Source organism: Acinonyx jubatus, chromosome B4 (genome assembly GCF_027475565.1).
Source record: "Acinonyx jubatus isolate Ajub_Pintada_27869175 chromosome B4, VMU_Ajub_asm_v1.0, whole genome shotgun sequence".
NCBI lineage: Eukaryota > Metazoa > Chordata > Mammalia > Carnivora > Felidae > Acinonyx > Acinonyx jubatus.
This window is the reverse complement of record NC_069387.1, coordinates 135084744-135144742: the sequence shown is the minus strand read 5'-3', so window position 1 is coordinate 135144742 and position 59999 is coordinate 135084744. Positions and strand designations below refer to the sequence as shown.

The 59999-nt window shown below is 58.1% G+C and overlaps 1 protein-coding gene and 1 long non-coding RNA gene across 5 annotated transcripts; one reads left to right on the top strand and one right to left on the bottom strand.

Moving 5' to 3' along the window:
* Positions 1-17417: 17417 nt before the first annotated feature.
* On the bottom strand, positions 17418-20892 carry LOC128310992 (uncharacterized). The gene is made up of 2 exons (XR_008288902.1): positions 20205-20892; positions 17418-17793 (listed from the first exon to the last, which is right to left on the bottom strand). It is a non-coding gene; the product is annotated as an uncharacterized LOC128310992 (long non-coding RNA).
* Positions 18711-57663, top strand: KIAA0930 (KIAA0930 ortholog). Of its 4 annotated transcripts, none has more exons than XR_008288901.1 (11): positions 19649-19806; positions 41823-41974; positions 45628-45753; positions 45858-45935; positions 46291-46392; positions 47644-47784; positions 48148-48342; positions 51077-51239; positions 52520-52678; positions 53199-54040; positions 54247-57663. XR_008288901.1 is itself a non-coding variant. In XM_053199506.1 (11 exons), the coding sequence occupies exons 1-11, from the start codon at positions 19743-19745 to the stop codon at positions 53237-53239; spliced, it is 1431 nt and encodes a 476-aa protein (XP_053055481.1). In that variant the 5' UTR covers positions 19655-19742; the 3' UTR covers positions 53240-57663. The 4 variants fall into 4 exon arrangements, 3 of the variants coding, with proteins under 3 accessions (XP_026926288.1, XP_053055480.1, XP_053055481.1); XM_053199506.1 differs by adding an exon at positions 24139-24348 and having other exon boundaries at positions 19655-19806; positions 53199-57663; XM_027070487.2 differs by lacking the exon at positions 19649-19806 and adding an exon at positions 18711-18774 and having other exon boundaries at positions 53199-57663.
* The last annotated feature ends 2336 nt before the right edge of the window (positions 57664-59999 follow it).

The window sequence follows — 59999 nt, the reverse complement described above, 5'->3', positions numbered from 1 at the left end:
CCGTGTCGGGCTCTGTGCTGACAGCTCAGAGCCTGGAGCCTGCTTCCGATTCTGTGTCTCCCTCTCTCTCTGACCCTCCCCCATTCATGCTCTGTCTCAAAAATAAATAAATGTTAAAAAATATTTTTAATTTTTTTAAATCAAATAAAAAATTTAAAAAAATTTTTTATGGAAATTATAAATATATACAAAAGTCAACCGATGGTACAACAGTTCTTTGTGCCCACCCCCCAGCTGTGACAATTATCAACTCTTGTATTAATCTTACTTTGTCTGCCCTCACACCCACTTGTCCCTCCCCTTGAATTATTGTTCAACAAACCCTGATTTACCATTATGAAAGTTACAGAATACTGGACTGTTCTACTGAGTCCTTGCCTTCGAGTAGGAAAATGTCTTCAAACAAAGATACTCTTTTTATTACTATTTTTTTAAGTTTATTTTATTTTTGAGAGAGAGAGCACGAGCAGGGGAGACAGAAACAGAATCTGAAGCAGGCTCCAGGCTCTGAGCCATCAGCACAGAGCCCCATGCAGGGCTAGAACCCACTAACCGTGAGATCATGACTGAGCCGAAGTTAGACTCTTAACTGACTGAGCCCCCCAGGTGCCCCAAACGAAGGTATTCTTTATTGATACAATAACCAAATGAATGATGAGACAGCACAAGCACATTCTATTATGGTCACCTTCTGTAAGACATTATGGTAACTTTTCAAAAATGTTTATTTATTTATTTTGAGAGAGAGTGAGCCAGTCAGCATGGGGAGAGACAGAGAAAGGAAAGAGAGAGAGAGAGAGAGAGAGGGAGAGAGAGAGAGAGAGAGAGAGAATCCCAAGCAGTCTCTTAGCTGTCAGTGTAGAACTGGATGCAGGGACTGGATCCCGTGAACCGTGAGATCATGACCCAAACCAAGATCGAGAGTCGGGCACTTAACCAACTGAGCCCCCCAGCCCCCCCCATTATTGTAACTTTTTAATGTTCTATATCATTATGGGCTTGGTTTTTCAAAGCGTTAGTGTGCTTTATTCAAGTATCACTTTTTTTCTTTTGAGCTCCAAATCGTCAGGACTTTGGCCAGTGGGAGTCCCTTAAGTAAGCTCTTGTGTCCTCTTGACGTGACCCCAGGAATCCTTAAAAGCCTTTTTGCCCTGTGGCTCACCAAGGTGTTACAGGTCCACCGCGTAGCTCCTGGCCCACACACAGGGACACAGGGGCATATATATATATAATCATTAATAGCTGTTAATGTAGTTATTTAAAATCATGAGTTTGTGTCAATATTTCTAATGTAGTTCTCACATTCTTACTTACATTATTTGATTCTGTGATTGGTACTTATGTTCTTACCTGAAATCTTGACTCCTAACCCATGAACATATATACTTAGCTGTATTTTTGCTTAAAATACAATAAAATAGTTCGAAAATAACTCTGCCTGTATAAAAACCAAGAGGAAGAAAGGAAGGAAAGAAGGGAGGGAAAGAGGGAGGGAGGGAGGGAGGAAGGAAGGAAGGAGGAAGGAAGGAAGGAAGAAGGAAGGAAAGAAGGAGGAAGGAAGGGAGGAAGGAAGGAAGGAAGAAGGAAGGAAGGAAGGAGGAAGGAAGGGAGGAAGGAAGGAAGGAAGGAAGGAGGAAGGAAGGAGGGAGGAAGGAAGGTGGAAGGAGGGAAAGAGGAAGGAAGGAAGGAAGGAAGGAGGGAGGAAGGAGGGAGGAAGGAGGGGGGAGGGAGGGAGGGAGGAAGGAAGGAAGGAGGACAACCGAATCAAGTTCAAAGTTTTCTAAGTGATTTCTTTTAGGGGAGGCTGCATCCCATTGCAACGGTGAATTTTATGCCTCACATTGGCTAGACCACAGTGGCCAGATATTTAGTCAAACATTATTCTAGATGTTTCTGTGAGTCAGTGAACTCTGAGTAAAAGCAGATTACCCTCCATGATGTGGGTGGGGCTCATCCCATCGGTTGAAGGTTTCAGGAGAACAAAAAAGATTGACCTCACCTGAGCAAGGGGGGATTCTGTCTCCTGATGGTGTTTGGACCTCAACCACAGCTCTTCCAGGTCTCCAGCCTGACGGCCTGCCCTGCAAACCTTGGACTTACTAACCCTCCACAATCCCGTGAGCCAGTTTATTAAAATCTCATTCTCTACACACACACACACACACACACACACACTGCTGTGGCCAGGTCTCTCTGGAGGACCCCAACGCACCTTCCAAGGATGCTCTATCCAATGCTTGTTCCAAAGCAGAGGGTTTTCAGCAGGGGTCCATTCTGCCCCCCCCCCCCCCCCCCCGGCAGACATGTGGCAATGTCCGGGCACAGCGCTGGTTGTCCCATCCGGGGTGATGAGGAGGGGCATCCAGCGGGTGGGGCTCAGAAATGTCTCTAAACATCCTGTAACGCACAGGGCAACCGCACACAGCAAAGAATGATCCAGCCCCCAGTGCCCGCAGCGTGGGACCCCAAGAGCTCTGCTCTCAAACACGTGTTAACCCCCCTGCCCCGTGTGATTTGTAAGCAGTCCCTTCATGAATAGTGAGTTCGATTGTTCCCTTTTGCTTTCGGTTTGAGCGGATAATGTGATGGTTCAATCCCGGGGGGCTTTCAGCTTTGGGCCTTTTCTTGCGGGCAACATACAGCACCCGGAGGAGAGGGGGGTCTGCTCTACGGGGCCACTCTGGGATGATGCCGATTCAGGAGGGGACAGTGTTGCCCGAGGCTGCGTGCTGCTCGGGGCTGACCAGCATCCACCAGAGTCGTTGATGTGGAGGCCCCAGGGATGCGGGACTGGGGGGGGCTTCCGCTCAGGAGGAGAAGAAGGGGAGACAAGAAGTAAAGGAGAGCTTTCACGAAGTAGGGGGCCACGGAAGGAGTGAGAGAGAGTAGGAGTGAGAAGCCGGAGGGCAGGAGGAGCCAGTGATCCTGGCATCCACGGGGTCTGTGCTGGGGCAACGGCGGAAGGGCTGGGGGTGAGTGTGGGGGGGGGGCAGGAACTGTGGGATGGACTGGAATTGGGCGGCGAGGGAGGGTGGAAGCGAGAGCGATGTCTCCCAGCCCAGCCAGCACGAGCGCTCGTGGATGTGGGTTCGAGGTCTGAGCTTGGGACGGCAGGACAAGCATCACTGAGAGCGGGAGCAGAAAGAAAGCAGAATTGTGACCCTCACTCCAGGAAAAACGAGCCCCAGCAGCGAATCGTCCGAGCAAAGACAGCGTCCCAAGGACCTCTCCGTCCCACGTAAAGTGCCCAGTTCGGTGGCCTTCAGTCTATCCACGGGGCCGCGCAGTCCTCACCCCTACTGGACATTTTCATCACCCCAAAAAGAAGCCCCGTGCCCATTAGCAGTCACCCCTGCGCCCCCTCTCCCTGGTCTGGCCTCCCTTTGTGGGGATTCGCCTGTTCCGGGCATTTTGCACAATGGGTGTCAGACAACATGTGGCTTTTTGTGACCGTCTCCTTTCTCTGAGCGCAACACGTTCAAGGTTCATCCAGGTCACGGCATCTGTCAGGATTCCCTTCCTTTCTTACGGCCGTCTATTATCGCACGGACAACCCGCATTGCCTGTATCCGCTCATCGAAGATGGGCCTTTGGGTGGTTCTCGCCTTGGGGCCATCAGGAACTGACGCTGCCGTGGGCATTCGGGCACAGTGTCTGCGTGGCAGGTGCACCTTTCTCCCGGGGAGACACCTGGGGTGACATTGCTGGGACTGGCGCCAACTCCAGGCCACCCTCTGAGAAACTGCGGCTGCGCTATTTAACATTCCCTCCGGCAATGCCCCAGGGTCCCGCTGTCCCCACAGCCTCACCCACACTGTCGTTTTTTGTCGCAGCCGCCCCAGTAGGTGTGAAACGGTATCTCCTCGCGCAGAGAGGTTTCTGAAAATTAAAACCCTGGCGAGATCACGTCGTTTGGGTTGGAGTATTGCAATGGCTTCCTGTTCATCTCAGGAAAATTCCGGAATCCTCCCCTGACCCTCCAAGCCTGGCAGGCATGGGTGCTGCCACCCTGGACACCCCTCCAGGGAGCCCCTCCTGCACCTCTGTGGCCTCCGTGCTGAGTTTCAGCCGCACGGGCCAGCTGTCCTCTGCATCAGGCTGCTGTCCTCACCTGCGCCCGCCTGACCCCCACTAATCTTTGACAATCCGAGTTGAAACGTCCCTCCCCACCCCCCCGGAAGGGAAACCTTTTCCTGACCCCCATTCGCCGGCTTCTGAAAACCGTATTTGAATCATCACTTGTTCAGCTGTCTGTTCCCCCCACCACCCCACCCCTGCCTACAGCTGAAACCATTTGTACCGGGCTCCCTATGTCCCCAGAGCCTAGGACAGCGCCCTAAATGCAGAAGGTACAGAGCACGGACGTCTCAGTGCAGGGCCTGGGCCGAATCAGCCTGCGGGAACCGGGGCGGAGGTCACTGTGAGTGGGAGACGCTTCCTAGGGTCAAATCCTCCCTGCTCCCCTGCTCAGTCCCTGGAGCCAGGCCTCGGTTGGCCTGTGCCCCCCGCTGGTCCCCGCTGGCCAAGAAGGGGGCCAGGAGAGAGTAAGGGTCTCACACATCCAGCGCCGACTATGTGCTAGCTTAGCTAGGTGCTGTTCGAAGAGTTTTGTACCTCGGATCTGGTCCTCACCATATCCTTTGTGGTCGGAGCTCTTATTATGCCCATTTTAAAGGGAGGTGTGTCTGTTTCCTGGGGCTGGAAAAAAAAAAAATCACCACAAGCTGGTGGCTTCCAACCCCCAAGATGTATTTTCTCACAGTTCCAGAGCCAACATCTGAAACCCAGGTGTCGGCCGGACCGTGCGCCCCCTGGAGGCTGCAGGGGAGAATCACTTCTAAGCCCTTCCTCTGTGCTGGGCCTTCTCCTGGGTCCTCTGCAGGCCTGGTCTCATTAACCCTCCTGAGAATGGAGGCCGGGGCTGGGGGTTGGGGGGTAGCTTCGATATCACCATCCCGTTTTGCAAAGGAAGAAATTAAAGCACAGAGAAGTTCAGTAGCTTACCTAAGGTCACACAGCGAGCCAGAGTTGGACGGAGCTGGGACCCGAACCCAGGAGGTGTCTCTCCAGCGTGCGTCACGCATCCCCTACGTGGTGCGTGTATGAGCCAGAGGCCAGCAGGGGCCCTGGGGAGGGGGGTCTGGATGTTCTAGAACATTCAGACGCAGCCTTTCCAAAGCCATCCTGCCTGCCAGACACGCGACGCCTACAAGAGCAGCCACCGCTGTGAGGTCAAATCACGTGAGGGAAACAGATCATCACAGAGATAACTGGAACCCTCTCTAATTTATTAATTGTAAGAAAATCGTTTCCAAACATCTCTGAGTCCTTTGCCAGAGTGTCAGGAGCTGACCACTCCTCTTAAGCAGGAAACAGCAGGCAGAGATGTATGGTACCAGGGAGGGCGTCCCAGTGGAGGGACCAGCTGGTGCAAAGGCCAGAGGTTGGGAGCCGGAAGGGGTGGGGAAACTGAGGCAGGGCTCAGCCTGCAGGCTAGGAGGGCACTCCTCAGAGGTTACAGACATGAGATGGGACGGGGGTGGGAGCCAGGGAACCCATTACTGACCGTCTGTAGCCACTTAGGCCCTCAGCAAGGGGGGGGGGGGGGCCAGGACCTCCACCACTGATGACCCAGGAAAGGTGCGTGGGGCTCCCAGCTCCCAGATGTATTCACCTGAATACCATTGCCAGAGTGGCCATTCTGGGGTCATGGGTGACCCAGGCCCATCCCTGCCCAGGGTGTCACTGTCCACTCCCTTGGAAGAAGGGAGCAGGGCCTGGCAGTGTGGACAGAGCCCAGGGGGCTCTGGGGGCTGGAGGAGAAGCCTGGCCCAGCCTGAGACCCAGGATGACTTCCTGGAGGCGATGGTACCTCAACTGGGTGCCGAATGGGGAAGAGAGGCGGTGAGGTGCCCAGAGTGTGCTTTTGGTGCGGAGAGCCCGAGCCCCCAGAGCGCAGAGCAGGATTCCGCTGGGGGCGAGCCCGGCTCCTTCTCGCGGTCCAGTGGGAGCCACGCTCTGGTGTCGGGCGCCCCCTGGCGGCGTCCCCCGGCACGGTTCGGATGGGGACCCTCCCTGGCTGTGGGGTGGAGGGCCGCCTGGCCTGCGGAGTGCAAGCAGGGAGCCCAGCTAGGAAGCCATGTGGTGCCCCCACCCCCGGATGTGTCCCCTCCCCTCCGTCCCCCTGCCTTGGGCCCCTTCTCTCTCCCCCGTGGCCCCATCAACAACCACAGGCCGTCCTCCTGAAGGACCACACGTTGGCCATGTGTCCCAGCATCCCACCTCATTCCTCAGGGCTCTTAGGTAGAAACCCACGGGTAGATAGGAGAAGACCCTCCATCATTTCTAAGTCAAGAAGAAGTGCCTTCGAGCTTCCTGGAAACCAGAGCACAAAGGGAAATCATCCGCTTTTTTTTATTAGTTCAGTGCATAAGAATAGTGAGGCGACACTATTAAGGAGTGAGGAGTCACTAGTCAAGATTCCTCGAGATTTCTGGGGTCTCAAATGTCCCCCAGATTTGGGTGAACTACAAGAGCTCAGAACTCTGGGCAAACTCTGGGTCACAGGATGGAGCCAGTTTCTAGAGCCTTCAGATCTCGTGTTTCCCGACTGATCCTGGTAATTAGCAGCTCTGAAGAGGGACAGGCTGAGAGGGGAAGGTGTATCCTCAGAGAATCAGGCCTACCTCCCCTTTAGCGGTAGGGAAACGGAGGCAGGGAAGAGGGGAAGGGATGTGGCTAATGCCACAGGGGTCAATTCTGCAAATATTTATATCAGCTGGACCGATGGAGGCACCGAGCAACAGACGTGAGTAAAGCCAGGTCCCCTGCGTCCCCCAGCAAGAGGGGGAGAAGGGGCGTGTGGGCAGAGAGCTTTAGGCCAGCCGTGGACTCAACAACCCAGCACAGAAATAGTGTACAAAGGAGTCTTTGTGCAAGTCTTGCCACCCTCCTCACCCCCTCATCCATTCAGACAGTCCCTGTGATCCTAGTAGAACGGGACAGTGGTCTTGTCCAATGGTACGATGTCCATCATGAATTGATGAGCTATCACTCTTCCCAGATTAAGTCCAAAGCCTGGTGTTTAAAGTTCTTCTTAAATTTATGTATGTATTTATTTATTTATTTCAGAGAAACAGAGCAAGAGCTAGAAAGCACATGTGTGAATGGGCACGAGGGGCAGAGGGAGACAGAGAATCATAAGCCCGCTCGGGGCTCGATCTCAAGACCACCAGATCGTGGCCAAAATCAAAGAGTTGGACACTCAACCGACTGAGCCACCCAGGCGCCCCTAAAGTTCTCCTTTTCATTTTTAAAAAGTGTTTAAACATGTATTTATTTTAGAGAGACAGAGCATGAGTGAGGGGTGGGGGGCAGAGAGAGAGGGAGACACAGCATCGGAAGCAGGCTCCAGGCTCTGAGCCGTCAGCCCAGAGCCCGACGCGGGGCTCGAACTCACGGACCGCGAGATTGTGACCTGAGCCGAAGTCGGACGCTTAACCGACTGAGCCACCCAGGCACCCCAAAAAATCATTCTTTTTATGTGAGAGCACAATACACACACAGGATGGAAACAGACATATGTGGGATTAAACATTCATAGGGGCAATTGGGAGAGCAATGTGGAAAAGGGGTCCCTGGGGGAGGGTGGGGAGAAAAGAAGGCTGGGAAACACCATTTCGGATGCAGGGCCTTTGTTGGATATACGCTTCACGGAGAGCAAAATGTTAAATTTGGATAAAGTCCAATTTATCAATCATTCCTTTTATAGCTTGTGCATTCTGTGTACAGCTTTCTGGGCCACCGAGATTTTCTCTTATTTTTTCTTGTAGCCGTTTCCTATTTTTATTAAGGTCTATGACCCATTTCATAGACGCAAAATTTAGTTTTTGTGTGTAGTGCGAGGTCAGGGTGAAAATTCATGTTTTGTTTTGTTTTATGCATCTGGACATCCAATTGATCTAATGCTATTTGCTGAAACTCTCTTCTTTCCCCAGCGATCCGTGTATGTGTGGGTCTATTTCTGGACTGTTAGTTCTGTTCCAGCTAACTCGAATATTTTTAACATGCCATGCGGACCAAAGAGAAGCCCATCTTTGAGCCACCTGTTCTGGGCCCTGCCTCTCCCCCACTTGGTCTCCCGCAGAGACCTTCCATCTCCAGGCCTCAGCTCCAGCTCGACCTGGCCGGGAGCCCTCTGCCCTGATGTTGCCCCACATCAGCGTCTCCTCCTCTGAGAGGGAGGCGCCCTGCTCTCCGTGGCATCTCTCTGTTGATTTGGTTCTGGGAGACCTGGGGAAGGTCGGCAGACACCTTTGCGAGTGTGGCTCAGGCTGCTGAAAGGGAGCAGCACGGAGGCCCCGGCCAGCATGCGGACCCTGCCAGCCTCTCGCCCTGCCTGCGCCCCCATCATCAAGGCATCCCCCCACTTTAAGAGCAGCACAAGAGAGAAGGAAGGTTAGCTCCAGCTGGCCTCTCTCCAGGGCCTTGAGGTGAGGTGTGCTGGGTGGGGGGGAAGGGGCATGCTGGGCTGTTAGCGCCTCATAATGACCACTGGAGCAACAGCACCCCCTTGGCTGGCCCTGTCCTTTAGGGGCCACGCCCCTCTGTCGTCGACTCCCCTCTGGTCAGCAGGGACTCGCAGGCTCCCGTGATGTGATGACGGCACAGACCTCACTCACACCCGGTTCACGCGCTTGTCCACGGGCTCCGTGTGTACTTATCGAGCCCCTGGCTGTGAGTCAGGTGGGGATATGATGGTGAGCAAACAGACACGTTCACTCTCAGGGGTCCCAGGCTGGGCGGGGAGTGAGAGAGCAGTCAAGAAGTCACGCCCACGAGCGGGTCGTCGTGGACCGCGGTGGGTGCTCTGAAGGACAGGAGTGCGTTCAGGGCGAAAACAGGGTTCCTTCCGAGAGATCAGAGGAGACGGGGATGGGACCTGGTTCAGAGATTCCTGGGGCCCCCGAGGGAACGGCGGCTGAACTGGAAGAGAAGGCGCAGAGAAAGTTCCAGGTGGAGGAAACAACAGATGTGAGGGTGAGCCGCTGGAGAGAGATGGCTTGCTGAGAAGCAGAAAGAAGGCCAGTGGGCAGGAGGGCAGGGGTGAGCGAGGGGACACAAGGGGCGGGTGGCTGTCACCAGCTTCAGGCCGAGCCTGAAACCAGGAAACCAGGAGTTCCTGGGAAACCAGGAGTTGGGGGAGGTGAGACATTCGGAAATTTGAATGTGGCCAGTGATAAGAAAGGGCGAGAGGATTAACGTTAATTTTGTTAAGGAGGCGATGATATGGTGGCTGGAGGGGTGGGGGGTGGGGGGGGTGGGCTCAATGGGCGATGGGCATTTAAGGAGGCGTTTGGTGGGACGCGCGCTGGGCGTTACGTGTAAGTGATGAATCAGTAAATTCTACTCCTGAAACCAACACTGCACTGTGTGTTAACTAACTTGAATTTGGATAAATAAATTGAAAATAAAAAAAATGATGCACATATCGAAGCATTTAGAATTGGACAATCATCGCATCCGAAACCGACTTCAAAATATTAAGGAAAAAAGATAAAGAAAATGAGGCAAGATGTGAACAATTATTTAAAGTTAGGTGATAGGAGTAAGAGGTGTCCGTTTTCCTAGTCTCTCAATTTGGGGGTTTATTTGAAATATTTCACGTGAAACTGAAAAAAAAAAGAATGGAAAAGTAGGGAACACAGATCATTAATGGGTAGATGAATAGATAGGCAGACGGACAGACGGACAGGCAAGGTTATGCTGGTTGTCCAGCAGAGGCTGGGGGTGGAGGGGCCCAGGCATCCCCGGCTGGGAGACCCCATGGAGAGGCTCTCTGTTGTAGGTGGACTCTAAAATGACCACCAGTGCTCTTGTATAATCTTCTCCCCTTGAGTGTGAGTGAGACCTATAGATATGAGATGATATCACTCCCATAATTGGCTATGTTAGATGGCAAAAGGGAATTTTGCAGGTGTAAACCAGATCCCTAGTCAGTTGCGTTAATCCAAAGGGGGATTATCCAGGGTGGGCCTGACCTAATCAGGTGAGCTCTCAAAGGGCATCTTAAAGACCAGGGAAAGTCCGAGAGAGGCACTCTTGTGGCCTTGGAGACACAGCTTCCACGAGGAATTCTACTCAGGTGAGACCTCGGCTCTTGCTGGCACCAGGATTTCCGCCTGCCAGACCGGGCAGGAAGGAGCCCAGTCGTGCTGGGCCTCAACCTCTGACCTACGACGACTGTTGAGACCGGGAGCCGCTAAGTGTGTGGTGCTTTGTTACAGGGCGACAGGAAACAAATACACGTTAACAGAGTTCAGACGGAAGAGAGCCAACAGTGTGGATCGGGGCGGTGACAGTGGGGACGGAGTGAAGAGAGGGGCTCAGGAGCCCTCAGAAGATAAATCGCTTGACCGGTTAGAGACGAGAAGGAGGGAGGAGGCGAAGGCAGAGCCTGCTGGATTTTTGGCTCGAGCGGCCGCCGTGGGGAACCTGCAGGAGGAGGTTGGGGTGTTTCGGGCAGTGAACTCGTCACGCCGTTGGCTGGGCCCCGGGCGAGGTGAGGCACACGCAGGCAGTTGCTAACATGGGGTGGGGGGGGGCTGGCGCCCTGGGAGTGAGGAGGAGGGCCCAGGATGGAGCCTGGGCCCGCTGTGCCCTCCTCATTGCCTTTGGACTTGGTCTTCTTCCCCATTTCCAGCACTGATACCCCCAGCCCAGGACTCCTGGCCCTTTCCCTGACCCTGTGTAGCAACTCATTCCCCTAAGGGGCCTCCCTGACTCCCATTCTCTATGGTCATCCTTGCACACTCAAATCTGAGATCATGTCCCTGCTTGGCGTCTTTGGGCGGGGGCGGGGGGGGTTCCCTGGGCTCCTGGGACAGCTCTGAGAGGGCAGGAACGATGTCTGACGCCCCCTGCCCGCCCCCCTGCCTGCCGGGCCCTGTGTGGGTGCTGCCGGCAAAGCTGTAGTTAACTGCTGTGGTCTGTGACATTTCCGTGGCCTGTGGCCTGCAACCGTGGTGGACGGATGCTAGCTTTGAGTCAGAAGTTAGTGAACATAAACATGTGGTGTCGTTCCCACCCAAGTGCCCAGGCCTCCCGAGAATTCTATCCGCAGACCCAAGGTCGTGAGGTGGAGCTCCCTCCCACCATGAGGCGTGAATCGGTGCACTTTGTGAGCAGAACAGCATCGCCAAGGAGGAAGAAAGCGTCAGTAAGCTGGGGCAGCAGAATCCGCAGGGCCCTTCCGCAGAGCAGGATGGATGGGGCCCCTGGCGGCCCCCTGCAGGGCGAGCAGGGTCAGGGTCTGAGGGTCAGGGGGCATTCTAGGCGGCAGGCACCGCAGGGGCGGCCTCGGGCAGGTAGGTCCCACCTCTCTGTGCCACGAGCAGATGGGACAGAGGCCTCCGCGGGCCCTCGCACGGTGCCTCTGGGTGCCTCGCACAGTTGACTGCCTGCACCTCGTTTTCATCGCTGGTGAATAGGGCCCTGATCCCACTGTCCACCAGAATCCTCCCTTGGCTAAGCGAGGGCTCGCTTATGGTGCACTCTGTTTCGGTCATGGCCCACAGCTGAGCAAGGGACAAGCCTCTCAGTTGGCTTCTGCAGGAAGGGGCGTGTGTCGGTCCCTGTCACCGATACCCTGATGGGTATCACTTGCCATCTCTCAGCCCTGCTCTCCTCTGTGTGGTCTCCGGCCTCCGGAGGAAGCCAGCACCTGGTCTCGTAACAGCCCCACTGCAGCGACAGCCAGAGCCCCAGACTGGTCCCGACTGGACCAGCCCTGGACCCATCACTGTGCCAGAGAGATGCTTTGCTCGGATGGGCTAGCTCTGGCTCAAGTGCTCACCCCAGGTGGACCGAAATGGGGGCCAAGTGGGTCCCAGTGGGAAAAGCCAGACCCCTGGCCAGAAGATGGAACGTGTGCTTCACCCACAAAGCTAGCAGAAGCCCGCTGTGCTCCCCCAGAGATACGCCCACCTGGAATCCGCGGAGGTGAGTGACCTTCTTTGGAAAATGTCGTGGCAGATGCAATTAAGTTAAGACCTTTGAGATGAGAGCATCGTGGGTTTAGGATGGGCCCAAGGACACTGTCAAGTGTCCTTCTGAGAGGCAGAGGCACAGACGGGAGAGGCCATGTGACAATGGAGGCGGAGACTGGGTGATGTGGTGACAAGCCAAAGAGTACTTGAAGCCAGCAGGAGCTGGAGAGGCAGGAAGGGTCCCCCTCTGGAGCCTCCGGAGGATCTCAGCCCTGTCAACACCTTGAATTCTTATTTCTGGCCTCTAGAGCCGAGAGGGAAATACATTCCTGTCATCAGCCACCACATACCCACCCTGGTCTCACTTATGAAACACCTTCCAGCATCTAGAGGTGACTCCCAAAGGTTGAGGGTCCTGCAGGGGCTGGGCCTCCAACCAGCCCCTTACCTGCCACTCCCAGGGTGCACCACTGCTCCCAACACGTCCACCAGGAGAGGACAGCAGTGTGTGTGGACAGCTGCTGGGTTCTAAACGCTCAGCAAGAAGCCTTCGCAAAGCAGATGTTAGTAAGTATACCACCAGGACCGAAGTGAGACCAAAATGTACAAATACAGTCACAGCATTCTCCTCCAGGCTCGTGGGCTCAAATCTCAGCTCTGCTGCTCCCTGGCTATGTGAATAAGCCACTTGGTGTCTCCGAGCCTCAGTTTACTCTCCTGTCAAATGGGGATGCCCATATCATCTCAAACATGAACGTACCTTTTTCAAGTGTACTTAAAACAAAAAAAAAAAACTGAAAGGAGTTTTATAATTTTGCTCTGGAATTTACTTGGCTTCCTGATTCTGCCTTAAAAGACAATTTTTTTTAAATGTTTGTTTATTCTTGAGAGAGAGGCAGACAGAGACAGAGTGTGAGTGGGGGAGAGTCAGAGAGAGACGGAGACACAGAATCCCAAGCAGGCTCCAGGCTCTGAGCCGTCAGCACAGAGCCCGACGCGGGGCTCGAACTCACGAACTGCGAGATCGTGACCCGAGCCAAAGTCGGATGCTTAACCGACTGAGCCACCCAGGCGCCCCCTGATTCTGCCTTTGATGACTGTGGACCAGTCACCTAGCCTCTCTGTACCTCAGCCTGCTCATCTCTGAAAGAGGGATAATGAATGATGGCCCCAAGTCCCAGAATTCAATGTCAGCACTTGCAAAGTCAGAAAACATGGTAAGTCCTGCATCCATGTTTGCTAAATAAGATGAAATACATATCAGTACATTTTATTTTCTGATTTCCCATTGGCTGTCTGGCATTCTCAGAATCCTTGCTGCATGAGAAAATCGAACCCACAAAGAGTTCTCAAATGTCGTGAAACTTCTATGAATGTCAAACCAAACATAAAGATGATCCGGTGTCATATCTTGTAGGTATTTAATGAAGCATCTATTAATTCTATTTATTATTTTTTAAAAAATTTAACGTTTATTTATTTTTGACAGAGAGAGAAAGAGAGAGAGCGTGAGTGGGGGAGGAACAGAGAGAGAGGGAGACACAGAATCGGAAGCAGGCTCTCTAGCTCTCGGCCCTGGCCCACCCCGCCGGTCCTTCCATGATGTCGGGGCTGGAAAGGTACAAGGGGACATTGAGTCAGCCTCCTCACTGACAGACGGGAGGCCCAGGGCTCTGGAGCGAAAGAGACTAGACAAAGTCCGAACTGTGTTGGTCCCAGGTCCCCGCTCCTGATGATAAAATTTCTTTCCCTGTTTGATCCCTGCCCACACTGGGCCTCGTCCCGGGGTAGCCCAAGACCGTACTTCCCAGCAATGACCCCGGGGCCTTGCAGCTCCTCGAAGCGAATCTTCTCCCTTTGAAACTCATTACCCCACGTCTGTTCTCTAACGGGCCTTGCCTCCTAGAACTAGATGAGTTGATGCCAGATGGTGTGTGTGTGGCTGCCTCTCCCTTCCTCCTTCGGGAGCTTCAAATCCTGGCTCCAGATCTCACTTGCTGTGTGATGTTGAGCATCACTCAGCCTCTCTAGGTGGTGCTGGTCTTACCCAACACATGAAGATAATACAAGCTGCCTTCCAGGGCTCAGGACCGTACTTGTCCACATTCAAGGAGCTTCCGGCATAAAGCAGTTCCTTGGGCAATGTGAGCACGTCCCCCGTCCCCAGTCCTATCAGGCATGTCTTCCTGCAAACCTTCTTGGGTCCTTTCTTCTCGCTACTGTGTCGGTGCCTAAAATAACTTTGAGGTTATCCCCTCCAGGGGAATTTTAGCAGGGATCTATTTTGAAAAAGCAGAGCAGCTGAGGATGTGAAAGTATTTCGTGTGCGGCGGGGCGGATGGTGGAAAGAGGGCCGGAGGAGGGGAGGAGGGAGGCGGTGAGCCTTCTCGGGCGGTACCCCTACCCTGGCGGCAGGTGAGAAAACCCCAGTGTTTCGGGCGCTGTTGCGATCGAGATCTGGGAGCGGTCGGGTTTCGATTTCCGGAAAAACAGAAGGATGAGGGACAGGGATTTCAGCAAAGGAGAACCATAAGTGAGTCACAAGGAGGGAGAAGTCAGGCCAGGAAACTCACATGACTGTGAAAAGTATTTTAGTAGATTCTCTGGAATGAATGAAAAGCCTCTGAACCTGACCCTTGTGGTTCTTGTGCTTAATGATCGAAGGTGGGGCTGTGCAGACCTAACTTACCCCCGGGGAACTGTCTTTTCTTCTTGAGGACCAAGGAGAAAAGATCAGAGCCCAACTCTAGACCCATGGAACTGTACGGGCAGGAGGGAATCTCAGCCGTCATCCGGTCCTGTCCACCCTCGTACAGACAGTAGACAGAAGCCTGGAGAAGAGGTCGGTGGCACCATTTCACACGAGCCCCTGAGGCCTTCAGCTATGTAAAAACCACCGGGAGAAGGGTTCTCTGGGAGCATCTCTTGGTGACACTGGCTCTTTGAATCCGTTCAGCCCCCAAACATTAGGGCTACAAAAGAGAGCTGTATACACAAGAATGGTGCTTGGGCATCGCCCCGGCAAGAACGTTGGAAAACGAGAAAACTGACCTAGTAAAGCAGACGGGTTGTGGCTGACTTTTCCTTCTGCTCATCGTTGCTTAATGGTTGCCCTAGTGTGTTTTGCAATCACCACTCGGGGAAAAGAGGCTTCAGCTGTAGGGCTTTCGTGATTCCCTTTGTTGGCTCATTGTATTGTTTTTCTCTCGCTGCCCGAACTCACAAAAGAAGTACCTCGAAACAACATAAATTTAGTATCTCACAGTTCTCTGAGTATGACTGGGGTCACACTTTGGGCTAAAACGAAGGTGCAGGCAGGGCTGTGTTCCTTTCTAAAGGCTCTAGGGGAGAACCTGTGTCCTGGCCTTTTCCAGCTTCCAGAAGCTGCCTGTGTTCCTTGACTTGTGGCCCCTTCCTCCACCTTGTGTGATTAGATTGGGCCCCCACGGATAATCACGGAGGATCTCTCTGTCTCAAGGTCCACACCCTTAATTCCAGCTGCAAAGTCCATTTTGCCCTGTAACAAATATTCACAGGTTCCAAGGATTAGGGTTGGACATCTTTGGGGGACATTATTGGGCCTACACTTTTTTCCCCCCACGTGGCTTTTCTAAAAGCACAGCTCATTTATTTGCAGAAAAGAACATTTTCATCATCGTAGGAAATATGGCTAAACCAGAATTTTTCCAAGGATCTTTTATTGTGTTTTAAATGTATTTTATTTTATTTTTAAATTTTATGTATTTGATTTTTTTTTTATAAAATTTTTAACGTTTATTTATTTTTGAGAGAGACAGAGTGTGAGCAGGGGAGGGGCAGAGAGAGAGGGAGACACAGAATCCGAAGCAGGCTTCAGGCTCTGAGCTGTCAGCACAGAGCCCGATGTGGGGCTTGAACTCATGGACCGCAAGATCATGACCTGAGCCAAAGTTGGGTGCTTAACTGACTGAGCCACCCAGGCGCCCCTGTATTTGATTTTTTTAAGTGTATTTATTTATTTTGAGAGCGAGAGGGAAAGAGAGAGAGAGAGGGAGAGAGCAGGGGAGGGGCAGAGAGAGAGAAGGAGAGAAAGAATCCCAAGCAGGCCCCGCCCCGTCGTTGTGGAGCCCTGAGGCCAGGCTCAAACTCACCAACTGTGAGATCGTGACCTGATCCGAAATCAAGAGCTGGACACTTAACTGAGCTCCCCAATAACCCCTTAAATTGTTTATTTTTAGTTCTATTTTATATTCTGAATATTTATATACACAAAAATACCTAACTCACAAAAGTACAGCTCCTTTTGTACATTTTCCATGTAATCAGCCCCCACGTCAAGAAACAGAACATGTTCTATGGTCCCTGCTCACACCCACTTTAAGTGAAAGACGCGATTCAACATTTGCTGATATTTAAAAGTTCCCTATGTGAACCATACCTGGGGTATCGTTGAAACAAAAACCAGAGGGCACAAGCGACGTTCATTTATCCATTCAACAAATTAAAAAAAAAAATTTTTTTTAAGTTTATTTATTTTGAGAGACGCAGAGACAGGGGCAGTGGGGGAGGGCAGAGAGAGAGAGGGAGAGAGAGAATCCCAAGCAGGCTCCTTGCTGCCAGTGCAGAGCCCGACGCGGGGCTGGAACCCACGAAACCTTGAGATCATGACCTGAGCTGAAACCAAGAGTCGAAGTCGAACTGACAGAGCCACCCACGCGCCCCCACTCAACAGATATTTTCTGACACCCGTCCTGGGCTGGATACCGGGGTAAAGACCGTGAGCTGATCCAGTGCTGGTCCTATGGCACAGTCTATGGAGGTGACCGTGAGGGGAGAGGTGGAGCTGATGATGAAGCAGGTAAGAACACAAACGCATTGGCCAAAACTAACCAGAAGGCTTACCGGTTGACGGTGGGCCTTGAAGCCAAGCTCAGTGGAGACGAGGGGATTTCAGGCCCCGGGGTGGTGGTAGTGGGGGGGCGGGGGAGGACAGCATCAGCAAAGGGGAGGCAGGGGGAGCAGGCAGGGGTATGACCATTGGAGTTGCCAGCCTGGCAGCCCTCGGCAAGTCTCATTTCCCGTTTCTACCAGCCCGAAGCCCAGCTGTCCAGACTCAGAACTGGTGGCCATAGCCCTCAGGCCGGTGTCCTCATTTTACAGGAAGGGACACAGACCCAGAGGAGTATAGAGGCCTGCCGATGGCCAAACACGTGCTTCATGACCTCTCTTGCCCCACACTTCGGTACAGAGTGCCCCCCACCCCACCCCCAGGCCTGGCTCTGAGGGCACAGTGGGGCCAGACACGGGCCCAGGGGCCCCAAACCAGCAGTGAGGCCTGAAGCAGGGTCCAGACCACCCATTTCCTCCCCCAGGCTATTATGCCCCATGGTCCCAGGCCTCCTTACTGCCTCGTCCAAGAGGCTTTCCTGCTTCCTATCAGGCCTCCGGTCCATTTTGTTTTTTTTTAACGTTTATTTATTTTTGAGACAGAGAGAGACAGAGCATGAACGGGGTAGGGTCAGAGAGAGAGGGAGACACAGAATCTGAAACAGGCTCCAGGCTCCGAGCGGTCAGCACAGAGCCCGACGCGGGGCTCGAACTCACGGACAGCGAGATCATGACCTGAGCCGAAGTCGGACGCTTAACCGACTGAGCCACCCAGGCACCCCTCTGGTCCATTCTTAATACATTCCTCCCACATTCATTTACAGGGCGTCCGCCATGTCTCCACAGTGTTCTAGGTACCAGCTGTGAGCTGTGCAGGAATCAGACACTGAACCAGAATTCATAGCTATGCAGTGTGATGTCCCCGGAGGTGCGTGCTGTGCTGTGAAGACAAATAAAGCAGGGTAAGGGACTAGAGGCGGAGGGAAAGCAGGGTTTCAGGTGAGATGGTCAGGAAAGGTGCCACGGGGACCTGAGGGAAATGAGGGAACAGGTTTCACAACGATGGGGGAGAAGAGCACAGCTGATCCTTGAGGGATGTGGGGCTTCAGGGGTGCCATCCCCCACGCAGGTGAGAATCCCCGTGTAACTTCTGACTCCCCCCAAACTGGACCGCCCGGTGCTAACCGATGGCACCGTCGCAATGTGTGTTAGGTTTGTGTTATGTATTCCACGTGTCTGTGTATGTATTTGCATACTGAATTCTTACAATACGGTAAGCTAGAGGAAAGGAAATGTTAAGAAAATCACAAGGAAAATACATTTATAGTACTGTACTGTTTTTCTCGAAAAATATCTTCCTGTAAGTGGACCCTAGTCGTTCACACAGTTCACATACCCGGGGGTGTTCAAGGGTCAACAGCACTTGGGCGGGCGGGGCGGGGCCTGGAGGCAGGACTTCCCTAGAGGGGTCAGAGCTGAGACCCCATCCCCACCCCAGCATGGTCTCTCCATTTCTACCTCCCCCTAGAAGTGAGCTGGCAGGCGTGGGTGCCCGCGGAGGCCTCTGGCTGCTTCTCCCTCTATCAGCGGGGGCCAGCTCACCAGGGGCGCCTGGCTGGACCTTGGCCTTCATCAGGATCATATGCACAGCCGACCTCGTACCTCCCTACTTCTCAATCCCCTCATACCTAGTCAACACTCAGGGAGATACCCCCATTGTACAGCTGAGGAAACCGAGGCTCAGAGCCTTTCTCAACACCCTGCACTGCACTCGGGCCAAGGACTCAGCGCGGGGAGGGAAGCGCTTTGCCTCGTGGCCCCTTTGACACTTCTTTATGGGGAGGGATGAATTCTTCCTGGGTTCCGCGGAGGATGCTCCCGGAACTGGACGGAGAGAAGAGAGTGGCAACGGCGGACGGAAGTGACAAAGTGTGGTCTCGAGGGACAGGGGGTGGGGAGGGTGATGGGAGGGCAGAGGGGGCGCAGAATAGGCCCCGAAGGGGTGATGGGAGGGGCTCAAGGACGCCAAAGTGCTGGATGATGTTTGCGGGCGGGGGACGGCCGCGGGGGTTGGGCCTGGAGGAGGTGGGCGCAGGGGCTGAGGGCCCGGGGAGGAACAGCAGACGAAGCGCGGGAGGTCGAAGCGGGCTCAGGGCGGCGGCTGTGGGTAGAGAGCCGCTAGAGAGTGTCGGAGGTGGGCGGGGCCGGAGCGGCCGCGGTCGGTGGGGGTGGGGAAGGAACCCCGCCGTCCAGGCTCGGGGCCCTGGAAGCCCGGCCTGGGGCGGGGCCTCATCGGTCGGGGGCAGGGCCTACCGGCCCTGGGAGGGTGGGAGGTGGGGCGAGCAGCGCCGGGGGGCGGGACAGGACTTGCCGGGAGGGGGCGGGGTCTGGAGGGCCGGAGGCGGGGCGGGAAACGGCCGGGGGGCGGGGTCTAGCAGAAGGCGGTGTGGGGGCGGGGCCCGGCGGGCCGGGGGCGGGGCGGGGCCGGGCCGGGGCCGGGGCGGGGCCGGGGCGGGCGGTGGCCCGGAGGCGCGCGGGCGGCCGCGGCGGCGCGGATCTGAGCTCGTTTCCCCGGAGTCGGCAGGCGGGCGGCGGCGACGGCGACGGCGGCGGCGACGCGCACAAAGGCGGATTGTGGCTTCACTGGTGCTCGCGGCAGGCGGCGCCGGGGCGGGGGCGGCGGGGCGCGCCGGGGGCCCCGGCGGGCGCGGCGCGGGCGATGAGCCGGGGCCCGGCATGGCCTCTGCGCGGCCGCCGGGCCGGGCCTGCGCCTCGGCGCCCGCGGCCGCGGGGCTCCGGGCCGGGCCGCCCGCCCTCGCCGCCGCCGCCGCCGCCACCTCCCCCGAGCCTGCGGGCGGCGCCGAGGCCGAGGAGCGCTCGCTGCAGCGCATGCTGCGCGCCATAGCGGAGGAGCGCGGCCGTCTCAGCCTGCGCCGGGAGGTCTGCGGCCTCGGTGAGTGGGGTGGGCCGGGGCCGCCAGCGCCGCGGGTGTGCGCGCCTCGGTCTGTGCGTGCGACCCTGTCTCTGAGCCTGTCTCGGTCTCTCTGTGTCTCCGTCTCTGCGCCTCCGTCCGTCTCTGCGTGCGTCTCGGACTCTGGGTCTTTCGGTCTCCGCGTCTCTCTCCGCCTCTGCGTGCGTCTCTGTCTCTGGGTGTCTCCGTCTCTGCGCCTGTCTCCGTCTCTCTGTTAACGTCTCTGCGTGTGTCTCTATGCGTGTGTCTGTCTCTGTGTCTCTGGCTCTGCCTGTCGTGGCCTCCTCCATGCGCCCCCCAGGTCTCCACGTATGGGTTTTTCCTGTGTCCCTGTGTGTTGGTCTCTGATTTTGGTCCCAACAGCGGCTCTGCACACTCACGTCTCTGTGTCTCTTCCTCTTTCCCGGGTCACTCGGTGTCTCCCTCTGTCTGTCCCTTCGAGTGTGTCTGTCCATCCTTCTCCTTCCTCTCCGGGGTTGTGACAGGTCCCTTCCTTCTCTAGGAAGCCCTCCCCGGAGCTTCGGTGCCGCTGCAGGGAGTGTGGGCGTGGGATCTGGGGAGACCCTTAGCCCATCACCAGGCGGGGGCGGAACAGGCCCCCAGTGGGCTCTGGGCCGACCTCCCTGCCAGCGTGTCCGGGCCACCGTCCCCCGCTTCCTGAAGCCTTTGTCTTCCCGCACCTCTCCACACTGCCATTTCTTCCTCTCCCATTAGCTCCAACTGGGGACCTGTTGGGCCTTGCCCCCCCCCCCCTTCCCTGAACCCACCTACTCAGCGGAGGGAGCAGGGACTGCCGCCTCTCTGGGTGTGATCCTGCTTAGCTGAGGCCCTGAGTCCTACCTCTGCTGGTGGGGTGGGGTGGGGGGCACCTGGTATTGTTTGGAAAGGCCTGGGGCTGAAGGTGTGGGTGGGGTCTCCCGGAGTGGCTGGGTATGAGGTAATCACTACTGTTGGATCCTGCCCGACCCGAGCCGAGGAGCCCCCTTCCTTGTAGTGTGTGGTTGTCATTTTTTTTCCCATGAAAAGACCCCTCCCTTCTTCGTGCCGGCATGATTTCATACCACATTGTCAGCCAACACCCCCCCCCCAATCTGAGCTGGGAGTTTCAGAGGGGGTGACAGCGTTGTGAAGGAGGGGATGCCAGCCTTGGAGATTCTACCCTTGCCCCCTTCCTTCACCACTGGGGAGTCCCAAAGTGCCAACATATCCCCTCTAAGGTCACACAGCAGCAGGGACATGGCACCCCTAGGGGTCCGGGCCCCTCAGCAGGCCACACCCTGAGTCTAGAGAGGAGAGGAAATGAATCCGAATCCTCGTTTTTTTTTTTTGTAGTTACCTTAGCAGAAGACTACGTGTCCCCTCAGGAAGCAGGTCCCAGCCCAGCCTGCCCCAGGAATGACCTTTCCTGGAGCGAGGGTGGGGTGCCTTGGAAGTAGGGACGGGCCAGGAAATGGGTTTCTCAGGTTTCTTTTCTGATAAGGCGTCAAGACTCAGTGTTGAGCAGACATTGAGGGATCCTCATGAGTTCATTCTGGCGTTCACTGAGCACCTACTGTGTGCCAGGCTGCGTGCCAGGCCCACCTGCCACCTGGCCCAAGATGTCTGGGATGGGAGGGGTCTGACGGACCATCTGCTCCAAGCCCCTCCGCCCAGTTTGCTCCCAAGCTCCAGGCAGCCCCTCCCCACCTCTCTGAGCACCTTCTCTCCTCTGCCAGGCCCCGCCCCCAGGAGCCCAGGGGGCCATTCCCTGAGGCCGATCCTAATGAATTCTAGCGCCTGACATTTCCGGAGCTGCTCACCCTGTGCCGGGGCCTTTATGCGCTCTGTCAGTTCCATTCTGACTTGGCCCGATAGGAGTGTCATCTCCGTTTCACAGATGAGCAGGAGGTCCTGGGAGGGGGGAGGCTTGCCCAGGGAAAGCCAGTGAGGAGGTGGCAGAGCTGGGGTTGACCTGTGGCCAGTCTGACAGCAGAGCCTGCCGTGTCCGTCCACTGCTCCCCAGACGTCCCTGGCCAGGCCTCGCCGTGCCTGTCGCCCTGCATCTGGGGAGGAGAAATGCCCCGTAGTTCCCGTGTCTCCTCTCCGGGCACGCGGTCCCCACTGCCACACCCTTCCCCCCTCCCCTCCTCCCTCCTGCCTTACCCACCCCCCAACCCCCGTCCTGAACTCCTGAACTCCTGAACTCCTGAACTCTGTCCCTGTGGTGCTCTGATGCTCTGTGCTTTTATGCCCGCTCTCTTCTCCTCCCGGAAGGCCACCCCCACTCCCCTGCTCCACGCACACCTACAGGGGTCTCTCCAGGCCTCAGCTCCAATGCCACCACCCTAGTGGCCCCACCTCCCCTTCCTGTGCCACTGCCTAGGCTCTTTGTGCCCGATGCATGTCTTCTGGATCATCAGGCTGATTGTGGCGCTGTAATAGTCTGTGTGACCGTGTCCCCGGTTAGCAAGCGAGCCCCTTGAGGCCACTGCCCAGTCTGTGACTCCTCAGTGCCCAGCACAGGGCACGTGCAGAGCAGGTACCCAGTAAACATTTAGCAGCACCAGGGAGAGGCTTTCTGGATGAGTAAATAAGGGTATGGGTGTATAGAGAGTAGAATCCTAGCCTCTTAGAAGGGTGCACTTTGTCGCTCTTTCATTTTTCACGAGACAAATGCTGTGTTCAGAGAGGGCCAAGCTGAATAGTGACCTAATGCCAGAGTAGAGTCAGGACCCAGTGGGTGGCCTGCCCACCCAGAACGCCGCCCCCAAAGAACCTTCGCGTGTCCCGCAGATCGCCCGGCCCTTTCTTCTCCACTTCACAGCTGTGACAACCTGTTACGTTCCTGCATTTAAACCTCCCAGATTGTTGCCGTGGTTGTTCAATTAAAGCTGAGGCTCTTGAGAACCATGCCATGTTCTCTGAGGTTGTTTTGAAGGTGTGAGGGAGCCTCTGGTGGAGACGCTTGACCCTAGACACACTGTTGTCATTTCTGAGTCACAGCGTCTGTCTAAGATGGGAGAAAGCGACTGCTTCTCCCCCCCTCCCCCCCGCCCCACGGATTGTCACTTGGCTGTGATGATGAAAGGCACCTCGTGGATCCAAACCTGTCTTTTGAATCTTCTCTTCAGCCGCGTCTGCCGCGGAGACGTGCTTTGCGGGTCAGGCAGGGGGATCGGGCCTGGTCCTGCCTGCTCGTGCCTGGTGGGAGGGCACCGCTGAGTAGGGGAGAGAAGCCGGGTGCGCAGGTGACTCAGCCGGAGGAGAGACCCTGCTGGAAGCAGCCAGGGCTGTGGCTCCTCCGAGCAGGATTGTAGGGTTTTATCCACAGGAAGCTGCTTGGGATTCCAGGCAGCTCCAGGGATTCAGATTCTCGGGCTGAATCTGAATTCAGATTCTCAGGCTGAATCTGTTGTGTGATGCAGACATCTGGACCAGAAGCGGATCTAGCCTGACGCCTCCTCCCGGGGCTTGGGCTCTCTCCCGGGCCCTGGACGTCAGCTGAAGCGTCCCGTACCGGGAAGGCTCCCTCTCAACAGAGGCAGCACCCTGCTGACGTTCAATGGGGCCGCGTGGACTTGACCTGGCCCCGGGGTCTGGTGTGCACCGTGGACAGGCGCTGGGAGGGGAGGGGCCTACATCGTGCTGAATGTCTTTGGGCTCTGCCTGGGCCGAACACCTTTCAGAGCGGCTCTGCCTGGACCGATGTCCCCTTTTAGGTGGCCTAGGGCATTCTCTCTCTGGCCGGGAGTGCTGGGGGCGGGGGGGCGGGGAGAGGAGTGTTCCGTGTTCACTGTTTCCTTTTATTCTTGAAATCGTCCTATAAGGTGGGTATCGGTACGCTCTTCTCTTTGTCCTGAGGACCAGATGCAGGTTTCGAGGTGAAGTAACGTGTCCCCGGGTCCGTGGCTCGTAAGTGGCAGGATGTGTCTGAGCCTTAGCTCTCAGCGGCGTTGGGACCCACCCATACCTGTCCTCAGGGTGCTGGTGGTCCAGTCGTCACAGGTGTGTGCAGGTGGATTGAGGAAGGGCCCAGGTGGAGGCATGAGAGGTTCCCTCAGGGGCCACAGAGGAGGGAGCCACCACGGCTGCTCAGGGGGATTGTGCAGTGTGGGGCCTTTGAGAGGGGCCACGGCAGGGCAGGACTTGCCTGGGCGGAGGGGGGGAGGCTGGCCCGGCTGGAAGGAGAGTGGAGGCTGCAGCAGTGGTCTGGGCCCTGGGCCCGGCCTCGGGGGGTTTTGTGGCCATTGACTTGGGCTGCCTGCCCTGTGCCCGTCGCACGGCAGCTGCAGTCATGCCCATGGGGGTAGAGTCTGTTGGCACCCCATTTTGCAGGTGAGAAAAGCAAGCTTCGGGAAGCCAGGCGACTCACCCAAAGTCATGTCGCTGGGAGGTGGCAGAAGTGGGATTTGGGGCGTTCCAGCTGCGGCCCGTCAGATGCCGGTAGCCATCCTGCAGGGGGTTCGTGGAATGAGCCAGAAGGAATGAAGTGGGGAAACTGCCTTCCAGGGAGCCTGCCAGCCTGGCCCTTTCCCATTTTGCTGGGTGCGGCGTCGCTGGGCATCGGTGGGGGGGGGGGGGGGGTGCGGGGCGGGGGTTTAGCGGGAGGTGTGGCTGGGAGGGAAGACTGGGGGCTGAGCCTCTGTGAAGTGGCGACCCAGAGTCTGTGGCGTCACGGGAATTGCAGAAGTGACAGCTTCACGGGCAGCGTGAGGAGCAAACGAGACAGGGCAGGTCCAGACCCTACACGGAGTCGGACCCCAGCCTTGCTTTTGCTGTTGCTGCTACAGAGGATACAGAGCACCCGGGCCGGTGCCCGTGCATGGAATTGGGGTTGTGCTTGTGCGGTCCCTGAGGACAGTTCCCCGGGGTTCCCTGGGGCCCCACGCCCTCCAGCCCAACCGAGGCAGGCTGGGCCGGGTCTGGGCCCGTGCTGTGGGGAGGAAGTGTAACCGTTTGCGTGGTGAGCAGTGCCTCTTTCGGTTCCTGGGCCTATTTTTAAGGCCTGTGGGTTCCGGCCTCTGTCCGTTTCTGGGGCTGGAGGAGGCCGCCCTGTGGTCTCTCCTGAGGCAGGGACTCTGTGTCCTTTCAGGGAAACCTGAGGACTTTGGACCTCACACTTCGGAGACCAAGCAAGGGGCGCCTGAGGGCTCAGTCGGTGGAGCGTCCGATTTTGGCTCAGGTCATGATCTCGCGGTTCAGGAGTTCGAGCCCCACATCGGGCTCGCTGCTGTCAGCACAGAGCCCACTTTGGATCCTCTGTTTCCCCCTCCCCGCCCCTCCCCCACCTGTGTGCGCGCGCGCACTGTCTCTCTCTCTCTCTTTCAAAAATAAATACACATTAAAAATAAATAAATAAATGAGGAGACCAAGGGTCACATCTGCAGGGCTGTCTCTGCAAGGCAAGAGTGTGAGAGGTTGTGTGGCCTGCCCAGGGTGGGTGCCGTGGCCATATTTGCCTCCTTCCCTGAGCCTGGAAGCCTCGGGAATACCCTCTGAGCCGTGAGGCCACTCGGGAGAATCCGCACGCAGGATACTTGTTAAAAAAACAGCCTCAGACGCCCAAAACCAAAATTTTTTTTTTCCATTGAAAAAGTGTTCCACGCACATTACAGAAACTGGAAAATTTAAGAGGATGGGAAAAAAATCACAGTTCCAATCACGCAGAGACGACCGTCAACTTTGCAAAGGCTTGCTTTCCAATCCTTCTAAAGCCTTCTTAAGGAATACTCGACATTCCAGACACAAAGTTTCCTAGTCACGCTTTCTTACTCAAAACTCCTGAAGCATCTTCCGTGTTGTTCAAACGAAACACCGTCGCAACGACCGCAAGGTCATTGGGTGGCTGTGCCCTCGTTTCCTGGATTGGTCTTACCTCGTGGGAAACTTAGCTTGGATCCAGGTTTTCAGCCGGCCTCCTGGTTTGGGCTCAGGCAGCAGAACGTCCTGTGGGTCACAGCCCGGCCTGGGGAAGCCGGATGGACAGGAAGGATCCGGAAGTCCACCGGCCCGACCCTGTGTCTGCACAGACAGCGGGGTGAGGCTCAGAGAGGACCCTGCCACAGGTGGACCACAAGGGGCAGGGTGCCTGATCTGACCCACCTGTAGCCCCCCGCACAGGTGAGAGAGAGAGCTGATTAGCGACAGGGCAGAGGCAGAGGCTCCCTTATTTTCCGTTTGCAGTGACACGGCCAGGACGTGTGAGGGGGAGAAGCTCAAGTGCACCCCTTTCAGGGCCCCCGTCGGCTACAGACGGGGGCTGGGATGTTGCTTTTGGACCTACAGGTAAGGGGTTGGAGCGGCTGCAGTTGAGCCCGCAGCGGTGGGGGCCAAGGTCGGGGGCCACCCAGCTTGGAAGGAGCCTTTGCCCAGCCCAGGCTGGGCGGCAGGAGCATCAGCTCAGTTAGAGAGGGACCCCCTCCTTTTAAAAAGGGAGTCCTGGGGCGCCCGAGTGGCTCAGTCGGTTAAGCGTCTGACTCTGGCTCAGGTCACGGTCTCACGGTCTGTGGCTTCGGGCCCCGCGTCGGGCTCTGTGCTGACAGCTCGGAGCCTGGAGCCTGCTTCGGATTCTGTGTCTCCCTCTCTCTCTGCCCCTCCCCTTCTCACGCACACTCGCTCTCTCTCTCTCTCTCTCTCTCAAGAACGAATAAACATTTAAACAAATTAAAAAATATATATATACATATATATTTCCCTCCCTTGAATGACCTGCAAATACTTGAAAAATGTCTGTTGGCAAAGCAGAGAAGAGGGGGCTTAGTTTTCACGTTTTTGCCTTGTTGGAGTTGTTGTTCCTGTTTGCTTTTGGATGTGCTTTGAAAAATCTTGAAAAACGCCTTTTAGACTTGGGTTTCTTAAGACAGTGTGGAGGCAGGATCCTCTCCCTCCCTCGCCCCTGCCTGCGTCTGGCCTCACCCTGTCTGCTGGAGATCTGCGCCTCTCTGTGGCCCTTGGGGGGGGGCTCTCCGGCCGCTTCCTGACCCCTTGACAGAATCAGCGCCCCTGCCACTCGGCCAGCCCCACTAGTCCCTTGCCGCTGCTGTCCCTGCTCTGTGTGTGGCCGCCCCTCCCTCGCCCCCGCCCTGCCAGGCTCCCCCTTCCCTCCTGGGCTGTCAGTGCTGTGGCAGCTCAAGGTGGGCTGACCAGCCCAGGGAGGGGGTGGCGGGGGTGGTGTGGGTGATGGGTGGATGGGTAGGTATCCAAGGGGTGCTGGGGAGGGGTGTCCCTTGAGGGGGCCTTCCTCACGGAACTGTCTGCCTGGCAGAGACCAAGAGCGGGGAAGAGGGCAGAGAAGATTCAGAATTTAATTTTTCCCAAGTGCTGTGCTGCTTTGGGGAAACCACTGCGGCTCTCTGTTCTCCTTGCAGGGTAGGACCGATTTTGTTGTGCCTCCACCTAGGGCAGAGGTCAGCCTCCAGACCCAGAGTGTCGGAGAGTGTCACGGAGGCTGCCTGTGACAGGCGACAGAGCCCGGGGTCGAATCCAGACTGTGGGCAAGGCCCTTCTCTCCTCTGGCTCTCAGTGTCCTCTTGCATCAAGTGAGGGAAGGGAGGTTGACCTGGAGCAGCGTTCTCAGCCCGCAGTGCCCGGACGTGTGTTCACCAGGCCACAACGCCACTGCCTGAAACCGAGCAGGGCCACTGACACCGCCTCAGGGAGCTCGGTGCCACTGGGGTGCCGTGGCTCAGGCCGGCAGGAATGAGATGGGAAGAGGCAGAAATGGGAAGCGTCACGGATCCCACCCCCCAACAAGGCGGAAACGAGGACCCTGTCCTTCTGCCACCCGGGGCCCCGGCCTCGCCCTCAGGCTGCAGCCTTCATGACCAGCAGGTCCCCAGCTGCGTTTGCGGGGCCTCCCTGGGTGATGCCAACACGGTGCCACCTGCCCGATTTCAGATTCCTCCCGACCCCAGGAGGAGAGGAGCGGCCCCCAAGCGGCGGGGCTCCGTGCAGCTGCAGGGCGCAGGGGTGCGGGCCTGTCTGCGCAGAGGCGCTGCGCCCGGAGCCCGCCGGGGAGGCCACGAAGCCCGCTTGCTCCCGCAGAGGGTGGGAGCCAGAGCAGCCACGGCCCCGTACAACCCTGTGGCGAGGGGTGTTCGCCCCCCGTTGGCAGGAGAAAACGGTGAGGCCCTGAGAGGCCGGGGGCGCTTTGCTCAGGGTCGTGGAGCAGCGAGGGTGGGACTCCAGGCTGTGGCCTGTGCGCTCTCGCGCTCAGACGCGCCGTCTCCCCAAGGGGAGGCGTTTGGCACCCACTCACCCCGTGGCCTTGCCCGGTCTGGTGTGTGAGCAGGAGCCGGGCCGCCTGGTTTCCACAGTGAGGGGAAGGGGATCGCGACATGGAGACAGATGTGGGACTGGCCCCTCCTGAGCCCGCGGCTGTGCGGCCCGGGGCCCTGACCCAGACCTGGGGGGGAGGGGGGGGCGGGGAGGGAGCAGGCCCCCCGGGGGGCTGGGGAGGGTGCGTTGGGCGCGTCTGTGCGCTAGGGGACGTTGGCATTGGTGCGCAGAATGGATGCTGTCATGTGGCCTTGAGTCCCTCTCGCCAGGCTGTGTGTCCGCAGGGATACAGTGCTTGGAGCGGGCGGGCTGTGGACGCCTTGCAGGGCTGACCTAGGCCTCTGGGGCTCTGTGACCTGCCCCCACCCGGGTAGCCTGTGGAGGTGGGGCCCTGGGCCGTGGCCAGGGCCACGAGCAAGTGGTCTCCTGCCCAGGCAGCGGGGTGGGGCGCAGGTGGGCGCGAGGGTGGCCGGTCACAGCTCCGGTCTGGGATGGGGCACCTTGCGCGTGTGTCGGGGAGCCTCGGTGACCCTGCAGATCCGCAGCTTGTCTCATAGGCTCTGTTTTAATGTGTCAGAGCGAAGCAGTGAGTCAGGAGTTCGAACAAGGCCACAGCAATGACGAGCTCACAGGAGATGGAGCTTTGAATGTGCGGCTACTCTTGGGCCATAAGTGCTCCGGCAGGATTGAGGTATCTGGGAGCAGTTTGTGGGGAGTGAGGTGTGGCGTTGAGTGACAGTGGCCGTGGGGCATTTGCAGGCGCTGCCGTTCTGGAGAGTCCAGAGGATCGCTTTTGGGAACCTCGGGCCAAGGACCACTCGGGCGGACGCCCTGCCCCGTGAGAGCGACCTGGCGGTCAGGGTCAGGGTTTATTTTTCACTATGCCCGGGGCCTCATGCAGAGCCCGCTCTCGGAGCCGGTGCTGATCCACCCTGGCATGGATTCCAGTCCCAAGTCCCAAGGCCCATTATGGCCCTTCTGGGTAACCTGGGTCAGGTGCCTCTGTTTCCCGCACCGCGAAGTGGGTCATTAGGGAGATCCCGGATGTGACCGAGGGTTGTAAACGCGCTTCGAGGATTTCACGGCGCCGTGCATGTGTGAGAAGGGGTCGGGAGTAAAGCGCTTGCTGGTGGAGGCTCTGGGCGAGCGTCAACGCTTCCTTCCGTGGTGTCTGTCCTCTGAGCCAGCTGGAAGCCGGAGGTCGGTCATCATGACGTATTTATTTGTTGAGCCTTCGCTGGTGCCTGCTGGGGGCCCCACCCTGTGCTGGGTACTGGGTCATCCTGCCAGCAAGGTGTCTCGTCCTGGAGGGGAGGGACACCCAGGCAGGTGTGTGGAGCCGGCGTGCCGAGGCCGTGGCCTAGAGCTAGGAGCGCGGCTCGGAAGGCAGCCCCGGGCAGGAGTCTGGTCCTGCCGCCTCCTTGGAACTTGACGTCAGACGGGTGACTCGAGCTGCGAGCTTCACGTTCCTCATCAGCCGAATGGAAGCAGTGACTTTACCTCACAGGGTGTCTGAGCTGGAGTGTGCATCGGAGGCGGAAGGGATCAGGTGCTCGGGTGCAGGTGGCCTGGGGCGGTGGGGGGAGGTGACAGCTGCGGTGTCAGCACAGACAGGCTTGAGACCAGCACGGCCGGGGGCAGAGACCCTACGGTGGGGGGACTGGCAGGCTGAGGCTACCTTGGGGTTTGGCCAGGGAGGAAGGGCAGGGACCACACTGCAGACTTTGGGGGGGCTGTCTGGAGGGCCTGGCTCATATGGTGAGGAGGACGGGGACCCGGGCAAGGGTGTGGGGCCTCACCCGATCTGGCCACCTTGCATCACCGAAACCCCATGCTTCCCGGAGGACTGGCCACGCCCGTGGGATCCCTCACGTGGGGACCCGTCTGACCAGTGCTTCCCCTTCCAAGGGCCTCGTCACCACAGCCGGGCACCCCCGCAGCTCCTTTGTTTGTCTTCTGTGCCCCGAGGCAGGGTCTTCAGCTAGCTAGGAGCACTGAGAGGCACGAGTTGGTGAAAGGCCTATTGAGGGGCCACAGAGGCCTATTCATCCCGCCCCGGCTGCAGGGGTGTGCGGGTGGCCAGGGGCCAAGGTCTCCCTGGGACTCTCCCCAAAGAGGCTAGTTGACCTCCCACCTTTGGGAGGGGGCCAGGCGGAGCAGAGGCGTGCTCTCAGGAGGCCCCTCCCCACAGCAGAGAGACTCCGCCCCACTCCCTCCCCGCCCAACCCTTCAGGGCTCCCTTGGCCCCTGCCAGCATGGAGGCCCGGAGGCCCCATTCAGTGGGATCCTCTCCAGCTCTGGCTCCCACTGGGCATCTTTACCCCTGGGCCCCTTCCCCATCCGGCCTCACCGGGCATCGCCCCACAGGGGGGCCTTGAATGTTCTTCCCCTGCCCTCGCCCACTTAACCTGTAGGTTTGAGCCCTCACATGAAATCCCTCCTCGGGGGAGCCTTCCTAGTGCTCCTGACCCTTACCGAGGCAGTATTAACACTCGTGTGTGTGTGTGTGTGTGTGTGTGTGTGTGTGTGCGCGCGCGTGCGTGGCTGAGTTGTGGATAAATCCTCCCTCCCCTGATGCTCTGGGGGGCAGGGGCTGCCCCACACCCCGCACTGAGCATCCAGCCCCTACGAGTGGCACCCCATGCCTTTTGGCTCCAGATTAAGCAAGGTGTGGATGGGAGTGACCTTGGACAACCGTGTCTTCACTGGTAAATAAGACCTGCTTCACACAGTGTTAACGTCGGCAATACAAGTATTCAGCACAGTGCCCGGCACTCGGTAAACCCTCGGTGTTATTTCAGTTCAGAAGTGTTTATAAATATACGACAGAGTATGTGACAACCAGGAAGAGTCATTCCAGCACTCTGAACACGAACCACCGAACCACCGTGGGCCTTTGGTTTACTTCCTTCAGTCTGTCTTAGGCTTATTCATTTGCTTATTTGTGAGGGGGGGAGGGGAAGAGAGAGAGGGAGAGGGAGAGAGAGAATCCCAAGCAGGCTCTGCGCTCTCAGCTCAGAGCCCGAAGTGGGACTTGATCTCACAAACCATGAGGTCCTGGCCTGAGCCGAAACCCAGAGGCAGACATCTAACCGAATGAGCCACCCAGGCGCCCCTTCTGTGACTTTTAGAACAGAACACGCTCAGGGCACTGAACTCGAAGGGTATGAGGAGAGTCATCGTGAAGAAGGCCCCTTTCTCTGTAGCCCGCCTTGGGACGCCGTGGTGGCCCCAGCGAGGGCGTGAATAACGCTTGCTCACCCGCCAGCGTCCTGGGGAGGGCTTCCTGTGTATCCGCTCATTAAAACCCCCAGCAACCCCGAGAGGTGGTTTCCATTCTTACTGTGGTTTTACAGGTGGGAAACAGGGGCCTGGGGTCTGCCAGGCACCGGCCAGAACCGCTGGAGCCCGGCGCCCGCCCTCCTGTGCCTCGGAGCGCCAGCGTTCGGTCGCGGCCGGCTGTCCCGTTAGCAGGGGGGACCCCTCGGGCTGCTTTGCTGCTCACTTTATCCTAGAGACCTTTCCTCACTGGCACAGGTAGAGCTCTTTCCCTTCTCGTGGAACAGCCGCATCGCAGCCCGCTCTGTAAACGATCTCTGACCTCTGTCGTGACTTCCCTGTTGAGGGGACCATTCCAGTATTTCGCAAAGGGCTACAATTAGTTACATTATTTGGGGCAAAACCTCGGGAGGAGGATTGCTGGGTGGAAGGGATGAGCATTTGTGGTTTTTGTTCCCTGCCGTGTCCGCGGAGATCGTTACCCGTTCCCCTTCTGCTGCCAGACGCGAAGTCCTGTTCCTCGGCATCGCCTTCACCCGGGGGTGTTGTCAGGTGTTTAGATTTTTGTAGATCGAAGAGGCGAAAAGTAGACGTTTGTGGTTTTCATGTGACATTCCTGTAATTGTGTAAGTGGAGCCTGTTTTCACGTTTGAATCTCCCCTCGCCGTTTGGATCTGCCTTTGCTTTGCATCCTGTTTCATTTTGTGTGCGTTAGATGAAACGTGTTATTTATTAGGGAAAATCAACCTCAGTTAAGCGGTCCAGTAATTTTGGGGCGCCTGGTGGCTCAGTCGGTCAAGCGCCTCATTTCAGCTCAGGTCATGATCTCCCAGGTCGTGAGTTCGAGCCCCACATTGGACTCTGTGCTGACAGAGCGGAGCCTGCTTTGGATTCTGTGTCTCCCTCTCTTTCTGCACCCCCCCCCCCCCGCCCCCAACGCTCACTCTCTCAAAAATAAATAAACATTAAAAAATAAAAAAAAAAGAGTTCCAGTAATTTTTCTGGTGTGTATTTTCTTTTGTTTATGATGCATGTGGTGTTTTTTCTTCCCCCCCCATAGATATATTTTATTTCTATGTAGCTTGACTAATCTTTTCTTTGAAATCTTATGCGGTCTATTGAGAGAGGCTTTTTCATCTCTGAGAATAAAAACATTCTCTCACAGTTAATTTATTGATTTTTTTTTACGATTTTACTTTTAACATTAAAAGCGTTGATCTTCTGGAGTTTATTTTGGTTGAGCACAGACCCAGCCTCGTTCTTTTCCCTTAGCCTGCCAGTTGCCCCAAGACCAGTTGCTGAAGAGTCGGTCTCCAGCCTGCTTGAAGCGCCATGTTTATATAAACTAAATTACGGTGTGTTTTTTCCGTGCTTGCTCTCTGTGTTCTTCCCTTGATGTCTGCTGAAGTGCTATCACCGTGTTGCTTTCATTAACCAGTTCGTTCATGTCACTTGCTTATTCAGTTAGCCACTATTTATTGCTTCCTGTAGGCTGAGCACTCTTCTAGGGACTAAGCATGCAGCCGTGAACAGCATGATCACAGGGGAAAAATATTCATACCTTCACGGAGGTTACGTTCTCATGGGGCATCTCTGTCCTCCTAGGGGCAGGTGTTGGCAAAGCGTGGGCCAGTTCTGGCCTGATGCCTGCTTTTGTGTAAATAAACTTGTGTTCGAACATAGCCATGCCCATTTCTTCACATGTTGCTCTGGGTGATTTTGTACTTGAGACAGGACCATATGGCCTGCAGAAGCTAAAGTATTTTCTGTCTGGACCTTCTCAGGGAAAGTGTGTTGACTCCTGTCCTAAGGAAAGGCCGAGAGCAAAGTAAATAAATAGGTAAAATACGGATGATGTGCTACAGTGCCAGGTTCAGGAAGCTGGAGAGGAGATGTTGGGGTGGGGTTTGCAGGTTTTAGTCGGGTCAAGGGCTTGGAAAGGCTTCCCGGAGAAGGTAGGTGTTTGAGTGAGGTGCTGGAGGGAGGCCAGGAAGCCCCTGATGGAGATTCGGAGGAAGTATCCCCCGCAGGGAGGATTTTAAGCAGGGAAGGGACAAGAACTGATTTCACAGGACCAGTTAGAAAGCCGTACCAGTAACGCAGGCCGGCAGGCGATGGTGGCTTGGGCCCGGGTGGAACAGTGGTTCCTGAGAGATGGTTGGATCCCAGGTTTGTGAGAAGATGGAATCCATGAAATGATACAAAGTCACAGTGGCAGGGAAAACAAAGGAAGCAATGGTAGAAATGAACAAATGTGTACATTAACAAACCTGCCCAAGAAAATGATGGAAAAGTTTTTGTTGGAGTCAGCTTCTGGTTGAGACGGTTAACCGGAAGGTGATGCGGGGTCGGGACGTTTCTCGGTTTGTCTTCTAGCATCCAGTGAGCCTCGACGTTGTATTTGCCACAAGTCTGTGGGTTAACAGGTCCCCGCTCTCTCCTCTGTTCTTGACCTCGCTGGTTGGTTTCTGTCCTGCAGGTAGACCTGTGCGAGGCGGACGAAGGCACCCCACGGCCCCGGGCAACACCAAAGGGTGATGATGGGTGGTTGGGGCTGTTAGTAGTGCCTGAGGGTTTTTAGCTTTTTCCGGTGTGGTTTTTAACAACGATAGGAACTCTGTCCCCACATGGTTCTTCCCGAAGTGTCCTGGCCGTTCGCGCTTATTCGGACACATTCTCTTGGCATTTTCTGTTGGCTCATGTTAGATTACCAAGTCGCTCCCTCTGTGATTTGAATATTCCCAGCTAAGATCTCGGCAAACCTGTCAATTATTCAAGTCTTTGAAAAAAACTCTGAACGGAGTATTTCTTCCCGTTACACCTTCTGCCTGGATTTATACTTATGACTTCTAGTGTTTGAATAATTTTTCAGTTGAGTTTTTTGCATTTTCCAAGTCAGGTATAATGTCATCTGTAAGTCATGATAATTTTACTGGACTTTCACGATTTCTATTCTTAATATCTTCGTTGTCTAATTGCAGTGTCTAATATCTTATCTAGTACCTAATTATACTGGGTTGTGATAATTCTTAATTTGTCTCCAACTTTTTCTACTTGAGCTGTAGACCATGTTTAAGGAGCTACTCATTCATTCCTATTTTATGGAGAATTAAAAAAAATTTTTTTTAACGCTTATTATGTATTGAGAGACAGAGAGAGACACAGAGCATGAGCAGGAGAGGGGCCGAGACAGGGAGGCACAGTACCCGAAGCAGGCTGCAGGCTCCGAGCTGTCAGCACAGAGCCCGACGCGGGGCTCGAACTCACAAACCGTGAGATCATGACCTGAGCCTAAGTTGGTCGCCGGACTGACGGAGCCACCCAGGCGTCCTGAGAATTTTTTTTTTAAATCAAGAAGGGGTATTGTATTTTACTGAATGTTTTCTCAGTACCATGGAAATGATCACGTGTTATTATTATTTTTTTTTTGATCTGTCAATATATAGTGCATATATGGATGGATTTCCTAATATGGGACCGTTTTTGTATTAGATTAAACCCTGCTTGGAAATAGCATATACTTTTTAATATTGCTTCGAAGATTTTTGTGTTGCTGTCCACAAGCCTGTGCTTTCCTGCATGCGCATGTATATGCATGCACTATTTTTGGAATCAACATTATGCTGCCTTGTTAAAAAGAATTTGCAGATTTCTTAGGCTCTAAAAATGTATGAGTCGCACTGGAACTAGCTGTTTCTTGAGGCTCTGGTAGAATTGCCCTCTCAAAAACATCTCTTGGCCTGCTACTCAAAGTACCTTTTTTAGAAGTGGCTCTCGGACAGTTTTCTCTGTTGTAATACACGGTTCTCATTTTTAATGGCTGTGAATGTTTTACTCGGGGTGTTGTTACAACGGCTTGCTTATTAAGCCACGTGGTTTAATGGTCTTAAAGTGGACGGGGGTGATTTCAAGGAATGCCTCCCAAAATCTAATTCACAATTTTTCAAAGGTCTGGTCAATGGACAATAATTTGCCGGAGGCAGGGGAAACAGTTGGACCCCTTGGGAGCTGACGGCTATTAGTTCTTCCCATATGGCCCATCGTCATTATTCATGGATCAGTATTTGGAAATTCACCTGCTTGCTAAAATTTATTGGTGGCCACCAAATCAGTACTTACGGTGCTTTCGTGATTAATTGCAGACATGCACACAGTGGTGAAAAGTTTGAGTTGCCTGACGGGTGCAGGTTACCCCCCGCCGAGGTCGAACAAGGTGACATTCTGCTTCTGCCTTGTCTCAGCTCATACGGTACACGAGTGTCCTTTTGCGGTCGATTTAGTGCCTGTATTTTGCATTTTTGTGCTTTGTGTTGGTGATTTTGCTGTTGAAAACAACACCAAGGGGCGCCTGGGTGGCTCAGTCGGTTGAGCAACTGACTTCAGCTCAGGTCGTGATCTCATGGTTCGTGAGCTCGAGCCCTGCTCCCAGTGAGCCCCACTTCTCTCTCTCTCTCTCTCTGCCCTTCGTTCACGTGCGCCCCCGTCTCAAAAAATAAAAATAACAAATAAAGCAACCCCAAGCATAATGCTTCGGTCTGTCTGGTCCCAGGCATGAAGAAGGCTGTGACGGGCCCTTGTGGAGAAGGTCTGTGTGTTAAGTGAGCTTCGCGCAGGCGCAAGTTACTGTGCTGTTGGCCTGCGTTCCGTGTTGACGAATCGACAATGTATTAAATCAGGTGTCCTGAAACAAACACACATAAAACAAGGTTGCGTGTTGATTGGTGGACGACAGTGTGTCCAGAGGCTTGCGGGAACCTAACTGGGTATCCCCTTAGGAGCGCTGGTGTGGCCCCGCCAACCCCGTGCTGGGGTGACAGTGTGACCCCGCTGACCCCACGCTGGGGTGACCCCGCTGACCGCGTGCTGGCGTGACATAGCCAACCCCGTGTTTCTGGCTACTTTAAAGAACATAACAGGGCGCCCGGGTGGCTCAGTCGGTTAAGCATCTGACTTCGGTTCAGGTCATGATCTCACTGTCCGTGAGTTCGAGCCCCGCGTCGGGCTCTGCACTGACGGCTTGGATTCGGATTCTGTGTCTCCCTCTCTCTCTGCCCCTCCCCCACTCATGCTCTGTCTCTGTCTGTCCCTCAAAAATGAATAAACGTTAAAAAAAAAATTTTAAAGATGTTGCTTTAGGACCCCGGGCCAGCAGGGGAGGTGGCCCTCGGGCGGGGGGGGGGGGGGTGGCTGTCTGCAGTGTTGCCCAGGTGAGTGGCCCAGCATCAGGGGCTGCCTGTCTCCCATAAGTCCCTCCACTGGGTTCAAGGGTCCTGAAAACCCGCTGGCGAAGGAGACAGGGACATAGGGACGGGGAGAGTGTTGCAGGTGAGGGAGCTCCCTGCGGGAGTGGCAGCTGCCTGACTAGTGACCCAGGGGATCTCTTGCTGGGCAGGCCTCGGGAAAGGCCACGTTGCTGAGAGAGATGTGCAAAGCAGCAGCGCAGAGGGTCCCCACGAACCCATATGTGGATGGAACTTTACAGCTTGCAAAGGACGCTCTGTTGGCCTCTCACCCCGTCCTCACCGTCAGTTCCGGGAGGGTGGCAGGTGAGACCCATCTTACGGATGGAGCCACTGAGGTTCAGAGAGGTTGCGTGAATTGGCTGCCTGGCTAGTGCGGAGTAGAGCTGGGACCTGAACTTGGGTGTGCCTGCAAATTCTGACACCGCACGGTGCCTCCAGGAGCCAGAATTCTCGCCCAGTCTGGACTCTCGACCCTAGCTTTGGACTTGGAGCGCGAGGTCTCCGAAGACTGGCGGGGGGAGGGGGGGGGTCCCTTCTCCACCCCCGTCCATTCTCTCTCTTTCATCAGCCCTATGACATTCACCAAAAGTTGTACCTTCACGGGAAAAGGGGGTGTCCTCTTCCTGTTGACAATACTGGAAATAAAATAAAAGCAGAAGGGAAAAGATAGTCCCTATCGGGTCCAGCAGCTCCCGTCACTCTCGTTGTTTGCTTCTGGTACTTCCTTGTGGCCCCCCAGCTCTGGTCAGCGTGTCTGCGGCCGAAGCCCTGGGCTCTTCCCCGAACGTCGGATTACACGCCATCCTGGACCTGCTACAACTTTTTATTGACGTTACTGGGGCCTAATTCACGTAAAACAAACTGCACGTGTGTAAAGCGGAAGCCCTGATGGGGTTCGTGGCTGCGCGTACCTGGGGAGCCACCACCACGAGAGGCAGAACGTGTGGGGACACTGGCCGTTTGCTGCTTGTCCCTGCAGGCAGAAACCCGCGTAGCCGTTTACGCTTGTCTTCGGCAGGTCTGGAGATGCATCCCTAGCATTGTGTGGATCAGAGTTTGTTTTTACTTTCAGTAATAGGCCACTGACTGGCTGTGTCACGTCGGTCCGTTTTCCTGGCCTCCAGTTTGGGGCTGTCACGAATAAAGCTTCTAGGAATATCTGTGGCCCGGTGTTTAGGTAGACACGTCTCATCTCTTGGGTGAGTACCTAGGAAGGGCTCAGTCGTTGGCAAACACGTATGTTTGTAAGACCCCGCCAGTTTTTGTAAGTGGGATTTTTGTAAATACCAACCCTGCCCTCTTAAGAATGACAGCTCGTTCTTTGTCATGGATATTTCATTACCAGTGGGATTAATGTTTTCCCACATTTTTGTTAACTGGTTATGCTACCTCTTTGGGTGTTTCGCCCATGTAGCTGTTAGGGTCTTAGGCATTTCCTTCCGTAACTTCTGTGATGTGAGTTCCTTCTATATTACGGACGTCTGTTGCTCAACTGCGGATTTCTGTCTCCTGGTTTTCGAGTTCCCTTTGATTTTCGTTTTGCTTCTCTGGGACACGAGGGCAGTTTCAAGCGTTCTGGAGGACAGCTCTTGACCTTTGTGATTTCTCTTCCTGCTCTTTGACTTTGAGCGTTCCGGGCGTGGAGATGGTCTGGGGGTCTGTGCCACCGCCGTGTCGCCCGTGGCCCCCTTCTGGCGGCTGTCCTGGTGGTTCTTTGACTTGAACACCTCTCCCGCCTCCCGGTGGGACCTTCTTCACCTTGTGTTAGAGTGAGGTGTGCGGGGCTTTCCCTGACAGTTTGAGTTTCTTCCTGTGGGGCTTGTTGGGTTGGTACTAAGATAACGTTAACGATTAACGTTAAGATAACGTTAATGGCATCCGTGGCGTAGACCGAATTTCGAAGCCCCTTGTTCCGTTCAGAGCTCGGCGCTGGGTCTCCTAACTTGCACATGCCGGGCGCCTGGTGGCAGGCTGGGTGAGGGTCAGCCCTCTCCTCTTCTCTCCCATCGCACCTGCTCGGTGCACACAGTAGGCCTACCCGCCCCACACACTCGTCCTGCTTCCACCATGGAGTCATTGCTTTGGGCCCTGGGGAGCCCAGCAAGCGGGGCTTCTCTGGGGCTTGTTAAGTCCGGGACCTGTGGCTGACAGAAGGTGGCCCGGGCTTCAGCCGGAGGGTCCTGACTGGGCCACTTCCCTGCTGTGGGCACCAGGGCGAGTTGCCCACCTCACTGAGCCTGTGAGGTTGGGATGAGCCATTAATTTTGCCAGCATTTATTGAGCGCCTCCTGTGTCCTCAGCTCTTTTCTGGGCTCTAAGATCTGGCGGTGATCGTGGTGACCCAGATGACGTCCCTGCTCCCGGGATGCGTTCCTACAGTGGAGGACAGACAGCAGCCAGAAGTGCAGACACCGGGGGGGCAGGGTGGTCGTGATGCAGTTAAATAAGATGTGGTATGACAGGAAGAACCCTGAGGGCACGTTAGTAATACGGGGTCAGGAGAGGCTCCGTGATGAGGCAGCATTTCAGCCGTAACCGGAATGCAGCGAGGACCTGCCTGGACAGGGGTCCCAGGGCAGACAGGTGGAGGCGTGGGCTGGCGCCGCGCAGGGGCGGGACTGTCACCGGGGGGTTGTGGGAACTCTAGGTTTTGTTCTGAATTCCGGGGGAAGGTTCTAAGGGGGGCAGGAAGAGATCCTTCAGTAAAGATCCATGGCTGTGGTGTGGAGGGTGGGCTGTTGGCCGGGGGGGGGGGGGGGGGGGAGTGCAAGTGGCAGCTGGTGTGTCCCAGCAGAGGTGGCGCTCGCTGGGGTTGGGGGTTGGGGGGAGAGGGGGGATGGCTGGGCACGTGGCACCCACAGACCGCTGCCGGCCACCTGGCTGCTGGGGGTTTGGTGGGGGGCATTTGCGTGCCGGGCCCAGCACCGTCCCCTCCGAGAGGTTTGGGTGTGGCCGGTGGAGAGTGGAGGACCCCGGAAGGGTGGCTTTGGGCCGAGCCTTCGTACGAGGCGTGAACTACTAGCCGGCCGTCTGCTTCAGGCTCCGGGGCCTGCGAACTTTACTCCTGGGCCGGGTGGACGGGGTGCGACCAGAGTGTTTTTAGCGCCGTGAAGCAGGGAAATGGGGGCCCCCTCGCCTGGCCCCCGCTGTGCCCCTCTATCAAGGGCAAACGGGTGCTTGTTTTGCACCACCCCCGGAACTTTGCTCCTGAAGCCAGACTCCATCCCCCGCCTGGGAAGCCTTCCGTCCTCTGTGCTCCTCGGGCGCGACAAGCTGCTCACCGGGCATCCGGGTCCTTCGTTCTGCCAGGTTGCCCAGCATAGCGCGGGGGCGTTTGTCAAGAGCCTGAGTGCGGGTCCGAGGGGTCTGCGGCTGCATCAGCTTCTAACTGAACTTGAGAGGGTCCTTGAACCTCCCGACGGTGGGTTTCTTCTGTGCGGTGGGCGGTGAAGACAGGGCGCTGTGACTGCTGAAGGGCTCCCCCACGTGGAGCTCCTCGCCCACGACCCACAGGTGGCAGGCGTGTCACGAATCACAGCCGGTGGCCTGCTCGTCATCCCTGACACTGACTGGGTGCCCAGCTGGCACCGGGTCACTGCCGGGTGACTTGTGTCAGCACAACGAAAGGGATCCCCCGCGGAAGGACGCTGACAGCCAGCTTCTGCCTCTCCGTGGCAGGTGGCGGGGTTTTGAGCCACGACTCCAGCAACTCGCGGCCAGAGTTGCTTCTGGGGAGTTTTCCAGGGCTGACGGGGCGCCTCCCCTCGCCTCTGCAGGGCACCCGTAGTGCCTGAGGTCGGTGTGGTGGGAATTTCAAAGCAGTGATGACACCCGGTGGGCTTGGTTCCACCTGGTGCCGGTGAGCCTGGGGCCGACGGGGCAGGCTCCCTGACCCGGACCCCCGATCAGAAGGCCCCTTCTGTCTTCCTCCCTCTGGGAGCCAAGCAGGGCATGGGAGTGGGTGGGCCACAGACTGCGGGCGGTGGCCTGGCAGAGGGCAGAGGCTGGTTTGGAGCCCCGGTTCTTTGGTCTCGGTGTGGCTGAAATGAACAAAAGCCCGGGGTTTTCTGCGATTCAGTCTTCCAGAGCCTCACGGCTGACTCCACGGGAGACCACAGTCCTGTGTTGGGGGAGGGGGCCGGCACCGGCCGGCTCTCGGGTTCCCCATCTCTAGGGGTGGGGATTAGGTCTTTCTGGCATCCCAAACCCAGGACGAGGTCACAGTGGTGGAGTAGTTTCTGGAAAAGAGAGGAAGAAACCGGCAACAGTTTAATCTTTTGAGTTCGTGAGAAGCAGCCCTGTCGGGTACCTTGACATTTCGTCGGGTCTGCCCAGAAAGGAAGCCCACCGTCGTAGACCCCGCTCTGTGCCAGGCACGGGCTCTGTATGTGCCGCTTCCCGGGCAGCTCTCGGTCAGTCGACATTCGCTGTGAGGAACCTACGGACCAGAGAGTCCCAAACAGCCTGCCTGTCGTCACCCAGCAAGTGGCAGAGCTGGAGCGGGCACCCAGGTCTTTCCCACCAGAGCGCTTGGGCGACTTCTCTCGTGTGGGAAGGACGATGACAGATTTATGTATCCTGAAGAAAAAGTATTTGTAATGAAAGAAAGAGTCCCCCCCGAAGATCAGGCAAGAACAGATCTGGTGTGAAAGGCTCCGCTGCGTGCAGGGGTGAGGGAGGGGTGGACGCCTTCCCTGCTTTGTGCCTGCGGCCGGGGCTGTTCCTTTAAGTCGGGTTCTCCGTGGGAACTGCCGCAGCCTGGGGTGGGGGTGGGGGATGCTGGCCGAGGGTGGTGCCAGCCTGCCTGCCTGAGCTCCCTCCGGAGCCTGGAGCCTGAGCCGTAGTCAGCTCCCAGCCCAGACAGCGGTGACGCTGACTCTCCTCAGGGCCTCCCTTCCCTGCGAAGCTGCTGATTCATCCACGCTGAGTCGCCGGGGCTGTGGGGCTGGGAGCTGGGGCTCTCGGGCTCTGCTGGGTGGAGGCATTGGGCCTGCTGGGAGGTGTCCCTGAGCCCCCGTCCCCTGGCCGGGGTGGGGGTGGCAGTGAGGGAGCAGGGGGCTTGGCGCATCGCAGAGAGAGCTCCAGCAGATTTCCAAGCAGACATGCAGGTTGGGGGTTGGGAGTGCGGAGAAGGCGGGGGAGACAGGGCTTGGCCAAGGTCACACGCCAGGGCCGGGTTGGCCCGTCCTTTCTCAGTCGTCTCTGGCCTCCCCACTGCAGGGTGCTTCAAGGATGACCGCATCGTCTTCTGGACGTGGATGTTCTCTACCTACTTCATGGAGAAGTGGGCACCACGGCAGGACGATATGCTTTTCTACGTGCGCCGGAAGCTGGCATACGCGGGCAGCGAGGGCAGCTTGGACGGAAGGAAGGTGAGCAAGCCCCTCCGGCCCCAGCCCCGCATCCCTGCGGGGTCCACTCTTAGCCAGCCGCGTCGGCCTCCCTGCAGTCCTCACGCAGGTGATCAGGGGAAAGTGATGCCCACGGAGCACCTGCTGGGCGCCAGGGGCCGCGTGGAGACGGCCACACTCGCCCGCTGGTCTTCGTGACCCTGGAAGGGCAGAGGTTCCGTCACAATTGTCCCTTCGAGGAAGCAGGTTCAGAGGCTAGGTGATTTGGCCGGCATCTCCCAACGGAGCAGAGATTTGACCCCGGGGGCCAGGGTCGGCCCTGGCTACGGGCAGGATGCCGCAGCTCAGAGATGATGTTGGCAGGTCTGAGCCCTTACCGTGCAGCAGACACGTTACCTGTCGTGTCCTCCCCGCCACCGGACAGGTCAGACGGGGAGACCAAGGGCTCCGAGGCGACGTGACTCACCTAGGGCGTTCCCTCCACTAAACCGAAGTGCGTGGACGAGTTTGTAAGACAAACTTCGCACACGTCTGTCTGTTTTTCAGAAACGTTGCTAGCTCGTAAAATGTTTAAGCGACCTGTATGCCAAACGTGGAAATGCATCGTTTTCCTTTCTGCACCAAACTGGGAGGGCTGTGGAGGCGGGTCTGGAGCTCACAGACCCCTGACCCCTCGGCCGCGGCCTGTGAGCTGTGGCCCGTGTGTCAAGTGCGGGGAGCCCCCTCCCTGCCGTGTGCCTGTTGGGCGAGCGTGGCACTCACAGCATAGGTGTTCTGCGAACGGACAGGCGTGGTGGCTGCCGCAAAGGAGACGCCGTGATTGGGTGCTGGCGGCCTGAGAGCCGATGCAGGAGGACCCAGGGTTGGGCGGGGCCCTTGGGCATCCGCGTGGCGCGGCAGCCGGCTGTGTACCCGGAAGTGCGTCACACAGAGCCGGGCGACACGGTAAATCCGGTGACTGGAAGGGGCAGAAGTGGTCGGCAGAGGCCACTTGGGTGAGGTGAGTCTGCAAGGGTGGAAGGAGGTTCCCTAGCAGGAGGGGCGATGGCCCAAAGGGGGGGGCCTGCAGCTGCGTGAAAGCCCCGTGCATTCAGGTGGCCGTGGGTGGTAGCGTGCGGCCTGGGCACAGAAAGGTGGGAGACGAAACGAGGTAGGCGCAGGCCAGACCTTGTGGAGGCTGAAGGTCGTGGCCAGAAGTTGGGGCTGATCCCTGAAGCTCTGATAAAGTGAGGAGGGGGGTGTGGTCAGAATGCCACTTAGCAGGCTCTCGGGCTGGAGGGGTTGGAGCAGAAACGAGGGAGGGGGTCAGGACGCAGGGGCGCAGTCAGTGGGCGGGGTGCAGGGGTGTGGTCAGCGGGCGGGGCGCAGGGAGGCCAGGGAAGTGGGCTCAACTAGCAGGGCTTCAGGTGACCGAATGTGGGCCAGGTCCCTGACTTGGGCCCAGGGTGAGTGCGGTGCCCTCACAGGAGGGGACGCAGGGGGACGGAGTTGAGTGTGGGGCAGGTTGAGTGCTAGGTGCCCGTGGGACATCAGATGACGATGTCTTCTGGTGGTGATCTCCTGTCTGAAAGTCAGCAGAGAGACCAGGGACAGGGTCTCGGGTCAGGACCACTGGCTCTGAGATGGCACCTGGGGCTGTAGGCATGTGTGGGAAGTGGAGGGAGACTTTGAGGTGTGCCGGTCAGAGGGCCTGGGGCCGAGCTCTGAGCTAGCCTGAAGCCAGAGGGACCAGCAGGAGGCCCTGAGCGGCTGGCTGGAGAGATGGGGGTCCCAGGAGAAGGGGGCATGGCCAGCGGGGACACGGGACCTGACGAGCCAAGTCTGGCAGGGTGAGAAGGGGGGCAGGGGGTGCCCTCCGGGAGGGACGAAGAGAAGGCCCCAGTTGGTGGAGTTGGCGGGGGCAGGTATTGGTGGAGAGGTCCATGAGCTGAGCACCTCGGGAGCCTGGCCCAGGGCTCCTCAGCCCCGGGTCACCACGCCCGCCCTGTTGGGGGGGTGCATCTGGGAGATCCGCCATTCCGGCTTTGTCTCCCCGTGACTTGCCATGTGACTCTGGCCGATCAGTTCCTCCCCGGGGCTCAGCCTGTCCGGGGGAAGGGGGCTGGGCAGATGCGCACTAAGGTTAGGGTCCTCTGATTGCACACACCTGGGAGACCAGACGTGTGGGATGGCGTGACCACATGAGTCCCCTGGCAGAGAGGGTGGTGAGCACCGAGGGAGCCTCACTGGCTGTGACCCTCACTGTGGGCATGCTTTCCTCGCTCAGCGCAGCCCAGGGGCACAGGCTCACCTGAGAGGAAACGGGAACCACCGAGCATTCTGCCCAAGGGCACGCCGCCAGGGGACCGCAGGGCCGTGGCCTCTGCCCTCCAGCCGGCACCACTCTGGCCTGCCAGCCTCTGCTGGAGTTCACGTTGCAGACATTGGGAGTCTTCTCCCAAAAGCCACCTGCTCAGATCAGAGGCTCTAATAAGGACCTGAGACTCGCAGCTGGACCTTGAATTTTGGGGCCGGGGGAGGCCCCAGCTCTGGTTAGAGATGGTTTTCTCAGCCCTACCCAGCCTTGAACTCTCCGGGAGGCAGACGGGAGAACAGAGAGGCCAGATCCCAGGCATGTTCCCAGGGGGGCCAGGTGAAGAGGTGGGAAGGAAAGTTTCTTGGATCCAGGACTGAGGAGTTTGGGGACCAAGTGCAAACTCTTGGGAAGGTTTGGGGAGCATGTGGCAAGTCCAGCTGCCCCCATGCTAGAATGTTCCATTGAACACCGCAGTGAGCAAATGCAGAGGCCCCTCCCCCTCCGCACTGGGAGCACAGAAGTGACTCAGACCTGGCCCTGCCCTCGGGGGGCCTGCAGTCTATTGGGACACGCAGACGGCACAACCGGGGACACAGGGCGGTTGGTGCTGTTGTAGTGGGAAGAAGGGGGGGGGCGGTTAGGGGGAGCCCACAAGAGAAGGTGGTGACACCTGGCCTCAGCGTTGTAGGACAGAGTGAGGGGACCACGGTGGCCCAAGGGCATTCCCACTGGAGGGACCAGCACACGTGGAGCTGGAGGGGGCGCCAAGCACCTACCAGAGCGGACTGGGTGGCGTGTGTAGTGTTGGGAGGGCAGGGGGCGGGTGGCGATGTGGGGAGACCCTGCGGGCCTCAAGGGTGCAGGGTGGGCAGGGAGGGACACACGGAGAGCCGACAGCCGTTCCCAGGCAGCCCCTCCGCCCCCACCGCCCAAAGGAACAGAAAGGGAGGAAAGCGCTCGGCAGGCGCAGTGTGGGCGCTTCCGCGGCGGCGCCTGCGCGCTGCGGCTTCTCTGCGGCAAGCCCACCCCCTCCCCCTTCCTGCGGCTGAGCTGGTACCCGGTTGCCATAGCGACCCGCGGGGGGGGAGGGGGGCTTCCGGCGCTCGGCCGGTGGTGGCGGGTGGCAGGGTGGACAGCCCCCTACAGGCAGGTTGCACGGAAGCCCTGTGGGTGGGACCGGAGGCTGGGCTCCCCACATCCTGCTGCAGGGCCCGAGGGACACCCCCCCCCCGCCCCCCCGGGGCACACTTCTTGACCGCCTGGGGGTCGCATCGCTGGAGTCCGCGTCCGTGAACACCTGCCCACCCGGTAGTGGGCGGGGGTGGGGGGGAAGAGCCCCGGAGGCCACGGCCAGGCTCATCCGTGCCCATCCTCGCAGCTGGCAGAGACTGAGCCCGAGGTGGACGTGGAGGTGTACCGGCGTGACTCCAAGAAGCTGCCGGGCCTCGGGGACCCTGACATTGACTGGGAGGAGAGCGTGTGCCTGAATCTCATCCTGCAGAAGGTACAGGGGTGTAGTGGGGGGCGGGGCTCCCGGAGGAGGGCTGTCGTAGGCACCGAGGGACAGCAGACCCCTCCACGCATGCCGTCCTGCGCGCTCTCTTCCAGCTGGACTACATGGTGACATGCGCCGTGTGCACGCGCGCCGATGGGGGGGACATCCACATCCATAAGAAGAAGTCCCAGGTAAGCGGTGGGGCTGAGGGCCCGCAGGCCTCCTGACGGCCAGCGCAGCCCGGAAGTGGCAGCCACCGGCTGCTCAGGGTTTTGGTGGGGGGACACCACCCGCCCCCTCCTCCTTCCCTGCCTCGAGGTGAACGTCTGACCAGAAAGCCACGCGGCTCCTGGGGTCCTGTGTCGCCCGCAAGGAGCGCACAGAACCAGGTCGTCCCCAGCAGCTCCTTGCGGAGCGACGTAGGACCTGACCTGGCTTTGGCCTGGCCCTGAGCAGCGTGACCACAGCGACCTGTCCCTCGAGTGGCTGTGGGCCTGGGTGCGGGGGTCGGGCCTCGCTCAACCCTCCACATCTCCTTCCTTTCAGCAAGTGTTCGCGTCCCCCAGTAAACACCCCATGGACAGCAAGGGCGAAGAATCCAAGATCAGCTACCCCAACATCTTCTTCATGATCGACAGCTTCGAGGAGGTGAGCCACACGCGCCCAGCCATGTCTCCCCTCGGGCTCCCGGTCAGGGGCGTGGAAAGTTGGCCTCCCTGGGGCCTCACGTGCTTGCAGACAGGCGAGGGCGGTCCCGACTCCGACCCCTGCGGCTCCCCCTCCTCCTGGTGCTGGACTTGGGGCCAGGGGGGCCCCCCTAGCCCTGAGCCTGTTTTCTCATCTGTAAAACGAACGTCACGATCATGCGTCCTACTTACCTTACCCGTCAGGGTCGAAGATCAAACGAGCGCATGGGTGGAAAGATGCGTCATGAACGCCTATAAAAAGGGCTGCCCGGGCAGGAGTCATTAGTGTCTCCGTGAAAACTCCAAATAAGTGCCTCCCCGCCTTGGGATGCTAAGACGTCAGGGGGGCCGGGCTTCGGAAGTTTCTGGGCCAGTCTGGGAAAACTGGGACGCGCGGCAGAAAGTGACTCACCCGGGGAGCACCGGGCGCACCGGCCCCCCACCCCGCTCCTGCCCAGCTGCTCTCCTCCTCCGAGGTGCTTGTACTCGCCTGCAGGTGGCCAGGACCCCAGGGAAGGCTCGCAGAGAAGGGAGCACATGTTGCGGGGTCTCACCTCAATTTCACAGTGCCTTGAAGCACCACCTTAGTTAGGCTCAGGGGACGAAGTGCCCTCTCTAGGCTCGCACAGCCCGTGCGTGGCACAGCCGAGATTTGAACCTGAGTCTGGGTGACCTGGAAGCTGGGTCTGCGCGCCAGCTCCTGGAGCAGTGACAGGATGCAGAGCCCCCTGTGGACCGGTCTCCCAGGTGGATGGCCACTCTGGGTGCTCCTGAGGGCAGGGGCAGGGCGGCTGGGGCTGGGTGCCCGACGCCAGAGGGAAGGACATGCTGGACAGCGGGATGGACAGACCACGTGCGCCATTCAACTCCACGTGAGGGCGTGCGACGAGCGTCATCGTCCTCCCAGTGGCCAGGAGGTGGTGCATCCCCTTCCTGTCCCAGAGTCACTGTTGTGAACCTCCCCCTGCCAGACACCGGCCCTGCTCCCCCCGCCATGGTTAGGCCGCCCCTGTGCTGGTCCCTGTGCCACAGGGGCGGGGCTGCGGCCCTGGGCGAACAGCGTGACATCTGTGTCCCCTGCCGGATGGGAGCTTCTGAGCGGTCCTCCTGGCGGCCCCGGGCAAGGGAGGGGTGGTGGCCTGGGAGGCAGCCATTGGTTTGGGAGGTGGGCAGCTGACACTTGTCCCCTCTCCTCCTCTGTGCCCCGTCCCAGGTGTTCAGCGACATGACAGTGGGGGAAGGGGAGATGGTCTGTGTGGAGCTGGTGGCCAGTGACAAAACCAACATGTTCCAGGGTGTCATCTTTCAGGGCTCCATCCGCTACGAGGCACTCAAGAAGGTGTATGACAACCGAGTACGTGTGCGGGTGGCCCCGCGGCCCCTCTGTCCTGGTCCGGCTCCGCCTGGTGCCGTCACCGCCCCTCCTCCGCACCTGTGGCCCCGCGCGCCTCTAGGTGCTTCGGGGCCTGCGTTAATGTTCCTCCTCGCTGATCCGGGCACGCTTGATCCGAGGGACAGGAGGCCCCACCCCGAGTGCAGACACTCCTGAAGCCGGCCCTGGCTGGAGGGAACGGGGAGGAACCGGGTGGACAGGCCGCTGTCTTGCAGCCGGACACCGTCCTGAGGCTGGCCCCTCCCAGGACACTAGTGACTTGTGTCCCCAGGAAGAGCCCATCCCTCCGTGCGCTGACTCAGGCCGTCCCCCGCCTGCCCACAGGTGAGTGTGGCTGCCCGCATGGCACAGAAGATGTCATTCGGCTTTTACAAGTACAACAACATGGAGTTTGTGCGCATGAAGGGGCCCCAGGGCAAGGGCCACGCTGAGATGGCAGTCAGCCGTGTGTCTACCGGTGACACATCCCCCTGCGGGACGGAAGAGGACTCCAGCCCGGCCTCACCCATGCATGAGCGGGTAAGGGCTGCACAGCTCGGGGAGGGGCCTCCCGTCCCTCGGATCCGCTTCCCACCGCCTCCCTGGTCCTTACAGCCCCCCGGTGAGGTAGGTGGCATCACCCCACCCCTCGGGTGAGGAGGCCGGGGTTCAAAGAGGGCAGTGACTTGCCCAAGGTCACACAGCAGGTCCGTGCGTGGGCCAGCTTTCCTGAACTGCCAGCTGCAGCTGGGCTAAGCCTAAGGGGAACCCGGGCTGGTCCTGGCACCTGCCTCCGGGGACACGCTGGCCGAGCGTGGGCACACAGCCAGCCTTCCCTGGGGACTGCCTTGGGGATGACGATGAGTTAGCCTCTCCTCCTGCCCTGTGAGGATGAGCGGGAGAACGCGAGGTCCCGGAGCCGCCCAGCTCTTCCCTCGGCCTGGCCCACCGGTTTACCAGGTGTCGTTCACGTTGAACTCTAGCAGCAGCCCGTGGGTAGGCATGGGTGTTCCTGTCTGCTTGCCGGATTTACTGGCGCTGCCCCAGGTCACACGGCTCTCGGGTGGCAGCACGGAGCCTTTGAACCCCGCTCTTTCTAGGCCACCGTCCTTCCGCAGGGGTGGGAAGCCGAGGTCGGTGGCAGCTGCATTCCCAGGGCCTGCCGTGGGGCCCAGGGCCCGGGCGGGAGAAAGTCTGCAACCCGCTGGCTGCTTTTGCCCCGCTTGGGTCTGGCAGGGGGTTGCCGCTCGGGGCTGTGGGTCTTGGCAGGGGTGAGGTGAGTGAGGGTGCCGGGGGCCGGGAAACAGCTTTGGCCAGCCCGCCTCCAGGAGAGGACTTGGGGTGAGACACCGTGGGCTGGAACCCGGGCACCGCTGCTCGCGTGACCTGGGACCAGTCTCTTCCCATCCAGAAGCGGGGAGCCCCGCGGTGGTGGGAGGCTCAGAGTTGCTGCTGAACAGAGGACACCTGACTCGGGCGTGACCTCAGGGGTGCTTCCCCAGCCACCAGTCACCACTGGCTGTTGACCTGCTTGGGAGAGTGACTCTGAAGGGCGTAGAACGCCCTTAGTGCTGACGTGCCCGAGATGAGGAAGCCTGTGTTTGCTACACTTTTTAGTGTAAAACTGTTAGCCGCGCATACGCCCAGGCAGCCAGATAGCAGGTGTCTCTCTCTCCTTCGTAGCCCTTTTGGTTTTGTTCCTTCTGCAACGGATGTGTTTGAGAAGCAAAATAAACATAATAAGTGCTATTTTTTTTTTTTTTTTTTTACCAAGACCAGGGTGGGGGTTCCAAGCGGAGGCTTCCCCTATCCATGAAATAGAGGCTGTTGATAGATTTCTGAGCTGACGGCGGAGAAAAGGAGTCTGACTCCTCTCCCCGGCCCTGCAGAATGTGTATGTGAAAGCCCTCGCGAACGGAGAGATGTGTTACTGGACTTGCCCGAGTCTTGCTGTTCCCATCCATCGAGTGGCAGTGACAGTCCCTCCCTCCCGGGGTGGTAGTTGGGGGAGAAGGAGAGGGCACCTGGCTCAGAGTCTCAGGGAGGCCCCGGGTCGAGGGAAGGGACCCGCCAGGGTCATGCAGGTGCCGGTGGCGGGGCCTGACCTCCTGGGGACTGCTCCGGCCCCCCGCCGCCTCTGTGCTTCCTGCCGCCTGCCCCCCTTTACCAGAGGGGTCCTTTGTAACCAGCTCATGACAAATACAGACTGTGTGTGTATTGTGGTATCTGGTGTTTTGTTTTGTTTTTTCTATCTTTTAAAAACCTTCCCTGGCTTGTGGGAGGACCGTCTGCAGCCCAGCGGCCGCCGCGACTTTGCTGGATGTCGGAAGCCGTGACGAGGAGGCTGATGGGGCTCCTGAAGTCTCAGTCCCAGCTCACGTTGTTCCTCAGATTCTTGTTTGCGTGGGGAGGAGGGAGGAGATGGGCCAAGTTCCCTCTGCCTGGAACGCCCTTCCCCCCCTTCTTCACCTGGCGAACTCCTACTCGTCCTTCAAGACCCATCTCAAGCGGCGTCTCCTCCAGGAAGCCTTTCCTGATGTCCCAGGCTGTCGACCCCTTTTGCTCTGTGCCCCCCTGTGTCCTGTGCTTCCCTTTTTCTGTCTCAGCAGCCAGCATTCAGTCTGTGGTTGTCGCTTTCCGAGTGTGTCGCCCCCACAGCAGACTGTGAGCTCCTTGAGGGCAGGGCCCGGTGTTGTGTGCCTGTCTGTCCCTTGTGCTGCGCCTGCCTGGCCCCGCGTGGGTGTCCAGAACGTTTGGTGCCTGAGCGGTGTGGTTACGAGAGACGAGGGGACGGCAGTGTTGGCTGCTTCGCCATTGCACTTCCTCGAAAGGGTGCGGGGGCCGAGAGGGACGGGGGCTTATCAGCCGAGAAGAAATTGGGGTGAAGAGCTTAGGAGGCCGAAGACCTGGGTTGAACCCTGGTTTTGACCCCCTCCTGCTGGGTGACCTTGGGCGGGTCAAGGTCGCTGTCCCACCTTAGTTTACCGATCTGTCCTGCGGATTGGTTGGGAAGCTTGCGTGGATCCGTGTGCCGTGGCAGGGGGCTCGGGCAGCGTCCGCAGCCAGGCTTTGTGCTGGCCGGTGTCTGGGGCCCCTACGGGGCCCCTGGCCCCCCCCTTGGGCAGAGCTGGCAGCGAGGTCCTCCTGCCCTCCCTCGAGCTGGACCGGCCCCCGGTGCCCGCCTAGCCCCAGGAAGGCCCGCCCTCCGGTGGGTGGGGTCGGGGCCCTCCCGGGGTCCCCGGGCTGCCCCGTGACTGCGGCTCTTTGTTCCCAGGTGACCTCCTTCAGCACGCCCCCCACCCCGGAGCGGAACAACCGGCCCGCCTTCTTCTCCCCGTCCCTCAAGAGGAAGGTGCCTCGGAACCGGATCGCTGAGATGAAGAAGTCTCACTCGGCCAACGACAGTGAGGAGTTCTTCCGGGAGGACAACGGAGGGGGTGAGTGCGGCCGTTTCTGCCCGGAGGGCCAGCCGCGGCCGTGTTTCCTCGCGGTTCGGTCCCTCGTCCCTCGTCCCTCGTCCGCAGCTGGAGAGCCGGCGGGTGCCCGTCAGGGCTGGGGAGGAGCTGTGGACGGGCAGACGGCCAGACAGAAGTCCCTGCCCTGAGGAGCTCCCGCTCCGTGGAGAATAGGAGGCACCGTCGGTTTGCAGACTTTTCCGGATGTCGATGGTGTGACTGTTGCACACGGAGGGTCCGAGAAATCCTCGCCTAGTGGGAGGCGAGCTCTCTGGTTGGTTCCTGCACTCGGTGACTTCAGGCTGCCGCTGTGCTCCTCCTCAGTGCCCTCCCTCTGGAGCCTGCACGGGGGTGACCGTCAGGGTCTCCTCAGGGCCCACCTCCCCGCCTGTGGTGACCGGGCGTCTCTGCCTGGGTCTGTGGGGGCCCCATCCAGCCCACTGGTGCCCCGCAGAGTCTCCCAGCTGCCCTGCACCTCCCACCGTCTCCCCGGCCGGGGCAGGCCCCGCAGCCAGCGAGCCCCCCGTCGCGAGGGCGGGAGGCACCCCATCTAAGCGGCGGGAGGCCATCGGAAGGTTTTAAGCAGGGAGTGACGGAATTGGATGTGAAGGCTCGAGTAGCACTGAGCGGTCCCTGCAGGGAAGGGGCTGTAGGAGGCAGGCTGGCTCCCGGAGATGAGATGTGGGTGCTGGGCACCGGCGCGTGCCCTGCAGGGGTGAAAGGGTGGCCCCTGGCCGGAGCTGGGGCCGTCCTCGTTCCGAGCGCCAGGGCCCAGAGACAGAGGGCCCCAGCCTCGACCTGCTCGTGTGTGCTTGGGCAAAGCACCCTCCCCACCTTGGCTCCTTTCCAGATCAGTAGGGAAGGGCTGGTAGGCACCCCAGCCTGCCTCCCTGGGTGATCCATCAGAGTGGGTGGGGCCTCCCAGCCTCGCCCTGGGCCCTGCACGCTGGTGGCCCGCTTCCGGTGACAGATGGGCCACGGGGAAGCAGAGAACACAGGGGGACGATGAGCCAGGCCCTGCAGAAGAGACTGTCCGGGATGGGGAAGGGGGGGTCAGGGACGGCTGGAGGGGCGGGCAGGAGGGAGTGGGGCAGCCACAGGCCAGGGGCGGGCAGCTCTGCGGTAGGTTGGGGCACGGAGGGGCTGGCGGTCAAGGGCCCAGGCTGCGGCAGAGGCCGCACCGGCCCCTTAGGCAGCCGCCTGCGGTGGGGGGTGCTCCCCTGGTCCTCCCAGGGGCCCTGACTCGGCCTTCTCCCCTCCAGCGGATCTGCACAATGCCACCAACCTGCGGTCTCGGTCCCTGTCTGGCACGGGGCGGTCCCTGGTTGGGTCCTGGCTGAAGCTGAACAGAGCGGATGGAAATTTCCTTCTCTATGCACACTTGACCTACGTCACTTTGCCGCTGCATCGGATTTTAACAGGTAACTACGCTGCTGGAGGCCGAAAACCGGATGGCTTTTCCGTAGCCGACCTGAGACCTGCTCCTGGGGCTGTCCTTCCCCGTCCTGTTGTTTCCAGCCCAGAGCCCATCAGCAGGTGTCCGTGTTGGGTTCTCGGCCTCCCGTCGAGGCCTGGGGATGGGGCCCCTTCTCACAGCTCTCTGGAGGCTCCTCCTGTCCCCCTTGGGTGACTGCGGGCCCCTGGGTGTGAGCCACGGGTGGGCGGGGCGAGGCGCCTGGGGCCAGGCAGGGGCTCCAGACTCGGGCTGGCCCGTACCGGAGCCCCGCTTCCCCCCACCCCCTCCCCCCACCCCCGGCCATGGCTGGGCCGCGCAGCTGCTCCGAGGCCGGTTCCCGTCTGGAGGATGGGGACGACTGGTCTCGCAGCCCCGGGAGGGCGCACGAGGAAACGCGCGGAAGTACTTGGCAGGGACTGCCCGTGGAAACGGAGCGCTCGGGGTATTCACCTCCTGGTCTCGCCCGCCCCCTCCCGCCGCCCTAGACATCCTGGAGGTGCGGCAGAAGCCCATCCTGATGACCTAGCCGTGTGCAGAGCCCGCGCGGAGCCCCCCCCCAGCCCTGCCCGGCCCCGGGCGTGCTGCCAAGTGCCTACCCGTCCACCGCCACCGGGGTCTTCTGTGACAGCCCAGCCAGGCGGGGCCGCTCGACTCCGGGGGCCGGGGCCGACTCCACGAACACCAGCCCAAACTGAAGTGCCTCTTTCTCCTCCCCTGCTGGCTCTGCTCCCGCCCCTGTGCCCAGCCGCCATCATGCCCCCCCACTCCCCCGGCCCCAGCCCGTCTCTGGGGGGCCCTCGGCACCCAGAGAGGCCCAGAGACGCCAAGAGGCTGTAAGAGCAGAGGAGCGGCCGGCGCCCGGCGTGTGTCCAGACCTACGGATCCGACGTTCACGCTCGGACAGACCACAGGTGGAGAGACCCCCCCCTCCCCCCACCCCGGTCGGGGGCACTCAGTGTGTCGGACCATCAACGCTTCCCCGAGGAGAACTGGCTTCAGAGTCTGTAACGCTGTCCCGGTGAACTCCGGCGTCCGAGTTAGTCCCGACCTGTCCGCCCTCCCTCGTTCACCGCTTGGTTATAAATGGGTTACCGCGACGTTTTAAACGGGGCACGCGGCTGTTGAGGGTTTTGCCCTGGGCTGGGAATACCTCACCCCACGCCTGGTTCCAGAAAGGCCTCGAGCTGAGCAGACAGGCCCCGATCCTGCCAGAACGGCCTTTGCTTCCAGCCAAAGAGCACCACCAACACACACACCTCCGCCTTGGAGATAATCCCGCTCTGCGCCTCGGCTGGCGTGACCCGCAGAATTTGGACTCTGAGGGCAGGTGGGACGGCTCGGTCGTCAGACAGAAGAGTGTTTTGGGGGAGTGCGGTGGAGTCGGCCCCCTCCCGGGAAGGTTCTGGGTAGAACCTCCATCCCATCCCAGGGCCGGGGTTGGGGCGGGGGGGGGGGTGGGGGGGGCTGGGAAGGGGATGGGGTGTTTCCCGGAGCTCGTTTCCTTTGACTGAGTGTGCTGGTCCCGTTTCTCAGACCAGCTCACTGAGGCAAAGCGGAACTGGCCTCCACGCGGCTGGTCTGGTGGGTTGGCGTGAGCGGCCTGGCTCCGGCTGGAAGGAGTCCTGCCGGTGATGACAAACCACGAGCCTTCTCCAGAGCGGAAGCGTGTGCCCTGCCCCCATGGGAATAAACTGTAAGCTGGGTCTCTGTCGCCATGTTGTTTCGTTTGAAGTCCCCAGGAACACGTGAGGGTTTCCAGTCGTGCGTAGAGATCCTCTCTGCGAGGAGAGAAGGGGCCGGAGGGGCTCGCCCCCACCTGTTCTATTCTGCGCACGCTCCAAGGGTTTGCGCTGGGCTCTGGGAACAGGGGCTGCTTTGGGGCTTTCTCTAGATTTTGTATGCTGTTATTAAAAGCAAGCTATTGCGTTTCATTCTGCCTCAGTTTGCCCACCTGTACAATGGGGCTGATACCACCTACCTCACTGAAGTCTCCAGGGTTGCAGTGTACGACTGGGTCGGGCGGCCACCCTGCACGGCTCGGCTCGGGGGTAGACCTGGGATGCCTTCCTGCCCCCCATCTCCCGTGTGTGTGTGTGTGTGTGTGTGTGTGTGTGTGCCGGGGCTGGGCTGGAACAATCTCGCATTCTCGGCAGCGCCCAGCTCCTGCTTGGCTGTATCCCAGCTGCCTCAGGACTTTGCGTTCCGGAGCAGTGTTTCAGGACAGCACAGAGCCGGGCCTCGCCCCTCAGACCCCTGAGCACGGCCCCGTGTTCCAGGAGTACTCTCCGGGGGACCCAAACGCTGTCCCCCAGTTTGTGTCTAGGGTGGCTAAAGTACAGCTTTTTCTTCGGGAATTTTTTCCTCCCTGGTCATCTGGGGTCTTAAGACTCTGGAACTCAGGTCTCGGGAGAAATACGGTCCTGACGTCTCTCCCGTGGAAGAATGAGGTAGCTCCCACGCAGAAGTCCAGAGGGGCACGAAAGGGTCCCCCCCCCCGCTGGAACCAGGCCCTGAGGCTCAGCCCCCGCTCCTGGGAGCCCCTGGGCACACCAGACGCCTCCTCCGTAAGGTGACACACGTGAGTTCTGCCCGCGTCACAGGCGAGCTGAGGGTTAGTGATGGTACCGTGCGCGTACAGGTGCTTGGCGGGTCCTAGAAATGTGTGCAACGGTAGTGTTTGGAGACAATCCCTCATCTGTGACACACACGAGCGGATGCACACGACGGTCTGGCTGTTTTCCATCCAGCACGAAGGTGGTGCCAGCCTGTGCGGGCACCGTGCTGTCGTCACGCCCAGCCTGCGGGCGAGGAAACCACACAATGACAGCCGGAGTCCCATCCAGGCAGCCGGCCCCGGCCGTACCGCGCCGTGACAGACGGACACGCGTCGTGGAGGCCACCTTTCTCGATCTTTGCAGGACATGCTGGTTTTAGAAGCACTTGGTAGCTGGGCAGTAAGCTGTCCCCCCGAGGCTTATTTTTTCAAAGCAACCAACAACATCAGTGGCGAAGTAACAGTAACAAGGGACAGGGCCGAGACCGGGGCCCCAGCGCCCTGGTCCTGCTGTGTTCCTGGCGTTGGTACGGTTTGCCTTCTCGCAAGGCCATCTTGCGTTTTGCTGGAAGCGTGCCCGTCTCCTGTGTAACGCGGGGATGACCAGAGCACGCGTGCATTTCTCAAATGGCAACTGGAGTCAAAGTACAGTTTTCCTGAGAAGAAACGAGGCGTCGCTTTTTGGGCCATGAACGAGAACGTTCTCTCTTGACCAGAAATGTCACGGTCCCAGAGTCGATGGACGGTGTGTCGCCTCCACTCCGCCTGTTAGCGCCTCCAAAGCTGCGGGAGCGTTTGGTCTCCCACGCGGAGGTCTTACAGGAACTGCCCGTTGCCTCTACAAACAGCCGAGGCTCAGTATGTCAGAAAAAGAATATTATTTATGATATTACATAGTCAACAAAGAGCAACAAATAAGAAAACGCGGAAAATGTTCTGCAGCCCAATCAACTTGCAGACGGAAGGGTTTTCCGAAGAGCCCCGTTCTTGCCAACGTTTGGGCTTTTCAAGGACCGTGAACAGACCCTCAGAAATGAGGTTTCTGTTCTACACGGAGCAGTGGCAGTGAACCACACGGAGGCTTGTTGCTGGTTTCCTCACATAGAGTCTAGCCAGTAGACCCTATGGTGAAACTTTTTTCTCCCCCGTTAAGACATTCCAGAAGGTGGGCCCTGTGTGGTCGGTAAATTCTAACGACTGACGTGACTGCATTTGACCCTGTCATCATTTGGAGGTCTGGAGGCGCTGGCCGAGATTCTTTAAAGGCGTCCCGCGTTAAGAGGCTGCCAGCGTTTTCCATGAGCCTGGATAGCTTCTGCCCGGGCACGTGTTCTGGGCGGTTTTGCACATTAGCGAGAATGGGGGTTTCATGGCCAGTTTCAAGCCCGAGTATCTTTTGACATGACGTGGATTCTTCCTGTTCAGGCTGCTTCTCATCTCTGTAGCAGAAAGCAGAATTCTCTTAAAACACATCGCCCTGACGGGGACACAGGCTCCGGGAGAGAGGGAGGCAAGGGCCGGCCGACACCTCCCCCAGAGCGTGAGCCTGAAGTGACCTCCCGGTCCCGTGGCCCGAGTCGGCCTGGGTTGGGGGGGGGGGGGGTCACCTCTGGCTGCTTTCCTCTGTTCTTTGCCACCTGGTGTGGCACTGACCTGGTCCTCGGGGGGAGAAGGGAGTCCTCTGGCCTTTTCTGTGAACCTCCGGAACGAACAGCCTGGAGAACCCCTTGGTTCCCACGCACAGAAGCCAGGCCGCCAGGCTGCCGAGGGGCCTGGGGCGGGGGTCAAAGCGCCACGGCGGGTAGCCCCCCGAAGTGGAGGAAGCCGCAGATGCACGGAGTTAGTTTGTGGTTTTCCTCAGTCCCCAAGGCAAGCGGGCACCTTTATTTCTGCAGCTCTGGTCCTGACGCACAGGAGACCAGACGTAACGGTGATGCCCCAGCTCTGCCGAGGTGGCAGCGGCGGGAAGCTTTCAGTCCTCCTTACCTTCCTTGTGCTTTTACGCACATCCGCAGCTCGCGGGCGGGTTGGGTGTAAATAGGGACCTTTTCTGGTTTCCAGACGGACTCTGTGCGTGAAGAGTACTCAACCCTGCAAAGAAAACCTGTTGAGATTCTTTTTCACGACCTTGAGGCTTGAGTAACGTGGTTTCTACAAAACCTGTTTTAGCAAAAACAGCACAACGGCATCATTGGACACGTTAGGATCGGACTGTCCGTGGCGTTTCCATAGCAGCAGCAGCGGCAGCTTCTGGGCCACCCATCTTCGGTATACAGAAACCATTTCTGAGCAGCTCTTGGTTGGCTGTGAGCTGTGCTGTGCGGGTTTTGCATTTCTGTTGAAGGTTGATTTGCATGTTGGATATTAAATTTCTTTTTCCTCCGTGTTTTCCTCCAGTGGATCTGTACTTGGTTATTTTCTTTTCCTTAATGGGAATTTCAAATTAAATACGGATAGTATAGCAATTCGAGAAACTCGGTGATTGAACCTTAATTTGCCTCCCCCTCCTCCCCACCCCGCCAAAGATTTCTTCTTCAACTGTTTTTGGAGCTTTCACACGAATTCCTGTTTTGTAAGTGTCGGAGCCGGACAGCATCCACCCCCAGGGCCCCGGCTCCTGGAAGCTGGGGACTCAGGCCCGGGACTGGCGTGCCCGGGGCTTTGGTTTAGGCAGAGGTGGTTATTTGCAAAAACAAATCCCAAGAGACAGGTCTCTGGTTTAGCTCCAGTCCCCATGAAGCAGTACACGCCCTTCCACCACACCATCAGACTTCCCACACTTAATTTCTAGAGAAACTCTTAAAAAGCCCTCATGGCAGCGGGAACGTAACTAGGGGCAGAGTGAGGGGTCCCAAGTTCAGGGACAGGCTTGCAGGCTCTCGACAGGCTGCTCGGCCTCCGGGAAGATGGCTTTCTGGGCCGTGGCTCAGACTTGAGACTCTGCAGTTAATCACGCGGAGCGGAGCGTGTTGCCTGTTTTCAAGTGGGCTCTACCCGCCAGAGGTCGAGGCGGGCCGGTCGCAGACGTTGGCAGCCTCTGCGTCTCGGGGCTTTTTGTTCCCACGTGCCAACAGACTCTCAGTTGGGTCTAAGGTGCAGAGCACGCGTCAGCTCCCACGGTGGGAAGCAATGGGACAGGAAGTGGAAACGGGAGGGGGGTCTGAGAGGAGCACACACGCAGATCCAGAAATATGGCGAGAACGGTCACATCGGTGACCCCTCTGACAGTCTTCATGTTCAAAACATCTGCACCAGAATTTTCGGAGGCAGCATCACCAAAGGGCAGCCCGGGTGAGAGCGTGCTGACAGCAGGCGGTCTAGGAGCTGAATAAAAGGCAACGTCCTGGTTGCCATCCAGATCCAACCCCCTTCTCGCTAGATAAGGAGGCCTTTTTGAAACAGTCACCGGAAAGGTCTTCAACGGGTGTCTGGTGGGGGCTGTCTGGGGGGCTCCCTGCAGTGAACTCATCCTGTGAACCGCCTACTCCTTGAAGGGGCTAACGCTGCCGTTTCGGCTCTTTTTTCCACCCTGGATGAACTTTTAGGGATCGTCATGTCCTAGCTTAGAAGAACATGTCGAATGGGGCACCTGGGTGGCTCAGTCGGTTAAGCGGCCGACTTTAGCTCAGGTCATGATCTCGCGGTCCGTGAGAGCTGTGAGTTCGAGCCCTGCGTCGGGCTCTGTGCTGACAGCTCAGAGCCTGGAGTCTGTTTCAGATTCTGTGTCTCCCTCTCTCTGACCCTCCCCTGTTCATGCTCTGTCTCTCTCTGTCTCAAAAATAAATAAATGTTAAAAAAAAAAAAAAAAGAAGAACGTCGATTGGAAGAACAGACCTTTGGGAATTTTATATTGGGAGGAGGGGAAAATGCAAGAGAAATTCATTCGTACAAGAACATAGTCCATTGTATATACACATGGTGAACGGGGGACATGGTGGACTTCGTGCTGGGCTGTGAAAATGACAGAACAGCTGAGAAAATTAAAGAAGGGCAAGTGTTGGCTTTGGGGGGGGACGAGAAACCAAAAGGCGTCCTTTTGCTCACAGATTCGTTGATTCCCTCTTGCCCTGGCCTCTACAAAAGCCGACGGGTGTGACAAGGGATTTCTTTCCTATGTGTAGATTAAGGTCGTTCATCTTGGAACCAGACTTTAATAGAACAACTGGATTGCTCAGTTGGAAACGACCATGGTTTTTAGTGAACTTTATCGTTGTTTTGAATAAACAACTTTGTTTCAGAAGGCTTTTGTCCATTCCAGAAGCCAGTGAGTGGAGTCCTTGGACAGGCACGCACACGCCTTCGAGCGGCACGCTGGGCAGAGCCTGCGTGGCTCTGGGTCTCCCCAGGCGCGTGGCAGCGGGGGCTGGGTTTTCTCGGCCACAAAGTGGGCTCACCACCTCCCGCCCTGGGTGCACAGAGGGTGGGGACACGCGTGTGAAGAGGCTGCCAGAGTTCCTGTCGACAGAGTCCCGGCCGTCCCCCTGCTGAAACGTGCCCCAAGGGCATCTCCTAGGTTATCTTTAAACAAAAGTCCTAAGGGAGCACGAGGGAGACAGCCCAGGAGTTCTCACGCTTGAGCCTATCCACCGGAGGAAATCCAGATGGTTAGCGATGAAACGTTCCAGAGCGAGTGGTGATTGTTGCACGTCTCTGCGCCTGTACCAACACCGACTGAATCCTGCACTTCCAGGCGTGAATTTCTCAATAGACACAGAGCAAAATCCATCCCCAG

Bases quoted from the DNA above. Each gene is read 5' to 3' on its own strand.
- KIAA0930 (XM_053199506.1), top strand. From the start codon at position 19,743: ATGCTGCGCGCCATAGCGGAGGAGCGCGGCCGTCTCAGCCTGCGCCGG. The intron at 19,807-24,138 runs GTGAGTGGGGTG...CCCATTTTGCAG, and splicing joins CCGGGAGGTCTGCGGCCTCG to GTGAGAAAAGCAAGCTTCGG. The intron at 48,343-51,076 runs GTAAGGGCTGCA...CTTTGTTCCCAG, and splicing joins CCTCACCCATGCATGAGCGG to GTGACCTCCTTCAGCACGCC.